The 72,089-nt window shown below is 43.3% G+C and overlaps 1 protein-coding gene across 1 annotated transcript; it reads left to right on the forward strand.

Annotated features, from left to right (window-relative positions):
- Positions 1-1,949: 1,949 nt before the first annotated feature.
- On the forward strand, positions 1,950-35,839 carry chek1 (checkpoint kinase 1). The gene is made up of 13 exons (XM_072238865.1): positions 1,950-2,048; positions 3,563-3,651; positions 12,649-12,872; positions 13,723-13,787; positions 15,493-15,562; positions 18,468-18,656; positions 21,780-21,884; positions 26,769-26,864; positions 28,966-29,077; positions 30,518-30,695; positions 32,703-32,834; positions 33,120-33,221; positions 35,302-35,839. The coding sequence occupies exons 2-13, from the start codon at positions 3,584-3,586 to the stop codon at positions 35,395-35,397; spliced, it is 1,437 nt and encodes a 478-aa protein (XP_072094966.1). The 5' UTR covers positions 1,950-2,048; positions 3,563-3,583; the 3' UTR covers positions 35,398-35,839.
- Positions 35,840-72,089: the final 36,250 nt, after the last annotated feature.

The raw sequence follows: 72,089 nt of genomic DNA on the forward strand, positions 1-72,089 counted from the left end.
CTTCCGGTCCTCCCGTAAGCGACAGGTGGCTCTCAGAAGGCAGTGGTCAGAGAAGAACACCGGCGTGACGTCGGTGGACCTGACCGCGAGGGACTCAGACAGGAAGAGGAAGTCGATCTGGGAGCGGGCTGAGCTGTCCGATCGTGTCCAGGTGGCTTGTGGCTGTGCTCCACCTGTGGGGGTGCCAAAGGCATCGCGCAGCTTGGCTGTCTTCACCGTTTCCCTCAGGAGTCTAGAGGTACTGTCCAGCCTGTCGTCGGCGCTGCCGGGTCCTCCAGCCGCATCAATGGTGCAGTTGAAGTCTCCGGCCAGAACGACCGGCTGGGATGTCACCAGCAGCTGTGGGAGCTGCTCGAAGATGGCCAGCCGCTCGCTCCGCACGGGGGAGGCGTACACGTTGATCAGCCGGAGCGGAGTGCCCCGGTATTTGACGTCTGCTACCAGGAGGTGCCCCGCAACCACCTCTTTAACTTGGGTGATTGAGAAGTTGCCTCCCCATAGCAGAGTCCCCAGGCCGGAAGCGCGACAATCGTTGCCCCCCGACCACACAGACAAACTCTGGGTCCACCAGTGTGACCACCTCCAGTAGTTGTGGAGGTGTGGTAGTCCGCACTCCTGGAGGAAGGTCACGTCGGCCTTTACAGTGTCCAAGTACTGGAGCGTGCTGACGCCCTCACCCAGTACTCTTCAAACTGCGCACGTTCAAGCACGTCAGTTCAAGGTTCGCCATCATTTAAAGTTCTTTATTTCAACTGCTCGCTGTCCTTACCTTCGCGGTCCTGAGCCTTCATGCCCACCGCCTTAGTGAAGTCTTCCACCTGCTGTGGGCTCAGGTACTGGGGGTAATCCTCCCCCGGGTGTGGCAGTTCTGGTTCTGGGCCCGGGGGGTTGTTGACTTCCGGGGCTGCTTTCCCTTCAGGCTGCTGGGTGCCGGCCGTGGCTCTGCTCCCGGATTCCTGGAGCTGGGGGTCACTGCTGCTCTCTGCCTCCTGTACTTGGGGGGTGGCCAGCAGACTTTCCCTGCTCTCTCTCCTCCTCTCCGCCTGTTTTGCCAGCTGTCTCCTCCGCCAGGGCTGCTGGCCTCCCCCAACCCCTTCCTCCTCCGAAGAAGACAGGTTACCAGAGGCTGTGTGCTCCCCTGCCCCTTTTCTTTGGTTTCTCCTGTTGCTTCACCCTCTGTCGTTTGGGTGGAGCCTTTTGGGGCTTTTGCGCTTGCCCACAATGCTCCAGCCTTCTTCCCCCTCGGCTCTCCCCTCCTCCATGTCTTGTGGTGGGTGGCCTCGGGGTGGTTGCACCTTCCTCCCTGGTGGTCTTTACCATTGCGCCAGGTGCCACCTCTGCAGAGGTGGCAGGTACCTCCAAACCTGCCAGGGCCCTTTCAGTGCCAACACGTCCCAGACAGGCCCTGTACAGGTGGTCAACCTGTCCATAAAGGTTGCACACAGTCCTTGGAAAGGTAGCCCTCCAATTCACAGTTCTCACACATCACAGCCTTGCACTGAGCTACTATGTGCCTTACCTTGCTGCAGTTGTGACACACACTGGATTGCCTGCATACATCATGAGACCCCCAATAGCAAAGATTGTGGAGGGTTTTTTTTTACTTTTTTATAAACTTAGCCGAGAAGTGATACCTACGCCAGCCGGACCCTTTCGGATCCTGCTAGTCTTCCCTCTGTTAAGTTAGTCCGACTATCTACAGGACACCTACTTATCCTACTTCTCTTCAACTTTTGAAGTAGGTTTGGTGTAATTTCTCTCAATCATATGTTGTCTTTTTCCCCCTTGTGGCGAAACTTCTTTTAGGATATGTAAAATAGATGATATTCCAGCAACCAAACTTGTTTGCATGAATACTCCTCCTCTCAGCTGAGAATTCCTGTCGCGCTGTTCCGCCCGCCGTTCTTAGCGTCTGATGTCATTGCAAGCGTGATGACGTTTACGGTAGGCGTCGCAGGGGGGAACGTAAGGCGCCAAACTCGGTCGGGAGTGTTGCGGCAAGAGAAACGAAGTTTGTGCCGGGTCACTCGGCGGGCCTGGCGGAGCAGGTGATTGGGGAGGGGGACCTCCGGAAACGGGAGGAGTGTGGATAGGAAAATCGGATTGAAGCGATGGCGCGGGAGTGAGACGAAGGGGAGGGTTGTAAATGGAGTGAGGGAGGATGGGTGGTTGTTGGTGGGAGGGAGAGGGACGGGGTAGAGTCGGACGAAAGGGAGGGGGTAGGGTTGCAACTCGGACAATATTTAAGTGTGAGTTGGCATGTGGCAAATAACTGCATTACAGTCAATGGATTAATTCCACAGAAAATAATCTAACCATCTGGCTGGACTTCATTGGTACGAAAGCTTGTTGACCAGAACTGATTCCATTAAGAAATCGGCGATAATCAGGGGAGAATATGGGTACACTGCAGAGACTACTAACTTCTTTCCTGACACGCCAAGGCCTTTCTGCCATATGCCACAAGCCAAATACTGGAAATAATTATGAATATAAATTTGTCCAGCTCCATCCAGCATTTAACAACATTCTCCAACCTATGGCTTGTATCACTTACTACATCTCCAAGGAGAAAAAAAGGTGGAAATCTGGGGAAAAGAAGCATAAAATACTGAAAAGGATTCGGTGGTAATGCAGCATTCTGTAGAGAAAGAAGCAGTTAATGATTCAGATGTGATGTGACTCTTAATCGTGGCAGTGATCTTTCATAAGTTCTAAGAAAGAGCCATTAACCTGACACATTTGCTCTGTTTCTCTGCAGAATGCTGACTGAAGTGCCAAGTATTCCCAGCGCTTTATTTTAATTGAAAAGATATGGCCATTCCGTCATTGTGGTGGCTAGGTCTGAGTCCTGAAACGCCATCCCCATCAGGAGTGCAGAGATCCTTAACCAGAAGAAGTGCAGTTGTTCAGGATGCATTCACTGTTACTTTCTTTGGGGCAATTGTGGACGTGCAGTAAAATCTGGCATTGGTAATGAAGCACCACACATCAAAGTTGCTGGTGAACGAAGGGTTGTCCTGACGAAGGGTCTTGTCCCGAAAGGTTGACTGTACCTCTTCCTAGAGATGCTGCCTGGCCTGCTGTGTTCACCAGCAACTTTGATGTGTGTTGCTTGAATTTTCAGCATCTGCAGAATTCCTCGTGTTTACATTGGTAATGAAGTGTGGATTCTGGAAAGTCAATAACCAAAGACAGTCTTATAGAACACTACAGCACAGTACAGGTCCTTTGGCCCACAATGTTGGGTCTAACCACTCCCTCCTAGATTGCCCTCTACTTTTCTAAAATCCATGTGCCTATCTAAAAATTCCTTTAATGTCCCCAATGTATCTGCCTCAACTACCACCCTGGCAGTGTGTTCCATGCACCACTCTGTGCTTTTAAAAAAAAAATCGTATACCTGATGTCCCCCTGTACTTTCTCCAGTCATCTTAAAACTATGCCCTCTTGTATAAGCCATTTCTGCACTGGGAGAAAAGGTCTCTGGCTGTCCTTCTTGCACGCCTTCGAGTATACTTGAAGATGACTTCAGCTTGTGATGATGTGTTCCCTTTTTCAGCATCATTCGTGATTGTGCAGGATGATGGCAGTTCCATTTGTGGAAGATTGGGATCTGGTGCAGACTTTGGGTGAAGGAGCATATGGCGAGTAAGTCATGCACTTCGCTGAAGTGAATTAAAAAATAATTCTTAAAAACTAATTTGGTAGATCAGCAATAGCATTTAAGGAGGTATTTCTTAACTTGCAGCAAAAGTCTGGAGAAAGAAACACTCCACGAGAAGGGTGCACCATCTGTGGAGAATTCCCAAGGAAGTTAGGATGATATAATTTTGAAATAACATGCGTTATAATGAGGATTAATTAATTGATGGTAGGCAAGAGGACTGAGAGAGTTTAAAACTACAAGGTATGTCACAAAAATTCTAAAGAATGTGGGACACATGAGAAAATTATTAAAAATATTGACAGGGTTTTTATAGAAATACAAGCAAAAAGCCAAAAGTAATGTTGATTTTTGAGGCTCAATGTAAAATTGGTAATGAGAAGGTACAGATTCTAAATAATGAAAATAATAATAGATAGCAAAGGTCTGTAGAGAGAGGGAAACTTTTATTTTTATCAGTGAAAAAGTACCGGACTAATTTGTTGTACCTTTACAAATAAGTGGCATCAGAGATAGTGGATGCTTTGGTTGTAATCTGAGGAGACCGGATGTATGTTCTCAAGTTTGTTGAAAATATAAAGATAAATGGCTTATCAGGTGATGCAGAGTACACAAGAGCCTGCAAAGTGATAAGCACAGGTTAAGTGAATGAGCAGGAAGGTGGCCTTTGAAATATGTTGAACAAAAAAATGAAGTTTCCTGCCTGCTCTGGAAGGAAGAATGAAAAACTTGATTGTTAAATAGACAGGTGATTATAGAATGTTGCAGTGCAAACTGAATCTCTCTTGCACACAAGACTGGTATGTAGGTTAAACAAATACAAACCCCATTTCCAGAAAAGTTGGGATATTTTCCAAAATGCAATAAAAACAAAAATCTGTGATATGTTAATTCACGTGAACCTTTATTTAACTGACAAAAGTACAAAGAAAAGATTTTCGATAGTTTTACTGACCAACTTAATTGTATTTTGTAAACATACACAAGTTTAGAATTTGATGGCTGCAACACACTCAACAAAAAGTTGGGACAGAGTTAAAATAAGATTGAAAAGTGCACAGAATATTCAAGTAACTCCGGTTTGGAAGACTCCACATTAAGCAGGCTAATTGGTAGCAGGTGAGGTATCATGACTGGGTATAAAAGTAGCGTCCATCAAAGGCTTAGTCTTTGCAAGCAAGGATGGGTCGTGGCTCACCCCTTTGTGCCAAAATTCGTGAGAGAATTGTTAGTCAGTTCAAAAGGAACACTTCTCAATGCAAGATTGCAGAGAATTTAGGTCTTTCAACATCTACAGTACATAATATTGTGAAAAGATTCAGAGAATTCAGAGACATCTCAGTGCATAAAGGGCAAGGTCGGAAACCACTGTTGAATGCGCGTGATCTTCGAGCCCTCATGTGGCACTACCCAAGAAACTGTCATGCTACTGTGGCAATTATAGCCACCTAGGCGCGGGAGTACTTTGGAAAACCATTGTCACTCAACACATTCCATCGCTGCATTCAGAAATGCAACTTGAAACTGTATTACGCAAGGAGGAAGCCATACATCAACTCTGTGCAGAAACGCCGAGCTCATCTCAGATGGACCGAAAGACTGTGGAACCGTGTGCTGTCGTCAGATGAGTCCACATTTCAGCTAGCTTTCGGAAAAAACGGGCGTCGAGTTCTCCGTGCCAAAGATGAAAACGACCATCCAGATTGTTATCAGCAAAAGGTGCAAAAGCCAGCATCTGTGATGGTATGGGGGTGCATCAGTGCCCACAGCATGGGTGAGTTGCATGTATGTGAAGGTACCATTGACTCTGAGGCGTATATTAGGATTTTAGAGAGACATATGTTGCCATCAAGGCGACGTCTCTTCCCAGGACGTCCATGCTTATTTCAGCAGGACAATGCCAGACCACATTCTGCACGGGCTACAACGGCGTGGCTTTGTAGACACAGAGTGCGTGTGCTTGACTGGCCTACTGCCAGTCCAGATCTATCTCCTATTGAAAATGTATGGCGCATCATGAAGAGGAGAATCAGACAACGGAGACCACGGACTGTTGAGCAGCTGAAGTCTTATATCAAGCAAGAATGGACAAAATTTCCAATTGCAAATCTACTACAATTAGTATCCTCAGTTCCAAAACAATTAAAAAGTGTTATTAAAAGGAAAGGTGATGTAACACAATGGTAAACATGCCTTTGTCCCAACTTTTGTTGAGTGTGTTGCAACCATCAAATTCTAAATTTGTGTATGTTTACAAAATATTAAGTTGGTTAGTAAAACTTGAAAATATTTTCTTCGTACCTTTGTCAGTTAAATAAAGGTTCACGTGAATTAACGTATCACAGATTTTTGTTTTTATTGCATTTTGGAAAATATCCCAACTTTTCTGGAAATGGGGTTTGTAAGTAGAAAGGCTAATGGAATGTTGGCCTTTATTGTAAGGGTTATGGAGTACGAAGGTAAGGATGTTTTGTAGCAACTTTATTGGGAGCTCATGAGACAACACCTGGTGTTCTGTGTACAGTCTCAATCTCGTCTTTAAAGAAGGGCATACTTGGATCAAGGGATTCACATATGAGGGGAGGGGTGAGCAAGTAGGGAAGAATGAGAGGTGATCTTACCGAAGCAAGATTCTGAGGGTGTTGTCAGACGAGATGCTGAGAGGATGTTTCTCCAAGTGAGGATATCAAGAAAATGGGATATAGTTTGAGTAATTGGTTTCCTATTGATCAGGAGATGAAGAGGAATTTCTTCTGTAGATTGTGATCCTTTAGAATTCTCCACTTAAGAGTTGTGGTAGAACCATAGAATATGGCTTCAGATTTATAGATAATTGGGCAGTTTTCCAGGGAAGGTGGGACCTGTTCCGGTGGGACGGTTTACATCTGAACTGGAGGGGGACAAATATTCTTGCAAGTAGGTTTGCTAGAGAGGCTCCAGTGGATTTAAACTAGATACAAGGGGGGAGGGTACCAGAGTGTAGGAACAGATGTAGGGGAGAAGGAAGGAAAAGAAAATAGTAAAGTTGTTTTCACCGTTAGTGATGAACAGAGAATAAGAGGTGGAAAGTTTCTTAAATGCATTTATTTTAATGCTAGGAGCATTATAAGAAAGGTGGATGAGTTTAAAGCATGGATTGATACCCGGAAGTATGATGTGGTAGTTATTAGTGAAACATAGTTACAGGAGGGGTGTGATTGGCAACTAAATATTCTTGGATTTCATTGCTTCAGGTGTGATAGAATCGGAGGGACAAGGGGGGAGGTGTTGCATTGCTTGTCAGAGAAAATATTACAGCGGTGCTCTGGCAGGATAGATTAGAGGGCTCGTCTAGGGAGGCTATTTGGGTGGAATTGAGGAATGGGAAAGGTATAGTAACACATACAGGGGTGTATTATAGACCACCAAATGGGGAGTGAGAATTGAAGGAGCAAATTTGTAAGGAGATAGCAGATATTTGTAGTAAGCACAAGGTTGTGATTGTGGGAGATTTTAATTTTCCACACATAGACTGGGAAGCCCATACTGTAAAAGGGCTGGATGGTTTGGAGTTTGTAAAATGTGTGCAGGATAGTTTTTTGCAGCAATACATAGAGGTACCAACTAGAGAAGGGGCAGTGTTGGATCTCCTGTTAGGGCATGAGATAGGTCAAGTGACAGAGGTATATGATGGGGAGCACTTCGGGTCCAGTGATCACAATGCCATTAGTTTCAATATAATTATGGAGAAGGATAGGTCTGGACCCAGGGTTGAGATTTTTGATTGGAGAAAGGCTAACTCTGAGGAGATGCAAAAGAATTTAGGAGGAGTGGATTGGGACAATTTGTTTTATGGGAAGGATGTAATAGAGAAATGGAGGTAATTTAAAGGTGAAATTTTGAGGGTACAGAATCTTTATGTTCCTGTTAGGTTGAAAGGAAAGGTTAAAAGTTTGAGAGAGCCATGGTTTTCAAGGGATATTGGGAAAAGAGAGAGATCTACAATAAATAAATGAGGTGCTCAAGGAATATAAAGAATGTAAAAATAATCTTAAGAAAGAAATTAGAAAAGCTAAAAGAAGATTTTTAAAAGAAGATTGCTTTGGCAAGTAAGGTGAAAATAAATCCAAAGGGTTTCTACAGTTATATTAATAGCAAAAGGATAGTGAGAGATGAAATTGGTCCCTTGGAGAATCAGAGTGGACAGCTATGTGTGGAGCCAAGAGAGATGGGGGAGATTTTGAACAATTTCTTTTCTTCGGTATTCACTAAGGAGAACGATATTGAATTGTGTAAGGTAAGGGAAACAGGGAAGTTATGGAAACTATGATGATTAAAGAAGAGGAAGTACTGGAGCTTTTAAGGAATATAAAAGTGGATAAGTCTCTGGGTCCTGACAGGATATTCCATAGGACTTTGAGGGAAGTTAGTGTGGAAGTAGCAAGGGCTCTGACAGAAATATTTCAAATGTCATTAGAAACGGGGATGGTGCCGGACGATTGGTGTGTTGCTCATGTTGTTCCATTGTTTAAAAAGGGTTCTAAGAGTAAACCTAGCAATTATCGGCCTGTGAGTTTGACGTCAGTGGTGGGTAAATTGATGGAAAGTATTCTTAGAGATGGTATATATAATTATTTGGATAGACAGGATCTGATTAGGAACAGTCAACATGGATTTGTGCGTGGAAAGTCATGTCTGACAAATCTTAATTGAATTTTTTGAAGAGGTTGCTAGGAAAGTTGACGAGGGTAAAGTGGTAGATGTTGTCTATATGGACTTCAGTAAGGCCTTTGACAAGGTTCCACAGGGAAGGTTAGTTAGGAAGGTTCAATTGTTAGATATTAATGTTGAAGTAGTAAAATGGATTCAGCAGTGGCTGGATGGGAGACGCCAGAGAGTAGTGTGGATAACCGTTTGTCAAATTGGAGGCCGGTGACTAGTGGTGTGCCTCAGGGATCTGTACTGGGTCCAGTGTTGTTTGTCATATACATTAATGATCTGGATGACGGGGTGGTAAGTTGGATTAGTAAGTATGCAGATGATACTAAGATAGGTGGAGTTGTGGATAATGAAGTAGGTTTTCAAAGCTTGCAGAGAGATTTAGGCCAGTCAGAAGAGCGGGCTGAAAGATGGCAGATGGAGTTTAATGCTGATAAATGTGAGGTGCTACATTTTGGTAGGACTCATCAAAATAGGACATACATGGGTAAATGGTAGGGCATTGAAGAATGCAGTAGAACAGAGGGATCTAGGAATAATGGTGCATAGTTCCCTGAAGGTGGAATCTCATGTGGATAGGGTGGTGAAGAAAGCTTTTGGTATGCTGGCCTTTATAAATCAGAGCATTGAGTATTTGAGTTGGGATGTAATGTTGAAATTGTACAAGGCATTGGTAAGGCCAAATTTGGAGTATTGTGTGCAGTTCTGGTTACCGAATTATAGGAAAGATGTCAACAAAATAGAGAGAGTACAGAGAAGATTTACTAGAATGTTACCTGAGTTTCATCTCCTAAGTTACAGGGAAAGGTTGAACAAGTTGGGTCGTTATTCTTTGGAGCATAGAAGGTTGAGGGGGGACTTGATAGCGGTATATATTTCAATGCTAGGAGTATTGCGGGGAAGGCGGACGAGTTGAGGGCGTGGATTGACACGTGGAATTATGACGTTATAGCAATTAGTGAAACTTGGCTACAGGAGGGGCAGGACTGGCAGCTTAATATTCCAGGGTTCCGATGTTTCAGATGTGATAGAGGCAGAGGAATGAAAGGTGCGGGGGAGGCACTGCTTGTCAGAGAAAATGTTACAGCAGTGCTCAGGCAGGACAGATTAGAGGGCTTGTCTACTAGTCCTTATGGGTGGAGCTGAGACACAGGAAAGGTATGGCCACATTAGTGGGGTTGTATTATAGACCACCCAATAGTCAGCGAGAATTGGAGGAGCAAATCTGCAGAGAGCTAGCAGGCAACTGCAAGAAACATAAAGTTGTGGTGGTAGGGGATTTTAATTTTCCACATATTGATTGGGACTCCCATACTGTTAGGGGTCTAGATGGTTTAGAGTTTGTAAAATGTGTTCAAGAAAGTTTTCTAAATCAATATATAGAGGTACCAACTAGAGGGGATGCAATATTGGACCTCCTGTTAGGAAACGAGTTAGGACAAGTGACGGAAGTGTGTGTAGGGGAGCACTTTGGTTCCAGTGATCATAACACCATTAGTTTCAACTTGATCATGGACAAGGATAGATCTGGTCCTAGGGTTGAGGTTCTGAACTGGAAGAAGGCCAAATTTGAAGAAATGAGAAAGGATCTAAAAAGCATGGATTGGGACAGGTTGTTCTCTGGCAAGGATGTGATTGGTAAGTGGGAAGCCTTCAAAGGAGAAATTTTGAGAGTGCAGAGCTTGTATGTTCCTGTCAGGATTAAAGGCAAAGCGAGTAGGAATAAGGAACCTTAGTTCTCAAGGGATATTGCAACTCTGATAAAGAAGAAGAGAGAGTTGTATGACATGTATAGGAAACGGAGTAAATAAGGTGCTTGAGGAGTATAAAAAGTGCAAGAAAAGAAGGAAATCAGGAGGGCTAAAAGAAGACATGAGGTTGTCTTGGCAGTCAAAGTGAAGGATAATCCAAAGAGCTTTTACAGGTATATTGAGAGTAAAAGGATTGTAAGGGATAAAATTGGTCCTCTTGAAGATCAGAGTGGTCAGCTATGTGCGGAACCAAAGGAAATGGGGAAATCTTAAATGGGTTTTTACTAAGGAAACTGGCATGAAGTCTATGGAGTTAAGGGAAACAAGTAGTGAGATCATGGAAACTGTACAGATTGAAAAGGAGGAGGTGCTTGCTATCTTGAGGCAAATTAAAGTGGATGAATCCCCAGTACCTGACAGGGTATTCCCTCGGACCTTGAAGGAGACTAGTGTTGAAATTGCAGGATCCCTGGCAGATATACTTAAAATGTCGGTGTCTACGGGTGAGGTGCCAGAGGATTGGAGAATGGCCCATGTTGTTCCGTTGTTTAAAAAAGGATCGAAAAGTAATCCGGGAGATTATAGGCCGGTAAGTTTGACGTCGGTAGTAGGTAAGTTATTGGAGGGAGTACTGAGAGACAGAATCTACAAGCATTTGGATAGACAGGGACTTATTAGGGAGAGTCAACATGGCTTTGTGCGTGGTGGGTCATGTTTGACCAATCTATTGGAGTTTTTTGAGGAGGTTACCAGGAAAGTGGATTTTGTCTACATGGACTTCAGTAAGGCCTTTGACAAGGTCCTGCATGGGAGGTTAGTTAGGAAAATTCAGTCGCTAGGTATACATGGAGAGGTGGTAAATTGGATTAGACATTGGCTCAATGGAAGAAGCCAGAGAGTGGTAGTAGAGAATTGCTTCTCAGAGTGGAGGCCTGTGACTAGTGGTGTGCCACAGGGATCAGTGCTGGGTCCATTGTTATTTGTCATCTATATCAATGATCTGGATGATAATGTGGTAAATTGGATCAGCAAATTTGTTGATGATACAAAGATTGGAGGTGTAGTGGACAGTGAGGAAGGTTTTCAAAGCTTGCAGAGGGACCTGGACCAGCTGGAAGAATGGGTTGAAAAATGGCAAATAGAGTTTAATACAGACAAATGTGAGGTATTGCACTTTGGAAGGACAAACCAAGGTAGAACATACAGGGTAAATGGTAAGGCACTGAGGAGTGCAGTAGAACAGAGGGATCTGGGAATACAGATACAAAATTCCCTAAAAGTGGTGTCACAGGTAGATAGGGTCGTAAAGAGAGCTTTTGGTACATTGGCCTGTATTAATCAAAGTATTGAGTATAAGGGTTGGAATGTTGTGATGAGGTTGTATAAGGCATTGGTGAGGCTGAAGCTCGAGTATTGTGTTCAGTTTTGGTCACCGAATTACAGGAAGGATATTAATAAGGTTGAAAGAGTGCAGAGAAGGTTTACAAGGATGTTGCTGGGACTTGAGAAACTCAGTTACAGAGAAAGGTTGAATAGGTTAGGACTTTATTCCCTGGAGCGTAGAAGAATGAGGGGAGATTTGATAGAGGTATATAAAATTATGATGGGTATAGATAGAGTGAATGCAAGCAGGCTTTTTCCACCGAGGCAAGGGGAGAAAAAAACCGGAGGACATGGGTTAAGGGTGAGGGGGAAAAATTTAAAGGGGACATTGGGGGGGGCTTCTTCACACAGAGAGTGGTGGGAGTGTGGAATGAACTGCCAGACGAGGTGGTAAATGCGGGTTCTTTTTTAACACTTAAGAATAAATTGGACAGATACATGGATGGGAGGTGTATGGAGGGATATGGTCCATGTGCAGGTCAGTGGGACTAGGCAGAAAATGGTTCGGCACAGCCAAGAAGGGCCAAAAGGCCTGATTCTTTGCTGTAGTTTTTCTATAGTTTTTTCTATTTAAAATTATGAGGGGGATAGATAGAGTTGATGTGGATAGGCTTTTTCCATTGAGAGTGGGGGAGATTCAAACAAGAGGACATGAGTTGAGAGTTAAAGGGCAAAAGTTTAGGGGTAACATGAGGGGGAACTTCTTTACTCAGAGAGTGGTAGCTGTGTGGAACGAGCTTCCAGCAGAAGTGGTTGAGGCAGGTTCGATATTGTCATTTAAAGTGAAATTGGATAGCTATATGGACAGGAAAGAAATGGAGGGTTATGGGCTGAGTGCAGGTCGGTGGGACTAGGTGAGAGTAAGAGTTCGGCACGGACTAGAAGGGCCGAGATGGCCTGTTTCCGTGCTGTAATTGTTATATAGTTAGTATACAATATATTGCAGGCATATGAACTACATGGAAATCTACAGGTGCAGAGAGAGTTGGAAAGTGGTGTAGAGGCCAAAACCAGATCAATAATGGTCTTATTGCATGGGAAAGCAGGGATGAAGAGCCAATTGGCTCATGCTCTGTTTCTGATGCATTTAACTCAATGGAGTATTTGGAAGTTTTGCAATGTACATAACTGCTTTGTATTTGATCATAGGGTACAATTGGCAATTAATCGACGAACAAAGGAAGCAGTGGCAGTGAAGAAAGTGGACACCACACATGCTCGTGACTGCCCTGATAACATCAAGAAAGAAATCTGCATCAATAAGATGTTGAACCATGAAAACATCGTCCGCTTTTATGGGCATCGTCGAGAGGCCCATATCCAATACTTGTTTTTGGAGTATTGCAGTGGAGGAGAGCTCTTTGATAGAATAGGTAGGATCTGTGCTTAAATTTAGGGTTTAAAATGGAGAAGTTTGGGGTGAGGGGGAAAAGGGTTAAAGATATTTTGTATACGGATTGGCTAATTTTAATAATTTTGGTTATACAGTTGCTGTCGCTTTTACGGATATACTTGTGTGGGTTCTTTAGTAATTGCACCATTGTGTCTTGAGCTAGAACAAACTGGCATCCACTCCCAGACATTCTCTCTATAGAACACCCAAAAAACTTAATGGGAGAAATGGAAAATCTGAAGTTGTACATAATACTTTTCCAGATGTTACGGGAACAAAATAGGACAGTCTTTAAAGTTCACTATAGAAGCTGCTTCAGTTGTCCTTCTAAAAACGCAAACACAAGGAAATCTGCAGGTGCTGGAAATTCAAGCAACACACACAAAATTGCTGGTGAACGCAGCAGGCCAGGCAGCATCTCTAGGAAGAGGTACAGTCGACGTTTCAGGCCGAGACCCTTCGTCAGGACTAACTGAAAAGAGATAGTCAGAGATTTCTGGCATTAGCGATTTCTCTATCTCTTCTTTCAGTTCGTCCTGACGAAGGGTCTCAGCCCAAAACGTCAACTGTACCTCTTCCTATAGATGCTGCCTGGCCTGCTGCGTTCACCAGCATTTTTTGTTTTCAGTTGTCCTTCTATGTTTTTTGGTCTATGGCCTAAATAGGGCATGTTGAAGAATCCATCTACTCGGGCACCTGACTGAAATGAGGCCTGGGAATTGGGATTAAATTTAAGAGTGATGTAAAATGACATAATTTCAGACAATATTAATGATTTGCGAGCTGATACCAAGTTCAGCCTTTGATTAATTTGATCTGCCTTCCCACAGAGCCTGATGTGGGGATGCCTGAAGCAGATGCTCATAGGTTTTTCCAGCAGCTGATAGCAGGAGTGGTAAGTGCCCCTAATCATTTATCCTTTTGTTTTAAGTGAGTGTTTATGATGTGCAGCAGCAGTTTTCTCTATTTAGATGTGCATTACAGAGCATGATCATAGATGGATTGTGTTATTTACCTGCCCGTGTTTGCTCTCGAAGAGCTTTGTCTGCCGGAATTGAATTGGCACTATAACCAGCAATAAGGATATTAACAGTGCTTTGTCCCAATTTTCAAATGAGATAAATTTTGGAGCTCACCATAATTCCCTTTTACAGAAAAACGCTGTTCATGGATGGGTGACCTCCCAAAGTACATCACAGCCTATGAACATCTTTAGAAGTTTCATCATTCTTCTAGGCAAGCCTTAATACTCAACTTTCAGATAGGCATTGGAAGTCTAATGTGCACCAAGATTAAGTCACAAAATATTCTCTGAACCAATTGTCCAGCTATTGTATCTGACTTATTAGTGTTACAGGTTTCCCCCGCCATCTGAAGGTAGAGCGTTCCTATGAAACGGTTCGTAAGCCGGAAGGTCGTAAAGCGAAGACGCAATTACCATTTATTTATATGGGAAAATTTTATGAGCGTTTGCAGACCCAAAAATAACCTACCAAATCATGCCAAATAACATATAAAACCTAAAATAACAGTAACATATAGTAAAAGCAGGAATTATATGATAAATACACAGCCTATATAAAGTAGAAATACTTTTCCACAATCACTGCCTGCACTGTTCTCCGTAGCAAAAATCTCACGCAAGTGCCGTCGGCAGAAAATCTCATGCATGCGCTCTTGGCAGAAAATCTCACGCAAGCGCCCTTGGCAGAAACACAGCGCAAGCACTGTCCAGTACCCTTTAAGCTATGAAGCTGCCAAATCATACCAAATAACACCTAAAAATACACAGCCTATATAAAGTAGAAATAATGTATGTACAGTGTAGTATCACTTACGGGAATCGTGAAGACATCGAGCACACTGATGATGGTGTGTTAGGCTGAGACGTCGGAGGTTGGGGTGGTGCAGTGGCCCCCCACCCTCCGGGCAGCGAACCGATACCGATCCGCGAAGAATGCAGCGGTACAGTGGTAGCTGGAACGCACCCAGCACATCTTTAAGAAAAAAGCCAAAATAAACAAGCTAATTAATTAGGTGCTGCCCGGCACGTAAGTGTTGGCCCAGATCAGAGGCAGCGCAATCGGCAATCTTCAACATCATCTTCGTCAACTTCCACAAGTCAAGCTCGCTTTGTCCTTGCTTCATTCACCATGATCGAAATGCTTAATTATGTCTAGTTTTACGCTAAGTGTAACACCCTTACGAGCTCTTTTAGGCTTTTCTGATTCCTTAGAACTCATCTTGCAAACAGCTGCTCACAGGCACGTGTTTAAGCAATGCCGGCGAGAATGCCGTTCCGGGGGCGGAGCGGCTGTTCAGGGCACGCACTGCTTTTTTTTTTGCGCGCTCCTTTTATCGTGCGCTGCCTTTTTTCGTAATAGTGAAAACACCTTCTGTTAGCAAAAACAGGTAACTAATGTAGGTCTTTCGTAACAGTGAGGTTTCGTAAAGCGAACGTTCGAAAAGCGAGGGGCACCTGCACTAATTCTGCCATAAATCTGTTCCATTTGTATAATTGATATTTTGTGGGCTTGGAGATTTCGAAAAAGATGTAAATTCAAAATACCTGATTTATCTTTGTCTTTGCCTACTTTCAGGAATACCTTCATAGCATTGGAATTACACACAGGGACATCAAGCCAGAGAATCTGTTACTTGATGACCGAGGTATAAGAATGTAAATCTTTTCACTTTTATTGTGCAATAAAACAAAAATTGGGTATTGTTATGCCTTATTCACAGCATTTCAGACATTTAGAACTATACTCAAACCCTAGGCAACAATATTCATACCAGTTGACAATAATGAAAAGCTGAATGGATCTTGAGTCAGTGGTCCTTTTTGTATCTTCGTTCTCTTTGCTCAGTGTGCAAAGGATTTCTAGCAATGTAACAGGCTGAGATATAAACATTCTTCAATAACTGCAGTCATCTCCGTGCTAGCTGATAGTGAGCATTTGTTCTATATGGTTAAACAGTTTTGAGATCCATTAGCCCACAGGATGTGGGAAGAGGCTACCCATCAAGCTTGAACATTTCCCTGCATGTCACCGAAACTTTGGAACTAGAGCTTTGGTATTCATAGCAACATCTGAATCAATGGGAGTATTGCAAACCATGGGTCTATTTGTTTGATGTGTATGCTAAGAGAAGGTGATAGAGGTTCCAGCTGAATTTTTTTTCTCCCGTTCCCCTGCAGCTTATCTCAAATTCATTTAATGGTGTCTTGACCTAGGCAAACCTGGTGATTGAACGGACTGTTTTGGTTCTGCAGTAAGAAGGCTTTGGGCAAGGTTCAACCCTGGTTATTATCGAATGATTTGTGAAAGAGGGAAGGAGAAGATGGTGGCGCGTGGCCACTCCGAAGTGATATCGTATTTGTTAAGTAGGGGCCGTGCACAATCCTGATTTGATGGAGACAGATGTGAGAAGCACAGAGGAAAATCTGGAGAAACTTCTGAAATGCCTGCTTCGCTGCCGCTGCTACTGTGCGATCGAGAATCTCCGGAGGGGAAGGCCCCGAATCCTCGGCTTTGCCTATTGCCTGTTGCCAGGGCTGGGGTCGAAACGCTCAGCAGAGATGGTGCTCGGTGTTGGAGGGCTGGTCGGAGGCTCGAAGTTTTCGGACGGACTCGAGTCGGCTGTGGTCGGGTGCTTCCAGGGTGCTGCATTGGCAAGTTTGCGGTGCTGGAAGCTCATGGCAGGGAGAGTTTCTCCCTTCTACCGTCTGCGTGAGATGATGGGACTTTCGAGAGACTTTGAGACTTTTTTTACCGTGCCCGTGGTCTGTTCTTTATCAAATTACGGTATTGCTTTGCACTGTTGTAACTATACGTTATAATTATGTGGTTTTTGTCAGTTTTGTTAGTCTTGGTTTGTCTTGTGTTTCTGTGATATCATTCTGGAGGAACATTGTATCATTTTTTAATGCATGCATTACTAAATGACAATAAAAGAGGACTGCGTGTCCTCATAATCTAAAAAAAAAATTTGGGAAATTCCCATGGCTGTGTTGGGTGAGCGATGGTTTAAAGTTTGGATATCTTTTCTACTTTTATGTACAGGTATCTCAAATGCAAAGAATGAAGGTGGTGAAGCCTGGGTTCAAAGCTTAAAAGAAAATGGTGCTTCATGATTTCATGTCATTTTTCCTGGTTGCATGGAAACGTTGCTTGGTGGGGCTGTTGCTAATATATGATTAGCTATGCAGGGTTTCCATGTTCGAAGCAAGCAAGGTATAAGGATTTCAGGTTTCTTGTTAGTCAACATGCCACACCTATGAAGGCCAGCAACATGGACGTGGGACCAAAGACATCTGTAGTCAGGTGTCGGGTCGGCAGACCAGTGAGGACAGGGCTGGTGGCTTGCTAGGGCAGCAAGAGCGTCTGTGACCGCCCCCCCCCGTAATAGACCACTTTTCAAATAAAAATGTGATTACTTTGTAGGTATGTAGCCCAGTGCCTGATTTAACAAAGATAACAAACAGGTGCTAATGATCAATGACACAATGAGCTGACTGAATGAAACTGATCAACTAAAACAAACAGGTGTAGAAGGAATCAATCTATGTGAGGGACAGTACTATGCAAAAGTCTAAAGTGTATATATTTATCTCAGATGCTTAAGACTTTCGCACAGTACTATATTTGCCAAGGTGGAGCAGTGAGCAAGTTTGTAAATCTGGCGGGTGCAAAGGATGTTAGGAATGGTGCGGGTGGAGTGCCGCGAGGGGTGTGGGACAGGTGGTAGAGGAGTGTTGGGGTGGTGACGGTGCAGACACACGTAGCTCTGAGACACAGGCAAGGTCACTTGATTACAAATAATTGGTTTATTGATCATTACTGAATGTCTCTGGTGTTTCCCACTCCCTCCCCTCGCCCTTCCCCTTCTCCCAACCATGATTCCCCCTCTCCCTGCTCCCTTCCCACTCTCAGTCCATAATAGAGACTCGTATCAGAATCAGGTTTATCATCACTCACAGGTGTCATGAAGTTTGTTTTTTTTTGTGGCAGCAGTTCAATGCAATACATAAAATTACAGTACTGTGCAAAAGTCTTGGGCACTGTAGATGTACATGTGTTCCTAAGCTTTTGCACAACACTATCTTCAGTGAAAAGAGCAAGGAGTTGTGCAACAGGTGGTATGGCCTCCGCAGAACCCTGATCTCAACATTATCGAGACCTGTCTGGGATTACCTGGAGAGACAGAAGCAAGTGAGACAACCAACATCTGCAGAAGGACTGTGTGTGGCAACTTCTCCAAGATGCATGGAACAACCTACCAGCCAATTTTCTTAGAAAACTGCACGACAGTGTACCTCAGAGAATTGATGCAATTTTAAAAGAAAAGGGTGGTCGCACCAAATATTGATTTGATTTAGCCTTTTACTGTTTACTGCCCTTTGTAGTAATTTTTTGATATTTAGAAACTTTTCATTATTTTTGAAAGCATTTTCACTTTACAGATTTTTTTTTTACGTGTGCCTAAGACTTTTGCACAGTACTGACTGTATTTGTCTTGATAACATCGGTCCTTTGCGCCATGTCCTTAGCCTAATGTTTTTGTTCTCCAGATAACCTGAAGCTCTCTGATTTTGGTTTGGCGACAGTTTATAGACACAATGGCCGGGAGAGGTTATTAAATAAAATGTGCGGCACTTTACCATATGTTGCCCCAGAACTACTGAAGAGGAAGGAGTTCCATGCAGAACCTGTGGATGTGTGGTCCTGTGGAATTGTCCTTGTTGCCATGCTGGCTGGAGGTTGGTTCAGTTTTAAGATGTGAGGAGTGATCCATCTGAATTATGAATTTTATCATGTCAAATTGTCTTTTTTCCTCCCTCTTCATTCATTTCTTTTGTAATCTGTTTCTGCTGTGTCTTTTGCCGTGTAATCAACTTGCACAAAATCTGCATGTTTTCCAGCAATATTATTCTATTGTCTGCATACAAGCTATAAGCTAAAGCATAGTGCGTCAATGATAAATTAAATGTTTAAACTGATGTTTAATTAATTAAAATGCTATCTTTGGAATTCAGATTGCTTTAGTCTTGTAAGGATTTTCAGAGTTAAATTTTCAGAACAGTTATAATTTGACTCGAATTGCTGTACTTTAGAACAAGTAGTGTAACAACAGCTGTTTGCCACTTGAGGTCGCTGGAGTTACAAGTGTAGTTTAGCATCAAACAAATTACAGTAAAACTAATAATCTGTCATACTTGGTGCTGGACTAACAAATTTCCCAGACTATTGGATGGTATTTCTGTTATTAACCCAAACCGCTTTTAGTTTTCTACTTTTATTAGATGTTGCACAGTAATTTTTCAAGTCCCTTGATTATCTATTGTTATTTGAATGTTTTAATATCTACTGCCCTGAAGAGTGACCCAAAGTAGTTATATGGAATCTAAGATTTCCAATTATTAATTCTCCAGTCTTGTTCACAATGAAGCCAACTCTACTTCCTTTTTTATACTTGTAGAAATTCTTAACTGTTCTTATTATTTTCTGGTTTATTTTCTGGTTTATTTGTGCTTAATGTTCAACTTCTTTATAACTTTTCTAGTCACCCTTTGTTGTTTTCTAATCTGTTCCCAATCTTGAAAGACTTCCTTATTGTTTAATTTCACACTCTTCTTTCTTGGTCGGCGGCTGATTCTTTCTCTCTCGAATGTATCTTCTCAGATTTGAAATGGCTCTTTTATTCTTTAATCAATTATTTCAGGCCACTTTAGCCAACTCTGTCCTTGTGCCACTGTAATGGCTCCTCCTTAAACTTAGTGTGCTATTAATTTTGGCCTGAGTTTCTCACTGTCAAATCCTAGCATGCAATGATCACTTTTTCCTAGAGCAATTTTTTAACTACAGGTTTTCCCCGCCATCCGAAGGTAGAGCGTTCCTATGAAACGGTTCATAAGCCGGAATGTCGTAAAGCAAAGAAGCAATTACCATTTATTTATATGGGAAAAATTTGTGCGCATTCGCAGACCCAAAAATAACCTACCAAATCATGCCAAATAACACATAAAACCTAAAATAACAGTAACATATAGCAAAAGCAGGAATGATATGATAAATACACAGCCTACATAAAGTAAAAATACTTCTCTACAATCATTGCCTGCACTGTTCTCTGTAGCGAAAATCTCATGCAAATGCTCTTGGCAGAAAATCTCACGCAAGCGCTGTTGGCAAAAACACTCTCTCCAGTAACCTTTAAGCTATGAAGCTGCCAAATCATACCAAATAATGCAAAAAAATACACAGCCTATATAAAGTAGAAATAATGTATGTACAGTGTAGTATCACTTACCGGAATTGGGAAGACAGCGCAGAGCACACTGATGATGGTGTGTTAGGCTGAGTTGTTGGAGGTTGGGGTGGTGCAGTGATCCCCACCCTCCAGGCCGCTGACCGATACCGATCTGCGTAGCATGCAGAGGTACAGCGGTGGCCGGGATGCACCCAGCACAATCGCTTCTGATCTGGGCCGACATTTACGTGCCGGACGGCACCTAATTAATTAGCTTGTTTATTTCGGCTTTTTTTCTTAAAGATGTGCTGGGTGCCTCCCGGCTACTGCTGCATTCTCCATGAATCGGTATCTGTCCACGACCCGGGGGTTGGGGTGGTGGGACACTGAGGTGTCATCTCATCGTCATCTGTTTCCATGAGGGCAGGCATCTTCTTCTATGTCTGCCTGCCTCGATGTCGAAGGTCAAGGTTCGTCGTCTGATGTGGAAGGCTTGAAAAACGACATTGTGCTTGACTGCTAGCCTCGCGCATTTTTCTATCATAGTAAGCACTCTTAGAGTTCTTTGTAAGCACTCAAACCACCTTGCAAATATGCCCTAAACCGACGTACCCTTTCAAAATTAAAGTCGTACTTTATCATTGCAGTGAAAATCTCACGCAGTTGCTTCACGTTCAGTTCCTGGACGACTTCATTTTCGGTCCGTTCGCTACTGCATTCGGTTTCGATTGTTATCCTTTCCTCTTCCAATTGCATCAGCTCTTCATCTATCAGTTCTTGGTCATGGGATGCCAAAACCTTTTCAACATCATCTTCGTCAACTTCCACAAGCTAAACTCACTTTGTCCTTGCTTCGTTTACCACGATCGAAATGCTTAATTATGTCTAGTTTTACGCTAAGTGTAACACCCTTACGAGCTCCTTTAGGCTCTTCCGATACCTTAGAACTCATCTTGCAAACGGATGCTCACAGGCACGTGTTTAAGCAATGCCAGCTAGAATGCAGTTCCGAATCCGGGGGAGGAGCAGCTGCTCGGGGCGCGCACTGCCTTTTTTCGCGTGCTGCCTTTTTTTTTGTAACAGTGAAAACACCTTCTGTTAGCGAAAACAGGTAATTAATATAGGTCTTTCGTAACAGCGAGGTGTCGTAAAGTGAACGTTTGAAAAGCGGGGGGACACCTGTATAAGATTAATTTAATCCTGTTTAATTATGCAATGCCATATCTAAATTAATATGTTCTAACATAATAGTTTCTTTCGTCCATCCTTGGGGAGCAATGTTTTTTTTTTTGCAGGACCAGCGCAGCTTAGTGTTTCAATAACCCTATGCATTGAACCCTATTCATTCAACACTATTGGTGTGATAGCAGAATACTAAGTTGTAGATTACAGAATGTTAAATACCTTGCACTGGAACAAACTGGCTTCTTTGCCTTTTTCCCCCTGTGGTTTGGAAACTTTAAAGTTTGGCTGTTTTCAAGGCAAAAGTTTTTCAAATTTAACTTAATTCTTTTCTTTTAAATGGTGGTGTAGCTGTGATTGAATGGGGAGACTGCTCTTAAGTGCCAGGGCACGTCTCCTGGGCAGAATGTACTAGCCACAGGTCTTTACGATGTATGATTTTGTGTTACAGAGTTACCCTGGGACCAGCCTGCTGTGAGTTGCCAAGAGTACTGCGATTGGAATGAAAAGAAACTATATCTGACACCATGGAAGAAGATTGAACCTTTTCCATTGAGTAAGCAAATGATTTGGGATCTGCCCTTTGGCTAGTGCAGCATTGAGTATAGTCAAGTAATTTGGTGTTGTTTTATAATTTTGGGCTGTTGCACAATTTACCAGTAACTCAATTGTTTTTATCTTATTTAATTCTTCACAGATTGAGAGTGTAGCAATCTTGTTTATGGGATGTCCATAATTGAACTGTGTGGTGTGTTTTGGATTAACAGACATATAAAGCAGCTAGAGCTGAGTAAAGCTAACTGATCAGTGTAAAGTACATGGAGCTGTATCAAAGTTGCTGTCTGACCTGTTGAGTTTTTCCAGCATTTTCAGTTTTTATTTCTGTTTACTAGCCTTTGTGGTTTTGTCTTAATTTTTTAATTTCCCCCTCCAAGTTAGACACCAAATGTTGGGTCTGAGTCTTTGTGTGCAGATGCCTTCTGTTGCCCAAAATTCGTGTTCAGGTGACTTGTGAGCAAAGAGTGAGCTAGGAGGCTCAGAGGCAATGGACACCACAGCTTTCTGAACCCTGTCTTCATCTGGTGCCCATGTGTTTCCTGAAGAATATGTTCCTTGACAGTACAGTGTACCAATGTTTATTTTTCTTGCTCTCATTCATCCCATTAACAAGCCTAGTAACACTGAACCAGTTTGTGGCCATCTGAATGAGATTAGTCTGCTCAACTGGAATCAGAATGAAGATTTGATCTATGTAATTTTTCCATTTGTATCTTTGTACAGTATCTCATAGCCCTTTTCAATAAAAAAGTAGTGCTATTCATGGATGGGATGACTTTCCAAAGTACATCATGGTCTATACCTAGCTTTTGAAGTTTTATCATTGTCTTTCTAGGCAATTCTAAATCACAAATTGCAAGTTACAGGAAATTAAAAAAAAAAAAAAAAGTTGATCTGTTAGTTTGAGGATACTGGGGAAGTTTGCCCGTTCTTCACAGGGTACTAAAGGATATGTTGAGCTGCATGAAATAGGAAATAGGCAGTTTATTTATCATTTCATCAGCAGGAGAGCGTTTCTGATAACGTGGAACTCCCTCGCTATGGTGCACTGGAATGTCAGCCCACATTTTTGTGCTCCAGTCACCAGAGTAAGAATGGAATACATGACCTCCTGATTTGACAGCAAGAATGCTACACTGACTCATGACTGACCTGAAGTTGAAACTTTGGTTTTTGGTTTATGTTTAGTATATGTTTTTCAATAATTGACTGCAAATTATCCTTGAAGTAAAGCAGTGGTTATTTATTATAATCCTCAGCCAAAACATCTGTGAAATTCAAAGCAAAACTTTCAATTTCACTAAGCCTTTGCGGTAGACTTAAGAATTTCTGTTGATAGAAGATAGCATTCATCTTTTTGAACTTGGTTCTGGATAGTTGCCATTCTTGTCTGTCTGTCCAGATTCTAAATATTGTGGTTCATGTACATTGTTTGTGATATAGTGTATGAAAGCTCCTCTCCCAATAGAGGGAGATATTTGAGGAATTTTTCCTCGCTCTTCAGTTCTTTGTGCTCTTTTGCTCTGTAAGCAGCAAGGATAAGGAGATGGCTGTACAGGATTAGCAGTGATCTTCCAAAATTCCTGCAGCTTCTGAAACAGTTAAAAAGCAAAAAATATGTTAGTATTATAGAAATGATGTAGTGACAAACTAGGAAATACTGTAGCTGTATTTTGCAACATGCCAAAGTATGTAAAGAAAGCCGTGGTGTCTGGGCTTCGCGTCATACCATGGCAAATCAGCATGGTTTAATGGAGGTCTTAGTTGGTATGTGGCCAGATCCAGGGTTTTCAGGGTTTTGAGCTAGGCTCGAGTGTGCAGCGGGAGCTGGAATCTAGTATACGGGGGGGGGCAGGGGAGGGTAAGGAATGTGGGTAGATTTACATAAAAGATGAATCTGGGACCTGGACTATAGAGGGATTGATTGCTATATGTAATTATAACCTTAGTGGCCTGAGTGATAGCCACAGGTATTGTCATGCAAAGGAAGTCCATGCCCCTGTCCTATGTGATCGTGGACAAGTGTCCCCCCACAAAATCATTTAGTCTCCCAAACCAGAATCCCTGGATGAATCATGAGATCGACAATCTGCTGTGGGCCAGATCAGTGATGTTCGGGTCTGACGAACAAGTAAAGCGCAAGAGCTCCTGGTACTATCTCCAGAGAGCCATCTCACAGGCGAAGTGGCAGTTTCAGACTAGAATCAATGAAGGATGTTCAACAGCTGTGACAGGGCTTGAATGCTATTACTACTTAAAGTAAAATCAAGTGACATAGGTGACAATATCGATCTCACAAGCTCAATGCCTTCAGTGTTCACTTTGTCAAAACATGGATGAACCTTCACAAACTCCCACAGCCCCAATGACCCTGTGATTTCAGTCTCTTGAGGCCGATGTGACAGCATCCTTCAGGAGTGTGAACCCATGGAAAGCATCCAGCCCAGATGGGTTTCCTGGCCGAGAACTAAAGGCCTATGCTGATCGATTGGCTGGAGTGTTCACTGAGATCTTTAACCTCTCATTTCAGCAGTCTGAAGCACACACCTGTCTCAAGCAGGCTTCAGTTATACTGGTGCCTAAGAAAAACGTGGTAACTTTCCTCAATACTATCGTCCAGTAGCACTTAGATCCATTGTGATGAAGTGTTTTGAGTGACCAGTGATGAAACATCAACTCCTCCCTGAGAAGTTACTTGGAACCGCTCCAGTTTGCCTAGTGACACAACAGGTCCTGCAAATGCCATTTCATTGGCTCTTCACTCAACCCTGGAACATCTGGACAATGCCCATGTACAGAAAATCCTACAAAAATTATTGGGTACAGCCCAGTCCATCACGGACAAAGCCTTCCCACCATTGAGCACATCTATTTGGAGTGTTGCAGCATCCATCATCAGGGCCCCCCCAGCATCTAGGTTATGCTCTCTTCTCACTGCTGCCATCAGGAAGAAGGTACAGAAGCCTTAGCACTCGCACCACCAGGTTCTGGAGCCGTTACTATCCCTCAACCATCAGGCTCTTGAACCAAGGGGAATAACTTCACTCGTCTCGTTCACATAGAATAGTGAACTGTTCCCATAACGTATGGATTCATTTTCAAGAACTCTTCATCTCACATTATCTCTTTATTGCTTATTTATTTATTATCACTTTTTTTTTCTTTTGTATTTGCACAGTTTGCTGTCTTTTGCAGATTGGTTGTTTCTCCACCCTGTATTTCATTGATTCTATTATGATTATTGGATTTACTGAGTATGCCCACAAGAAAATGAATCTCAGGGTTGTATATGGTAACACATGCACTTTGATAATAAACTTACTTTGACTAATGAGGGCTTGTGAGATATTACGAATGATACAGCCAAGGTGTTGATGTTTGATTTAAATAAATGGCAGGGAAGTCAGAGTAACTGGCCCTTGAGCATGATCTGCTCCTACCCAGTGCTGACCATGAGCCACCCATTTAAACTAACTCTACATAAATTTTTTATTTCTCCGAATTTTGAACTGTTTCACTTCCCTTTCTCATTCCTCTGAACCCCAATACTCCCTCCCCTCTGACCCCACTGTGTTCCCTGCCATATCTTTACCATTACCTCTGACTTTCCCCTCTCTGAGGCAGAACGTTCTGTCCTCAGCAAGGGACTTGCATTTGTCCCCAATGCCTGCAGCTCAGTAAGTTCCATGCTGAATTTTCTTCCATTGCCTCAGTCCCCAAGCCTGTTTCTTTGGCAAGGATTCCCCACCCCCACTGAAGACCCCTTCTCCCATTTCCAACCCTCCTCTTTTTGGATACCCTGCTCTGGTCTTCTGCCCACTCTGGTTCTTTTCATTTCTAACTGGTAACGAGTCATTAACTGTTTCTACTTCAGCACTCCTCTCTTGTATTCAAACTTCATTGCAGTGCCCTCCACTCTACACCAATCCAAACCTCACCGTTAGACCAGCAGACAAGGGGGTGGTGCTGTTGTAGTTTGCCGACTGCCTTCTATATTGCTGAGGCCAAGCAGTGACTCTCAGAGACATCTCCTCTTACCCCTTCAAAAGGACCATCAGGCCATTGTCCTCCCACACTACCACCAACCTCATAGTTCCCTTACCTTTCATTGCTTGATTGTTCCTCTCACTTTATCCAAACCCAAGGTGTAGCCATGGGAACCTGCATAGACCCCAGCTATGTCTGTTTTTTCTTTGGTTATATGGAACAGTCCATGTACCAAGTGTACATGTAACACTCCCCAACTCTTTCTACGCTACATTGTTGATTGCATTGGTGCTGCTTCCTGCACCCATGCAGAGCTCATCAGTGGTACGAGGGGAGAGAAATGGGGGGGGGGGGGGGGGAGAGAATTTACCTGAAAGTTAGAGAATCGATGTTCTTGTCATCAGGTTGGAAGCTACGCAGATGGAACATGAGGTGATGCTCCTCCAACCTGAGTGTACCACAAAAGGCAGGATTTCCCAGTGGCCGCTCATTTTAATTTAACTTCCCATTCCCATTCTGACATGCTAGCTATGGTCTCCACAACTGCCACGATGAGACCACACTCAGGTTGGAGGAGCAACACCTCATTGCATCTAGGTAGTCTCCAACTTGATAACATTAACATCGATTTCTCTAACTTCCAGTAATTTTTCCCTTCTCCACCTTCTTTTTTCCATACCTCATTCTGGTTTCCCCTTTGACTCCTCTTCTGACCTGCTGCCTGACTTGCATTTCATGTGTGTCCATCATCTGCAGAGTTGCTTGTTTATGAATTTCTAATATTCAATGTACAGTGCCTTACTGTGGGTGGAGAGGAGCAGATTGGAAACTTTTACACTTGTTTGTTTAATTTTGTTAAGATTCTCTACTGTATGATTGTTTCTGGTCTGCACAGGTCTGCTGAACAACATTCTAATTGAAGGTCCAAAGAGTAGAGCCACTATTTCAGATATTAAAAAGGACAAGTGGTTCAGTAACCAGTTTAAAAAAGGTGAGTTATTTTGATACAGCAATCATGACCAGTAACTCTGGACTGCAAGACAAGTAGATTCATTGTGGGTTGTAAAAGTGAATCCTTTCCTTTATTAGGACAATAACTGATGAACCTGTTTGGGAAATGGATGCAGCACTTGAGATAATAGGCAGCAATTTGGACCATGCTTCCCTCTTCCTACCAGCTTTTTCAGTAGAAAAGAAAAATCGTAGAATTGTTTCGGCGCTGAAAGAGGGCATTCAGCCCATCAAACAAAGTAGAGCAATCTCCTACTCTTCTCCCTGTAGCCCTGCAAGTTCTTTGCTTAAGTCCAATTGAATTAATTGTTTTGAAGCCACTACCTACAGATTTGTTTCCTTCATTCCCACAGGATTTGGGGAAAATATCTTCATGTTTCCTTCTGTAATATGTGGATTACCTTTTGCTTAAAATATTATGCTGCCTGGATGTTGAACCATTTTCTAATGGGGGCAGCTTCCTTCTATCTGACTTCATCCAGACACCTGTATGAAATCCTGTTCAATTTTCTTTCTTCCAAAGAGAACAATCCTAACATCTCCAATGTATCCTCCATGCTGAGCACACTCGGCAAGAAACCACGTCTAAATATTGATTGCACCTTTTAGAATGTCATATTGTTCCTGAAGTTATGTAACCAGGATTAGATTTGTTCTTCTGTTTGTGGCCAACCAGAGGCTCATACAGTTGCAGGTCCATTATAATTCTATAGTTTGTATGTTGATCAGTTTGGTGGAGAGCTTGTAATTTATTTGGAAAATGGGAGAGGTGTTGCAAAATGGTGTTTCTATAATCTAGGAGATTGTGAATAACCATATCATTTTGGAATAGAATTGTGTTATTAAGTTGTTTGTTCTGCAAGTGAGATTGGGTTTTGCTCTTAATATACTCTTGAGGGAGAGGTTGGGGAATTAGTGAAGCATCTTTTGGGATGTTTTTTGATGCTCAAATGTCCAATGCTTATTCCATTAGAGCACTTAGCCTATCAAATCCATTCCTCAACTGTTCTCATAGGATAGCAGAACATTAATTTTCTGTATGAAAACTAATTCTTGAGAGGTGGGCATTGATGGCAAAGCCACTGTTGCTGATCTCAGTTATTCTTGAATAAGTTGCAAGGCCATTTGAGGCCATTTATGAGCTATTCACATCGTTGTGGGTCTAGAGACTCATGTAGGGCAGACTGAATAAGCAAAGTTGGATTTCCTGAACAAACTCTGAGAACCAGATGAGTTTCTGATTATCATTAGTGATGCTATCTTACTTCAGATTTATTTAATTAACTAAAGATGAACTCCCAGCTGCTGTGATAATATTTGAACTTGTACATCTAGATTAGCAGTCCATTTACTGTTATGATCCTTACCCCCATCTTTACCATCTTAATCCAACTGCTCCAACATTTGGTTCTTGTTCATTCTTCTTTTCAAAGAATCTCCCATCATCAGTTCCTGACAGTTTCTCTCTAATTTATGTCTTTATTTCCTTATTTGTCATAGTGATCTTGTTATATCTCTAATTTACCAGTTACATCTCTGATAAGGAGCTCTTAACCATTTTCTTTCTAGACTAAAATGAAGCTTGCTTGTTATAGCTTTTCCTGCTCTTGGACAGTAATGAACAATAATCTCAATGCTTATTTTTGCTTGCAGACTAAGTAAGAATACAAATTGGCAACAAGTTTTTGTAATAATTGCATTAAGATGGGTAAGGAGCATAGTGGTTATTTAAATTGGCTAGTAATTAATTTCCCCCTGGGATCAATAAAGTATGACTATGAATTCAGAAACATGAGTCTGTATCCTATCATTGCCACTGAGGAATTTAAGTTCAATTAGTTATTCAAAACTATAATAAAACAGACCAGTGTTTTCATGGCAGAATATGGATCAAAATTAATCTGGTATTTTGAATGAAGTTTCACTATTTGACTGTTCTTGAGACTTGTCAGCACATTTGGGAGCCTGGCATTCTTGAGAATTGACTATGATCAGGAATCCTGAGAGCAAAGAAATTTTCTGTGCAGTATGCTGCAAACTGTTTTGCCCGGTTCTCAGTTTCATTTCATTTTTTTATTCAGGTGTGAAGAGAACTCGGTTGACCTCTGGTTGCTCTAATGATTCTCAGGGACCTTTCTCTAAACACATTCATTCCAATGTGGACCTGGCCCCTGTTAGTGATCTGCCCTGGAGGTGAGTGAATATGAGAAAGCAGTTTGCACTGATATCACATTTAGATAATATTTCTTGGAGGGAATTTTTTTTATTGGGTTGAATGGATATATTTGGATCATTGTTCTGTGACTGACAGGATAGCATTGCACAACAAATCTTCTTGATTACACTACCCAAATGTAAGATGAAAGTTTGGTTGTGAGAAACTCATTTTAAAATGAATCATTATGCAGTATACCCCAGTTGATTAAAGGTGGATATACACAAATCATCATCTTATGTAGAGAAGTTGTGCAAATGATCCATTCCAGCAATATTATCAATATCCCACAATCTCAATTCACATTCCAAATGAAAGTTTTTTTTGTGGAATCCCAAGGATTATAGTTCCCTATGTTCCCCAAAGGCATCATCTGCACTTTGGGTGTGGTGGTGCTTATGCCTCCGTGTACCTTCAGCTCTTGTCCTTCTGGACCTGCTGAGGGTCTCCAGCACATAATTTCCCTATGTATTGATGCTCATCCTGAATTTGTTTGTGGTGTCCATTAATCGTGTTTACTTGTTATATACTCTAATGCTTCTACATCTTGATGCTGTCCCAAAATCTCCCTGTTTACTGTTAAGCAGGGGAAAAAAAGGCTGCTCACAAACGCTGTTAATAAAGACAAGTTGGAGTAAGATTCATGCTGCTTTTTAAAATGTATGTGCAGTTGAATCGGATGTGACAGGATAAGTTAACCTGTCAAAGTTTAAGCCTCTTGTGATTGACACTTGTTTTGATATTTTTGTTGTCACTGGCATTAAGGAGATCAAAACACTGATCAAAAGTTTTGACATCTATTTAAAAGTTATTTCCATTACCAATTATTGGTCCTAATTTCATAGTTTTGAAGTAGTATCAGACCTTATTTATAATGTTTTCCCCATTCCTCCAATTTTTTTTGCACCCTCGGGTACATCAGAATATCTTACAACCAATGAAATACTTCAGAAATATTGCAATGTTATCAATGTGGCAGCCTGTTTGGAAACAGAAATATCCTACAAAAAAAGCAATATGATCATGACCAAATAATTCGGTTTTAAATAGGTGATCAAGGTGGTAGATGAGTTTGGTTTTGCAGCTTCTGCCAAAGAGGTCACTTCCACTGGCAAAACACAATCAGATTTCTAAATCCAATGAGCGCTATGACTGATGCCCATAATCCCATTCTTCTTTACGCCCTGTTCCATATATAACCATGTTCAACACTGTATGGTGATCAAAACTGAGCTATTTTCTCCAGCTACATGTACAACACAGAGTCTGAGTTTACAGTCTTTTTCTTTGCTGCACCGTGTTTCCTCCTCACAACTTCCAGCAACTTGTATTTGCTGGCCAAAATATTTTAATAGAAAATCATACTATGGTATTTTAAGTTCTATACTGTATTTTCCCACATGGTGTTTTTAATGTAGGGAGGATCAAGCAGGAATCTCTATCTCCCAGCCCGAGCCTCGGATTGCCTTGTCGTTATGTGAATCCAGTCATTCCAGTATTGATAATCTAGTACAAGGTATCAGTTTCTCCCAGCCTATTTATACAGATCACATGCTTGTTGGCAGCCAATTACAGAGCACTCCTGGATCATCACAGGTAAATTAATACTTTACTGTTTTCAACTTTTAATACTTTTTAAAAGGAATTCAAATTACGAAAACTACCAAAGTGTGTTTAAGAACGAGGTTACTAGACCAATACGACAGCTGCTATATTGCCCCTTAGATTGGGAGAGACAACCTATCATTGGGATTTGAGGCAAGACCAGAACAAATGGGAAGAAACCAAGAAATAGAAAAGGGAAATCATGGATGTGTACTAGTGAGTGGGTGAATTAGCAGAGGACAGCAGTATGTAAGGAAATATAGGGAAATTTTCTCAGTTATTTGTATTTTGCAAGAGGTGGTGCTAATGGCTCTATATAACTTCAGCTCTTGTCTTTCTAAACCTGATCACCCTCATCCTGAACTTGCTTATGCCATTGATTAATCAAGTCTGCTTATAATTCTGCATCTTGGTGGTGCTGTCCCAAAATGTCTCATTTAATGGTGTCTGATCTTAATGCCTGTTAACTATTGCCCTGTGCTATATGCTTGTTTCTTTTACTTACTCTCCAGACCCATCATCATGCAGCTTGTCACATGTTAAACACTTTAATCTCTTTGACCTGCTGTTTAGAAAGTTTCCAAACTTAAACAATTCAGAAACTCTTGTAAGGTGAATATCTTTTGGAACCCTATGTCAATGACTTGCAAACATTACTATGTAGCAGCCTGTGTCTTTAGCTCATGAGCTTTATCACACATTTAGTGCATGATTTTCAACCCCTTCAACTCCCTTTTCTCCTGCACAATCCCTTTTGAGCTGTTTTTCGTGTTATTTTTCTTTTACATGATCTGCACCTGGCTTCTCACGAATATTTTATCCATGCGCCCATTCTTCATGAAACCTGATTAACCTTCAAGTATGTTGGTCCCAGTTCAATGTGGTGTGCCCCAAATGTCTTAATCATATCCATCCCACCAAGAATAAGAATAGCCCCATGCTCCAGGAGTCGAAGGTTGTCTCTGCTGCATTATTTCTCTAGCTTCTTGTTAATCTATTTTGTTCTACTATTTTGAGACTCGTCTCAATTAGAGCATTGGCTATGTCAACAATTGTCATCAAGCTCATTGTCCCAGGCAATACTCCTTATTGAAGAATATTTGTTGGTTCGCTTGGTATGAACCAGATAGAGCTCAAACCATTGCAGAATAGCCACAATAAAGTTTTGGCATGTGTCAGGGAGCTGTTGCTGTCCTTGAGCAGTACCTTACTAAGGTCCAAAAAGGAGTAGAGAAGCACTCAATCAACTAAAAAAGATGGGGATCTCAAGAACATTGGCAGACTAAAGAAGCTGGGATTATGGTCACTGAAATTTTGAAGAGGAAGGAAATGCATATGTTCAAAATTATGAACAGCTTGGTTAGAGCAGAGAGGAGAATGAGTTCCCACTGGCCAGGAAGATCACTGACAAGATAGGACAGATTTAAGATAACTGAGAAGAGAGGTATTGTAGGCGGCTGTGGTTCTCTTACTGTCAATGATCCTAGCTGCATTGCAGAAAGTGCAGTTCATTCGACTGATCATAAATAGATTTCACCTGTGAAGAAAAGCCCAGTTATGTTGGAGGGTGCGGTAAAAGTCAAAAATTAGATTGCATGTGTACTGATAATTTGTTGCAGGCTTTCTGATAACTTGGTGCATAAATGTTACCATTTAAAATCTTTAGAATCTTAACACACTGCACATCCAAATCTCTTACAATATACTTGGAATTATCTTGAGCATCTGAGATAGATTTTTGTCCATTTAAAAAAAAAAAAAAAAAACACTGTCCTGGCTGTTATCACCAATTTTCTCTACTTTGCTTTGCTGAGAGGATCTTTTATTATATAAAGCCAAGTTCAGAGGCCTACATGTGTTTTGGGAAGGGATTGTATTTCATTGAGCTTAGTTTTTCTCTCCCTGGCCCTAAACTGTAGGTGTGCTTTGAACAAACTTTAATAGACGGTAAGATCTTGAGCTGTGTTTCATGCTAATGAAATAAAACGAAACTTTCAGAATCCTTGGCAGCGGTTAGTGAAACGCATGACTCGCTTCTTCACAAAGTTGAACGCTGAACGATCCTACCTCAGCCTGCATGATGTCTGTGAGAAATTAGGCTATACCTGGAAGAAAAATTGCAACAACCAGGTAGGCTGATTAATGTATCAGTGGTTAACAAGTTAAGTAGGTGTTCAAAATTGTTTGCACTTCACTTTTCTTTATTTTTTTTTAACTGGATCAGTGCTTCTGTAGAAATGGGGGAGTTTGTGAGCTCGGGTCACTAATGTTAGACTGCTTTTCAAATTGTCTCCAAATTGAGAATAAAAGGAAAACAAACATCTTGGTAATGTGAGACAAAGATAAGATGAGATACAATTTTAATTTATCCTGAAGGAAATTAGTGATTTTTAAAGATCAATGTTGATTTCCTAGGTGACCATATCGACAGTGGACAGACGGAACAACAAGTTGATATTCAAAGTGAATCTGATTGAAATGAACGAGAGGATTCTAGTGGACTTTAGATTGTCTAAGGTAAAAAAAAAGATTTCCTCACCAGCGGTGTACAGATGTGGGTGATTTATCAAATGTTATTAAGTATTTCCTTTCTCCTTTGTCCTTAAGCTGTTTGAGTGACTGCTAGTTGAAAGGATTGTCAACATTTATTTCTAATATTCCTTTGTTTAAAAACAGTTTTTGATCTTTTATTCTGAATGTTTGCACAAATCAAATCCATGATACTTTTATCTTTTTATACAATTCAAAAGCAAGTGAAAACATTAATCACCAGAGTCTTAGTAATAATTTGGTAATATTTGGGCTCACTTTTGCCGTTGATTTTTTTTTCTCAATTTGTAACAAAATATTAGCTTGAGCAAGAATTTAGCAATCTTAAAATTTAAGCCCTTTCTAAAATTGACACTGGGGAGAAGTAGTAAATGAGGATCTCAGAAAATATTGTAATTCTAAATTAATATTTTAATATGAATGTTTTTTCCTCCTTTAAACAATATTATTTCTATTACCAAGATCACTGTAATAATACTTAAGACAGTCAAGTCGTCCTAGAGTTCGAACATTTCTAGCAAAATGTTAAACTATATGAACACAAAAATAATACTTGGTTCCTGCTTGTAAAGGCCTTTGTGATGTTATCTTTGTGTGTAAACACTCCTCGCTGCTATCTGTTATCTGAAGGGAGACTGGTGCACCCAACATCCTTGGCCATTAAGATCATCTCAATTTTGGAGCGGATATACATATGTGAACCCTGAACATGTACAGTTTTCTCATTGTTGGGTTCATTCTGAGTGTAAAGTGCTGCAATGTAAATAATATTTGGGATCATTCAGTACCAATATAATTACTGAAACTGACGGGCAAGGAGCTTTGGTGGCCCTAGTGACTTTGGATATTTGTTTGACAGAATTCGATGTCTGCTTTGTAAACTAGACAATGTAAACTTTTGAACTCTGAATTGGCATTGCTCCACATATAGATTTATGTCTGAGATTTAGAGGTAGTTAAGAGCCTCAGACTCGATGGCCAATTGGCTTTGTATCTAAAAACCACTGTACTTCTAAACCATCGTGCTCCCCCTCCTCCTCCTCCTCCCTGCAATATTGAGAATCTTGGCTAAAAATATCTGTTCCTTTTTATGCCCACCCTTCCCCTGTAGAAATGTTCTAATCACATTTAACTAAATGGTTGTCTTTAAGAGTGCAATCAGTACCTTAACATTGTGTATTTTCTAAATTTATTTTCCTTGTATATATTTGTGTATGAGGCAACATTGATAACACAACAAAAACATGTCTTATACCAAGATCGACAACTAGAATTGCCGTCTCCACCAATAAGAACTCTCTCCTTTTGCAGTAATCCCTTTCGCAGATTGTCATTCTAACCAGCTCCAGCCCACTACTGTCATGTTAAATTCTGTTGTTTTGCTCAATACGATCTTGCTGATATCTTTAAATCACTTTTGCATCTGTCTTTAAGTGTGAACTACCTGTGTTAATCTGGCATGAGGAGCCTTGAGAGAAGCTAAAGTTGCCTTTTAAGTAACAGTCCTGAGAAGTGTACAGGATTTACAAAAAAAGATATGTTGAACCTTCCACAACCTATGTACTTTGTAGCCAGTGAGACAAGCTGCAGCTGTTTCTTCAGCTAAGCTTCTGACTTGAGCAAAACTTGCATTTTTAGCTTTTAACATCTTGGCTAATAAAATGGATGAATAGTTAGTCACAACCAACACTTAATGAATATGGCTTGGTTTTCTTTGTAACAAAAGGGTGACTTTATTTTTAAAGATTTCTCATCTTTAGATGTAGCAATGTACTTGTACAGTATTGTGTATTTTGTGAAACATGGCAGCTAACTTGTGTCCCTTGATTTCATATGAAAGGCATTTAAAAGACCACAGTCAGCAGAGCTGTGCTGCAATCTTAGGAAAACCAGGTGACCTAGATTAGAATCCTGAAGGGGGTATATTTCCTGTATGAAATTAAACTCCTCTGCACTGATAAAGTTGCTAGACTTGTACTTGAAGACTTAATATTCAGACACTTTGAAGTTTATTCAGAAGTCTAACTCTTGTTCTTATTTCTTGCAGGGTGATGGTCTTGAATTCAAAAGACACTTTGTGACTATAAAGCACAAGCTAAGTGACATCATCTATACTCAGAAGATCCTGACGCCTGTTGCCTGATTTTATTTCTTGAGCACTGTATCTCTGCTCAGTATCTGTGGCTGGACTACATTCTTTGGCTTGTCTTGAAGACACTAAGGTTCTGAGATTGTTTATGAGTTGAACCCCAACCATAATTAACCTGTGGAAATTTACCCAGGTCAAAAATAATGCTTCTCTCTAATCCGATTCTGAGTGTCCAGGTCACAGTCTGATCTTCATTTTAGGAAAGTTGGGAGGTTCTATTTCTCGAGGTATGTGTAACCACTGGATGAGAACTATGTGTTCAGCAGACTCGAATTTCACAATCAAAGTTAAATCAATGGGGAAATAGGATCATCATTCACCACAGGGTGAGAATAATGGGCCAATAAAGTATTTATTGCAGCAGCTGCTCCAACCTGTGGGTCAGCTTCTGAAATATTCTGGAACTATTAGGGTTTTTTTTTTTTTACAAATATTAAATAAAAATGCCTGTCCTATCTGAAGTTTGTCCTGTACACGAGTGTTGGGGAGATATTGAGCCCAAACAAAGAGCTGATGATTGAAAAGTTGGGGCTACAATTTAAGCACCAGTATTATACTTGAGCGCGCATGCACACACATTCTGCAATTGAGATTACACACTGTTGTAATTACTAATTTATATTGCTATAACAATGTTATAGTAGTACTGTATTACTATAACGATATTTAAATTTGATTTTTTTTAAAAACAGGTTGGCAATAGTTAGCACGTTTTCTCAAATTCTGTAAAATTCTCATTTGCCGACTTCCCACTTTCTATTACTGGAGTGCTTGTTTATACCAATCAGCATTCTGCAGGTAAAAGTGCTCATGCCTGCTCAGCTGTAAGAATTTGTGCATTCCACTATCCATGCCCTGTGTTCCAAATTCATATCATAGGTTTGCAGAACTTGCCAACTAAGATTTCCCAATTAAACATAATTTTATTTTTGAGGGAAGATCATTCATACACACTGGATAATTTGTGGACTGTCAGCTGTGAGTGTACTGCTGTGAAGTTCCTCATGGTAGATATTTGTTCATTAACAAATCTTGTGTTTTCATGAATAAGTCAAAGTCATTGAGACAGAAAGAATGGACTAGTCATCCCTAGCAATATTTTGCCTAAATTTTATCTCCCCCTCTCCCAGCTATATTTTTATGACTGAATGGTTCAGCCTTAAATGATGAGGGAGAGTCTGCAGTATATCTCCCCTGGAGTCGCTCATGGCACTTGTGACAAGCAGGCAATCAAGTTCAAAGAGTACAACATTATCTTGGATCTGCATTGAAAAAAATAGAATCTGCTAGTGGCTAGAATAAGTTAGTTATGTACTACTGGCAGCCACAAAACTTTAAGCAGCAGAGCAATGAGGTTTGATTGGAGCCAAGCGACTTGGTAAACAGCCTGAACTAGTTTCAGTTTGTGAAGTTGGTCACTTAATACTCCAAAACCATAAAGGATCAATTATTTCTGGAAAACAGTATTAAATAAAATACTGGATCCAGTCAGTTAGGCTGTAGGGATAGACTCCAATTTTATTTATTTTGGCTATTTGGAAAAGGGTGAAAGTAATGCAGTTGAGGCTTTTGAGGATAAATTTTTGATTTAAAGAAACACTTGCAGAGTTAACTTTTGCACTTCGTTAATGTGATTTTCCCTAATACAACACTGGCTTAATATTGACAAAAAATACTATACAAAATAATTAAGCAAATATTTAAACTGCTGTTTTTTTTCTGGGTTGTTTTTGTAGACCTCTGTAAAATTCGAACTTGGTTGGGTTTTGTAAAGGTTGCAATACTTTGGTTATTAGGTCCTGTGAAATGCATTTTATAGAAGAGAGGAAGGTTCAGGATTGGGGTTTAGTGATGTCTGCTACTTCCACCAAACTTCTGTTCACCATTTCAGTCACCTCACCCCTACACTGTCCAGACTGATAATTGTCAAGCTTCAGAAATACTTTAGCCTACGAGAATAGGAGAATAGTTGGGTTCAAACCCCACCCACCCAACTTCTTTATAATTCATCCAACCACTTTGTATTTTAATTTAGGATCCCTAGTTAATTTCCTGTGTCTTATCTGTATCCTTTAGTTCTCATTACACTGACTCTCTTTAAATGTCAATATTCTCTCTTTCTGATACTTTATATAAAAAAATTGTCCATTGACGTTCACTTTGGATGCTTTATTTTGCTGCTGTTTACTGAGGTTTGGTGATTGCGCAAACATAGGAGAAGATTCTTGTAGAGCTTTATAAAGTGTAGAATATTTTGAAATATAAGTGTTTTTTGTTATGTGTATGATGTTGAATTTCTGTTATCACAGGGTAGAGTAGTATGGTTCACGTTCCAAGATGCCCATTAAAATATGGTGGTGGCATCCATTAGTCTCGCGAGACCATGGATCTGCGCCTGGAAAGTCTTGCTTCAGTCTGTGTTAGAGCAACGTCTGTGGTGGCTGTAGAGGCCCACACGGGAGTGACAGTCTCGGCTGCAGCGACTGCACTTGAAGGCACTGTCCTCCAGTGTTGTCTTGGTGCTGTTTTTCCAACGAGTGCGCTTTTCTTCAGCAGCAAGCCTCAGCTTCTCTTCTCTTTTTAGACCTCTGCGTAGTTCCAGCCTCCAGTGAGAGCGATCGCTTGCAACGTCCTCCCACCTCTTGACGTTCATTTTCAGTGACTTCATGTCTCTCTTGCAGACATCTTTGAAACGAAGATGGGGCCGCCCTTGTGCTCTCTTGCCGGAGGCCAGTTCCCCGTACAGCAGGTCTTTCGGGATCCTCCCGTCTGACATGCGGTGTACGTGGCCCAGCTAGCGGAGATGGCGTTGTTGGAGCAGGGTGAAGAGGCTGGGCATCTGGGCGCAGGCCAGGACCTCGTTGGTGATTTGGTCAGTCCACATGATGTCCAGGATGCATCTCAGGCTGCGAAGGTAGAAGGCGTTGAGACGCTGCTCTTGTCTGGAGTAGAGGTCTCGCTGCCGTAAAGCAGTGTGCTGAGGATGCAGACCCTGTAGACTGCAACTTTGGTGTGCGTCGTCAGCTTTCTGTTCTCCCAGACTCTCTTTGTCAGCCTGGCGAATGTTGAGGCTGCTCGTCCGATCCGTCTGTTGATCTCGGGGTCTAGGGAGAGGCTGTCCATGATGGTGGAGCCAAGGTATGTAAACTCGTGAACTACCTCCGGCTCGTAGTTGTTGATGGTAATGGCAGGGGAGTGCTCAACGCCTTGGCCCAATACGTTGGTTTTCTTCAGGCTGATGGTCAAGCTGAAGTCCTGGCAGGCTCTTGAGAAGCTGTCCATGAGGCGTTGCAGTAGCTCTTCAGAGTGTGTTGCCAGTGCCGCATCGTCTGCAAACAACATGTCCCTGATGAGTACTTCACGAACCTTGGTTTTTGCCCTCAGCCGGGACAGACTGAACAGCCTCCCGTCCGATCTGGTGTGGAGGTAGACACCATCAGTTGATGTTCCAAAGGCGTGCTTCAGCATGACTGCGAAGAAGATGCCGAACAGGTTGGGGGCAAGCACACAGCCCTGCTTCACACCGCTGCGGATGTTGAAGGCCTCCGAAGAAGAGCCATCGAACTGAGTGACGCCCTTCATGTCTGTGTGGAATGACTGAACTATCCTGAGGAGCCTCGGGGGACAACCAATCCTGGCGAGGATTTTGAACAGTCCATCTCTCCTCACAAGGTCGAAGGCCTTCGTGAGGTCAATAAAAGCGACGCAGAGTGGTTGTCCTTGCTCTCTGCATTTCTCTTGTAGCTGTCGAGGGGAGAAGATCATGTTGATTGTGGAGCGTCCTGACCTGAAACTGCACTGAGACTCGGGATATACCCTTTCGGCTATTTTCTGCAGTCTGTTCAGGACCACGCGGGTGAAGGTTTTCTCAACGATGCTCAGCAAGGAGACTCCCTTGTAGCTGTTACAGTCGCTCTGACCCCTTTGTTCTTATATATGGTGACAATGCTGCAATCTCTCATGTCTTGTGGCACTGCTCCCTCTATCCAGCACTGGCACAGTAGTTCGTGCAGGTGGTTTAGCAGGACGCCCTTTGCGCATTTGATGGCCTCTGGTGGAATGCCATCCAATCCTGGTGCCTTCCCAGTGGGCAGGCTGTCGATGGCTTTACTCAGTTCTTCGGCAGTCGGCAATGCATCAAGTTCCTCCATGACAGGCAGGCATTCCACGGCGTCTAGTGCGCTGTCCAAGATGCTGTTTTCTCTGGAGGAGAGTTCAGAGTAATGCTCCACCCATCGCTCCATCTGCTTGCCTTTGTCAATGATGGTCTCGCCTGTTATGGTTTTCAATGGTGCTGTCTTGCTCTGGGTTGGCCCGATGGTTTTCTTGATCCCCTCGTACACGGATGTTGCCTGTGCCAATTGATGACTGAATGCTTTCGCATAGTTGTAGCCAGTAGTCATTTGCACAGCGTCTGGCTGTTTCCTGGGCCTTGCTTCTTGCTGTCCCTTAGCACTTGCAGTGTTGCCTGGGTGGGATGGCGTTTGTGCTCTAGTAGTGCAACACACTTCACCTTGATGACAGGGGTGAGCTTACTTGAGCTCGCTTCAGACCAGTCCTGTGTCTTGTCCCATTTCTTCCCAAAGGCCTTGAGTGCAGTGCTGTGGATAGTGTCCCTGAGAGAGTCCCATCTCTGCTGAGCATCTCCTGGTGGGTCTGCAAGGAGAGCATCCTCCAGTGACTTGATGAACTCTGCATCTCTGTCTGGGTGTTGTGTCTTACTGGCATTGATGCTCTGCTTGCCTGGAGGCTTGGCGCAATGCATCTTCTTCAGCCGAAGTCTGATCTTGCAGCAAACCAGAGAGTGATCCGTGTCGCAGTCGGCACTCTGAAAGGAGCGAGTCATGAGCACGTTTCACAGGTGACGGCGTCTTGTGATTATCAGGTCTAGCTGGTGCCAGTGTCTGGAGCGGGGATGCCGCCAAGACACTTTGTGCTGAGCTTTGGTCTGGAAGTATGTGTTAGTGACACACAATTCGTGGAGCATGCAAAGCTCGAGCAGTCATTGCCCCTTGTCATTCATGCTGCCAATCCCATACCGCCCCAGGCAGCTTGGCCAGGAGTCGTGGTCGGTGCCCACTCTGGCATTGAAGTCGCCAAGTAGCAGCAACTGTTCCTGACTTGGGATCTTCTGTATCATCATTGAGAGCTGGTCGTAGAACTTGTCCTTTGTGTCTTGTGTAGAGTAGAGGGTTGGGGCATAGACGCTGACAAGGTTGACAGGCCTGTCGGATGTGTGGAGTTGAAGTGAGAAAATTCATTCCTCCCCTTTCTCGCTAGGCTCTACCATCTTCAGCACCGAGTTCTTCACGGCAAAGCTGACACCATGCTCTCTGGTCTCGTCTGAGCCCTTCCCCTGCCAGAAGAAGGTATAGTCTCTTTCACGTAGGGTTCCCGATTCTGCGAGACGTGTCTCTTGGAGTGCTGCGTTGTCCACTTGGAGTCTCAACAGTTCATTGTTAATCACTGCTGTCTTGCGTGTGTTGCTGATCTCCCGAAGGTCATCTGATATATCAGTGGTCATGGTCCGTATATTCCAGCATCCGTCTGAGTGCTGGCTTCTTTCTTTGTCTTCTTGTTGTGCCTGGGGTAGTGCTTACAGTCCGCAGTTCAGGCTACTTGTATCCCTAAGCTCCAGGCACCCAGTGGAGCAGGTGGACTGTGGCGGGACAGCACCTAATTGGCTGGGGGCTGCCCAGCTTGAGGTGGGCGGTAGCTGTCCCGTGAGATGCGATGGTCTCTCCCTCCATCGAAAGCAACCCCTGGCGCCTTGCTCTACGCCAATCGAGCGCAGGCTTGTAACCAGTAGACTGCTGCTTTTGGTGAGGTGACACTGGAGTGTCCTCTCCGGGATGCAGGCCTGGGCAAGGTTGTATGGAAGACCAGCAGTTGCCCATGCAGCATGTCTCCCCTCTCCATGACACTAATGTTGTCCAAGGGAAGGGCAAGGGCCGATACAGCTTGGCACCAGTGTCGTTGCAGGAGTTGCCAGAACGAGGTTGAAGGCAACGTCGGACTGCCTTAGGGACTCGAGCTCCGGATTTGTCCTCAGGGTTTACTCCTGAAGCCTTTCCCATGAGTGGGTATGGCCGCAAGGCAGCAGAGGTTTGAAATCAGAGTTTTCCCTCTCTTAGATAGACTGCCTTCCCAGGCTGATGGGGTTGTCAAACTGAGGAGTGGTAGTGGGACAAGCTTCCACTACCTAAAAGTGCTCCTCACGGCATGCGCCTCAAATAGCCTCTGACAACCAAGTCCAACTCCTGGCCTCCTCGTGTGGCTTAGCCTCTAAGCCCGGCGGGACAGTTTCTACTGACAGGAGAAGGGGCGAAGGCGGGTCCTGGCGCCTTAATACCAGTGCTTTGGGTAGATGGAGCTCATCAGCCAGGGAAGGCAGTCCATCTAAGAGAGGGAAAATTCTGATTTCAAACCTCCACTGTCTTGCGGCCATAAAATATATTCAATAATTAAGGAATGTCTTATTGAACTTTTTCCAGCTGCCTTCCCCTTCACTCCTTTTTATGTTCATAGTTTGCTGGAATCACATAAAATTAGAGTATATCAATATTTTCCGCTTGCCACAATTCACAACTGTAGTAGCCCATGCATGAGATAGAATGTAACTACCAAGTTGTTGTAATTTCTGAGTAATGCAAAGTTGATGCCTGGAAAACCTGTTGAATTTGGCTAGTAGAAAGTAGTAAGCTAAAATCTTTGTTCATCTAAGGCAGGGGTTCCCAACCCTGTGTCCACAGTCCGCAGGATTTAAAAAAAACCAAAAGACATAAGGTGGGATGCAATGGGCCAAGTAGCATGCGTGTGCATGCGCATTCAATGTTTTGGGTTTAGACCCTTCATCTACACTAGAAGGTAAAGAGGAGGGAAGGGGTTTTGCAAGAACTGCGAAATGATAGGAGGTTCTAGGCAAAGTTGGGTGATTGGTAAATTAGTCAGGTGGGGGAGAGAAGGGTGGAGATATTGATAGAGGCTTGGAGCTAATAGGCGGACACAACACAAGACTGCTGATAATGAAACCTGATCAGAAAGGAAGGTGGAGCATGGGCCCAGATAATTGAAGGAGGGTAGGAAGATGACAACAGTCAAGAGAGGGGATAGAGAACCCAATGGGAGGAGTGTATAGATGATGGGATGTTGGAGTGGCTGGGTGAAGAGAAAAAAACTGGTTGGAAAGAAGAGTGTGTGTGGACCTGGGTTGATTGGGAGAGAAAGGTACAGGAGGGGTGCAGGTTACATGAAAATTGGGCATTTCTTGGGTTGTAAACTAGCCAAGTGAAATATGCAGTGTTTTTCCAGTTTGCACTTGAATTCAGCCTGGCAATAGAAGCAGCTAAGGCCAGGTCAATGTGGGGATGGCGAGGGGAAATTAAGAGCCTAAGCTAGAGACCTGCTTTATCCCAGACCATTTTATGTAGGTAATACTTTTCTTAATTTTGCTTGTGAGGATAGGCATTTTAAAGATCATAACCACTGGTATCCATCATACATTGTTGCCTTGGAGCGAGAAGCAAGTAATTGGAAAAAGCTGCAGGAATAGTGATATGTTTTCCATAAACTCTTCTTCCTGGACCAAATTTAAAGTCTCTCCAAGTATTATTTTTCATTAGAGCAAAGATTTTTGGAAAAAAAAATTCCCAAGGAAACTAATAGCTCCTTTAGCATTCATCATTTGTTCTATTCCAACATGGTTGAATCACCTCAACTCAATTATTTTGGTCCAAATTCCTTGGTATCCTTGTAGTGCTTTCACAAACTAATTGCCCTCCCTCAAGCATCTGCAAGCCTGAAATTTTTATGGATTTATAGATTCAAAATTCAAGTTTATTTATCTCATGTATATCGAAGCGTGCATTGAAATGCATTGAGGAAGTGCCAGGGTCAACATTGACATTGTCATAGAGAACCGTTGGTTCTGAGGCATCACTTGCCACTGTGCATCACGTGTCTGTTTTTCCTTATGCTATGTAATGCCAATTGCCAACTCAGTAATGAGTGTTGCACTTTAGATCCTTTTTAAACGGAGCTGACCCATCTTCTTTCCCTCTCTGCCTATCCTTCCAAAATGTCAAAATCCCCCTCAACATTGCCTTGATCGCCTTGCAAGTGCATGTCTCTAATCAGATTCAAGCCATTAAGTTCTCTTTGTGCCGGCAACTTGCTCATTTATTTATTTATTTATTGGTTGGTTGGTTGGTTGAGATAGAGCGGCCCTTCTGACCTTTCAAGCCGAGTCACGCCACCCAGCAATATTCCAATTTAATCCGAGCCTTATCACGGGACAATTTACAATGAGCAATTAACTTACCAGCTAGTATGTCTTTGGAGGAAACTGGAGCACTTGGAGGAAACCCACACAGTCACTGGGAGAATGTAAAACTCCTTACAGGCTGCATGCATTCAGGTAAAGAACCTTTTAAATTTTCCTCTTTGTTGATACACTCATACACTTACATATTTTGCCTCTTTCCAGCTCACCCTGGTCACTATTACCCTGTCATTACTCTGTAGTACTGCCTTTTACATTCTTTTTGCCTTCCAAACTACAGTACTCCCTAAGCTGAGCTCTCATTTTCCATTTCCAGCTTAGTTTTTCTTCATGCTGGTTCCAGCATTAGCTTTCCATCCTCCTGCTAAACTAATTTAAAGTCTCCCCTTCTTCCTTACTTTCACTCACTGTCCTGACTGCTCCTAGTCATCACTAATCTAAGCATTAAAACATAAAAGGTATGTGGGAGGAGCTCCATTAAAACAACTGTACTGGTTGAAGAAAGGCTCATCCTTTCCTGCAATGCCCATATTCCAAGTAACTTAAGTAAAATAAACCTGGTGAACACGTCTTTCCCTAACGAGAAACTTTGCTTTATTTCCCCATTCCTAATCTTCAGCAAAGAGATGATAATGTAAATTGAAAATTAATTCACAATGCCATTCAACAGTATCTTTGATTCACTTAGTCCACATTTGCATTTAATCCTTGTACCCCTTGATCATCAAAATGGCCAAAAGTATGTTTTGATGTCTGTCAGGACTCTGAGCTACAGGGTTCAAAAAGTTTAAAATAATATAAATAGTTTTTTTTTAATGTCAGTTGTAAACATCTAGCCCCTTTGCCGAAGAGTGTGCCCTGGTGATAGACTGAATGGCTTGCTGCAGCTCCCATGTTCCTGGATTTATTAGGCTGGAAGCAAAACAAATTTTCCTTCATCAAGGCAATGGATGGATCTCTCATTCTATTTGTGAACAGCTTTTGATCACCACCTTGTACTCTCCCAAATACGTACCCATACTTTCCAGTCTGAATCCATTCAGTTAGGTATCTAACCGTCTCATAGCACCAGAACTAACAATGTTCTATTTGACTAATGATATTCAATGTGACTTAGATGCTCCCGGCAAAATTGTCTTAAGAGGCAAGGGAGAGAGGTTGTGATTCAGGAATTGGAGAGTGATAGATGGACCTACCCACTCAGCACTTGCCAACTCCTACCTCAACCCTCCCCTTCACTTTTCTTTTATGCCAAATACCCCCCCCCTTACACCCTTAGTCCTGTTGCAAGGTCTCAACCCAAAATGTTGACCATCCCTTTGCCTCCACAGATGCTGCTTGACCTGCTGAGATTCTCAGTTTGTTTTTTTTTGTTTCAGATCCCAACATCTACTGTCTTCATCTAAAGATGTGTTTTTCAATAGACCAGCAATACCAGTGTTATTCTTAACCCTTCCACTCTCTTTAAGTTGGCAGATTGCTTGTCTAAGTGACTTTGACCATGTTGGTGCCAGACAGGATGGTTTGAGTATCTCAGAAACTGCTAGTCTCCTGGGATTTTCACACACAAGTCTCTAGAGTTTACTGAGAATGGTGCTGAAAAAAAAAATCCAGTGAGTGGCAGTTCTGTGGACGAAAACACCTTGTTAGTGAGAGAAGTCAGAGAATGACCAGGCTGGGTCAAGCTGACAGGAAGGTGACAGTAACTCAAATAACTACATATTACAACAGTGGTGTGCAGAAGAGCATCTCTGAATGCACAACACATCAAACCTTGTAGTAGCTGGGCCACAGCAGCAGACCACAAATACGTCCTGTACTTAATAAAGTGGCCACTTTACTGTATTTTCAAATTTGTGGGCAATGCAAAACATAGGTCATGAGTAGAGGGAAGGATGTAAAGAGGCTTCAGGGAGATATGGACGAGATGAGCGGCACAGATCGTGTCAAATGGAATACAAGAAGACCATTGGGCCATAAGACCTAAGGACAGAATTGGGCTACTTGGCTCATTGAGTTTGCTCTGCCATTCCATCATGCCTGATATATTCCTGTTCAAAAAGTCTTATGGTCTTATGAAGCACAGCATGTTTAATCTTTAGCACAATATGAGGAATATCCATCAGGAGAGTGCTGCTGCTGAATGAATGGGCAGTGCGGTGAATAGTGTTGTAGGAGAAGGCTGGCAGATGATCAGAGACTTGGGCTCATTGCTGAAGAACAGTGCACAGAGAAGGGTGCTTCTGTAGGGTGAAGTAAGCACGTTTTCAGCAAGGCCTCAGTTGAGATATGAGTGCAGTCGCTGAAAGGCTGCAGTCAGGGAAGCCCATAATAGAAATACCCCTGTCCATTGTACCTGCCCCTGTGGTTGAAGGGGGCATAATGTAGATGAGCTCTTGGAGACACAAGAGACTTCAGGTGCTGGAACCTGGGGTGACAAACTGTTGGAGGTACTCGGTGGGTCAAGCAGCTTCTGTGGGAGAGGAATACATAAAAATGATAAGAATAAATGCATTTTCCTTCTTTACATTCATAATCATTGACAATGAATGTGACTAGTACACTTGTGCTTTGAAAAGGCAGCAGCCTGTTTCTGAAGCTGATTGTGGGTGGCTTCGAGAGAGGAGAGACTCTCTTATACCCCCACATTACATCTTTGGCGTCAAGAATTACACTACATTACATCTCTGTTGCCAAGAATTATGCATCTTGAGGAAACTTGGAATCCATTTATTATTGTCACATGTACTGAGATAAGGTGGAAAAAAAATGACTTGTATACTGTTCATACAGATCAAATCATTACACAGTGCATTGAGGTAGAATGCAGAATAAAGTGTGACAGCTACAGAGACAGTGCAGTACAGGTAAACATAAGGTGCAAGATCATAACGAGGTAGATTTTGAGGTCGAGTCCATCTTATCGTACTAGAGAACCTTTCAATATTCTTATAACAGTGGGATAGAAGCTGTCCTTGAGTCTGGTGGTATATGCTTCCAAGATTTTGTAGCTTCTGCCTGATGGGAGTGGAGAGATGAGAGAATGTGCTGGTGGATGGGGATCTTTGTTTATGCTGGCTACTTTACTGATAACAAGGGAGGTGACAGCCAGGTAAAAGTATTTAACTGTTTGCAGTGAGCAGCTGAAAGCTTCCATGGCATCAGTAGTTTCCACGATGCATTTGTTCACACAGCTCCTTAGGATCAGGTTAATGTGTGAATGTTGGCCTTTCAAGTGATGCAGTTTCTGGGGAAATAGGGTTTGTAAAAGCTGATTGTTCTCTGAAGAAATGAGAACCGTCTTTTTTTTTTACACACCAGTGTTGCACTGTAGTTTCATGGGTTGGGAAGAAGTGTGAGAGAGAAAGAAAGAAAATCCTGGTGAAAATGGGGAGATAATTTTTCACCGTGCATTCATGAATGTGTACAAAAATGCTGCATGTTCTGTTGATTTACAACAGCACAGCATTGCTTCTTTTAAGGAGCTGTATGAGTGAATTAATTGCCCAAAATCAGCCACACAGATAATAGCCATGTGGGTGAGTGAAGAGTCAGTGAGGCAGGTAGTGTTGAACCTCAGTATTTGGAGAGTGGATGGGAAGTCAGGAAAAGCTTTGTTTGTGTAGTGTTTAGAATGTCTAATGCTGAACTTGGGGTGTGATTGAATAAACTCCACTTCAGTTTTCTGACTGAACAGCTTCTGGTTTAAGCTTCACTGGTTCAGCTCCTTACTGCCCTGTGTAATGACCTTGTGATTTATGTCCACTCCCACTGAACCTCCCTTTATGGGTTCAACGGTCCAGTGGTTTACACTCTTATTTTGTTTTATTGCAGTAAATCCAGCTTGAGGCTGCCTCGTTTGAACAGAGTATGGCACAGTACTAGCCTGTCCCTGCTGCAAAATCGGAGCCGACCAACAGCTTCTTCCTGACCTTACACCAAGACTGTAACTGCTCTCTGCTTCCCTCTCTTCAAGTGGGTTGTTTTGTATGTTACAGTGTTTCCTACAAGTTTTAAATAGCTTCTATCTGTTGCTCCTCACAACTCTCTACAAAGTGGAGGATCCCAATGCTCTTTTAATATGGCCAGGGTGAAACCAGGCAGAGTTACAGGTCTGACTGGAGGGGGAATGGTGTGCAGACAGATTAGTTGCTCCCCAGTAACCACTGATGAGGAAAGTCTGCACTCTCCTGTTAACAAGAATGGGTTTACCGTGTTTTGATATTTCTTGTCCAGTCCAATAAGCTTCCAACTTTTTGGTGCTGCACAATCCTGACGGAAATGTGGCTTTGCATCAGTAAACCAAATTACATTGACTCAAGCTGTCTCAGCCACTGATGTAATCAAAGTCTAGATACAGTTGCTAAGTGGGAAGTGCACACAGCAAAGATATTGCACAGACAGCTATGCAACAGTAACTGGCTGAGCAAGGGTGATATGGAAACAAGCTGAATGGTATCTCAAGAGCAGAAGGGAACAAATAACATGGCCTTTGTGTTGGTGTTAGATGGAGTGTGCTGCTTGGATTGGAACTTCATCTAGCTTCCATGCTACTCTTGCTTTGTCCGGTATGGCAGAGGAGTCCAGTTGTGTGGGTAGTCACTACCCTGCAGAGACCTGAGCATCTGGGGAACAGAAAACAGCCCAGTCCATCACAGGCAAAGCCCTCCCCACTATTGAATATGTAGTAGTAGTAGTCATACTTTATTGATCCTGAGGGAAATTGGTTGAATATATTTATATGGAGCACTGCCACAAGAAAAGCAGCATCCATCATCAAAGACCCCATCATCCAGGACATGGCCTTTTCTCACTACTACCCCCAGACAGGTGGTACAGAATCCTTCGGTCCCACACCACCAGGTTTAGGAACAGTTATTACCATATAACTATCAGGCTTCAGAACTGATGTGGATAACTTCGTTCACCACTTCTCTGACTTGATTCTATGACTTACAGACTCACCTTTTGCAACTCATTTTCAGTATTATGTTTATTTGCAAAATTTGCCTTTTGAGCATTGGTTGTCTTTCTGTCTTTGTTTATGTATAGTTTTTTTTTGCAAAATTTTGTGTTGGGGCCTCCTCTACAACAATGAGATCCGATGTAGATTGGGGGACTGCATCGTTGAGCACCTTTGGCCCATCCACTGGAAAAGGCAGGATTTCTCAGTGGCCACCCATTTCAATTTGACTTCCCATTCCCATTCCAACATGTTAGTCCGTGGCTGCCTCTATTGTCATGATGAGGTCAAGTGGGAGGAGCAACGCCTCCTATTCTTTCTAGATGGCATGAACATCAATTTCTTTCACTTCCAAATTTTTCACTCCCCTCCCCTTCTCTCTTTCTGGCTCTCCCCACCCCTCCTCTTTTCCTCATCTGCCATCAGCTCCCTCTGGTGTCCCTCCCCCTTCCCTTTCTCTCCTCCTATGAGATTCGTTCTTCAGCCCTTTACACTTTCCACCTCACCTGGCGGCTTGTACTCCTTCAACTCCCCCCATATTCTTATTCTGGCTTCTGTATCCTTCCATTCTAGTCCTGATGAAGGGTCTTGGTCTGAAGCATTGACTGTTCATTCCCCTCCATAGATGCTGCCTGACCTGCTGAGCTCCTTCAGCATTCTGTGTGTGTTATTCAAGATTTCCAGTGTCTGCAGAAACTCTTGTGTTTAAGATATACCATAGTCTGCTCAACAAACTCTGTCCCCTGAGCCAGCTCCCTGTTGGCCTTAATTTGAAGATGAACAGGGCAAGTTGTCCTGATGTTCCAGTCTTGTGTCACCCCTCAATCTCCTTCACGCAAACAGATCTGGTCACTAGGATGTTACTGTTCATGGAAACCTGCTCTGTACAAATTGGCTGGCATCTTTCTACGTACACTCTGACAGGCTTCAACAATTCAGACTTGTCTCATTGCCTGTGGTCTTTCTGTGTGTCACCGATGTTTCCTTGTTATGCTTCTGGTGCAGTTTACTGACCAGAGGCAGTGGTTTTTCATGCTGGTGGGAATGACAGGGTGCCACCTGGCTGCTCCAGGTGAGGTGCATGATGAACTCTGAGCATCGGAGACACAGACTGACAGTCTTCCAACAGGAGCAGCCTGCAAACAGGCCTCCACCGCAGTGACACAACTGTGCTCCCAGTTGTGAAGTACTCATTTCACACCACATTCTCGGTCTACTCTTCTCTAGTCTTTAAAGTACTGTCTAGGTCATATGGAGAGAAGCAGGAAAATGCCAACCTGCTCTGGTAATAAGTACCCAGCTATGCACAAAGCAGAGTTCCAGTGACCTGGCCACATGACCAACATCACAGAAGCACAGTGACTGGTTATGATCTCAATGCTTTACATTAATGAGAGAGATCAGAGGAGAATGGCCAGACTCGTGCAAGCTGACAGGAAGGCGACAGTAACTCAAAATAACCGCGTGTTGTGCATCTCTGAATGCACAACACGTTGAACTTTGAAATGGAAGGGCTACAACAGCAGAAGATTACAAACATACACTGTTACTGAGTGCATAATATAATATAACATCTTCATAACAGATTCTTAACTCGTTCACTCACCTTTCCCTTTGCCATATTACCTGCCCATCAACACTCCTTGTACCTTCCTCTCGATCATAGGGCTGACTACGGCCTTGGGATGGTTCTGGGTTACCCGGTGTCTGCATACCAGATCTGAAGAGACACTGTATCACAACTGTGCCTGGACCTGACCCATTTACTTAGTTGTCTGCAGTCAAGGGTGGGAACCTGGACTGAATCCCCGGCATTTCACCCTCTCCTTTCTGCTCTTGACTCCCACCACTACCCAGCCATGCTAAACCAATATTCAGCCCTGGACAAGATGGTCATGAACACAGTGCTGTTGGTGGGAGATTGCTGTGTTTTCTGTTTCTCAGTGTGCGGTTTGTCTGTGCATGTGTCAGGATATGTGAACAAACCCTGCCAGCAGCTTGTTTCCAAGCTCCCAAAAGAAGAATGGCCTTGTGCTGAAGAGCCCAAGGACATGAGAACAATTCTTACCTTGAATAAGGGAAACAAATGGGGAAATAATGATGTTAGAGGTTGTGATTCACATGAACAGCAGAGGGCAGCATTAGCCAATTAAACAAGTCAGACATCCACCAGTTTCAAGTTACTCATAGCTGTTTGGAACTTCAAATAACAACAGAAAAGCCTTTGCCTGCAGTGGAAGGACTATAGTAATTGTTCATTTCAACTAATTAGAGGTAACAACTCCTTGCAGATTCAGCAGATTTTGAATTGTCAACAAAGTAAATGGGTTAAAATAGAATTGCTAAGATTATTAAAAATTTTGGTTTAGGTAGAGGCATTTGTCCTATTGAGACCATAATGGCTAAGATAATACTATACAGTTTTCTTCTGCTTTCTATTTTCTATTCTGCAACTTTGTATTCGTTCAATTATTTGTTAAGTATACTGTGATACTACTTGGGATATGAGTTCAGATTGTCAGCCCCTGCCAGTCTTTCCCAACATCTTAAAGCAATGGCCCTCTCACCTCCAAGTTATTAATCTTAATAATGGAAATTGATCCTTCCTCTCTCACACTCTTGTCACCTACACAGCTCATTACATCTCCCCTCAGCTGCCTCTGTTGCAAATCCAACCTTGACTGAAGTTTTACAACCCTGGCAACACCTTCACAAATCACACATCTTTCCTGTGTGAATTCTGCGCACATCTGGTATGACCTCCCTGCACTTATATTTTGTAGCAGAAAGTCGATGGCTGGAGGAACTCAGTGGGTCAGGCAGCATCTGCGAAAGCAAATGGATCTTTCCATCTCTAATTGCCAATGAGAGATCAAGCAGCTCAACTTCAGCTCTCCTCTCTCCTCCTCGTACCTTAGCCCCTCTGAACACACTGCCCTCCACTTTCTCCTCACTAATCCTAACTTCATCAAACCTGCAGACAAGTGTAGGGTGCTGTTATATCTGACAGACTGACCTCTATCTTGGTGAGGTCAGGTGGCAAATCTTAGACACCTCCTCTTACTTGCCCCTTGATAAGGACCTCACTCAGGACCATCAGGCCATCGTCTCTCACACCATCACCAACTTCATCAGCTCTGGAGATCTCCCAACCACTGCCACCAACCCCATAGTTCCCTTACCTCGCAGTGCTCGCTTCTACCTCCTACTCAAGATCCATGAACCTAACTGTCCGGGTATGTCACAACCATGGACTCTGTAGTGGGGTCTGTGCACCCTCGCTTGCGGGCTGTGGAACGGGTTCGGCTATCACATACAACTAGTGCTTCATTGTGGTGGTATTTAACTCCCTCCCTCTCGTTTCCGTCTTGTAAAGGCTTGACCAAAAGCAGAGCAACATCAATGGTCCCTACTTACCGTTGTCCTAGTTCTGGGAAATAAGACTAACATTTAGCCTGACACTATTAAGGAGCGTTCCCATTAAAGTCAGTGAACCATTGATCTGCTTCAGTGTCTGTCCCTCCACACTTGGGTCATAATCACACATCCTATCAGCAAGTCTTGACAACAAAGAAGTTAGACCTAGCAGAGAGAGGACAGCTGACTGTGGCCCTGACATTCACTGGCCAGAGAGGAGAGAAGTTACAGTCAGTAGAAGCTGCATTGGGAGAAGTAACTAGCAATGCAACAGATACTCTTAGAATGATAAGCTCAGTGAAACCGAAGTTTGTGGAGGAGAAACTAAAATCAGTAGAAGCTGGGTTGGCTGACAGCTCTCACGCACTGTGACAGCTACTTTCAGAGTGGCGAGCCCAGTCCCAGCTGGAAGTACAAGTGTCTTCCTTGCAGTGACAATTCAGCAACCCAATGCAGACAAACTGAATCAAGTGGCAGCAACTGCTGCTCTCACGGCCATGGTTCAGCAGCTTTCTCCCAACAGCCAGAATCAAGCGACAGCCACTACCACTTTCACAAATGAAATTCAGCAATCTTTAGCCATGTCAGTCCCACTCACAGTATCTCCCAGATCCTCCTCTTCAACAGCCTCAACAACCCTGGATTTTGGTGGTCAGCTCTGTTCCAGGAAGTCCATGATATCATCTCTGCCTGGTCCTAATTGTGCCCAGAACAAGATGTCACAGCAGCACCCTGTGGGTCTGCCATGTCTGCTGCCTGTGCCTCAGTGCCCCTGGTCCCACCTCTTGGTGGATTTCATCACTGGTCGCCTGTCTACTGGAAACACTACCACTCTGGTCATTGTGGACTGATTCTCCAAGGCTGCCCGCATCATTGCTCTCTATAAGCTTCTATTGGTTTGTGAGATTGTCACCATCATGGTTCAATATGTGTTCAGGCTGCATGGCTTCCCTCAGGACGTTGTGTCTGACCGTAGACCACAGTTCATGTCCTATTTTTGGAAAGCCTTTCATTCTCTTGTGGGAGCCACAGACCACCCCTGGTCTGGTTTCCACACCAATCTAAAATAGCCAGACTGAGAGAGTGAATCAGGAGTTGAAGACAGCCCTGTGCTGCCTTGCCTCTTCTACCCCACATCTGGAGCTCCCAATTAGTTTGGGCAGAGATCGCCCACAATAACCTCCAGTTGTCCTCCACTGGTATGTCCCCCTTTGAATGCCAGAAGGGATTCTGGCCCCTGGTCTTCCCTGACTAGGAGATTGATGTGGGAGTTCGAGCTGCTGAACAGTTGGTCTGACACTGTTGAGCACTCAGAAACAACATGCCCGGCAGGCTGGTCAGCTCTGCCGACAGGTGAGGCCTCTCATGACAGGAGAAAGTCTGGCTGGCATCTTGGGATCTTCCCTTGAAAGTTGAGAGCCGCAAGTTGGCCCCACACTATGTAGGACCATTCATAGAGGAGAACGCTATCAACAAGGTCTCATACAGATTGCGCCAACCATAATCAATGAAGATCCACACAGTGTTCCATGTTTCCCAGCTCAAATCAGTGACCACCACCTCCTGATTCCAGTCAGCCCCATTTCCCCTCCTCCCTAGCTTGGTGGATAGGTCCCTAGTCTGTTCTGTGCAGTGCCTCCTGGCATCTCGTGAGGTATGGGGCAGGGTCCAATATCCTGTGGATAGGGAAAGGTGTGACCCTGAGGAACATCCTTGGGATTCCGGCCCATAACATTATGGACAAGTCTCTCATTTGGGAATTCCAGTGAGCATAGGCCTCTGGTGCCTCGGGAGCTGCACCTAGGGACTGGGGCCCTGTCAGAACCACGGACTGTACCGTGGGGTCTGCTTGTCCTTGCAGGCGGGCTGCGGAATGTATTTGGCGATCATGCTTGTGAGTGTACACGTTCCAGCCAATTAGTGTTTCATTGTGGTGGAGTATTTAACACCCTTCCTCTCATTTCAGTCTGGTCGATACTTGATCAAAAGCAGAGCAACATCAACACTCAGCCTATGATTATCTAAAGAGGTCTCCCATTCAGTGGCCGAGTGGGCTCATTGTGTTGGAGAGGATGAATTGTCTGTGATGGTGTTCAGTCGCTCCTCTGAAGCTCTGTTGGTATCTCAGTGTTTAACCTCTTGTTTCCATGTTTTCCTGGGGATCCTGCTATTTCGCAGCTCCTGAGGTGAGTAGGTTTGTCTCAGAGAGGATGAGTTACCTCGTGGTGTCGCTCAGTCGTTCCCTCCGAGGCTCTGATTCTGACATTTAACCTCTTGTTTCCATCTCTTCCTGGGATCCTGCCATTCCTCTGCACCTGGGTCCAGTAGGGAGCTGTGGATTATGCCCCATGGCCCTGTTTCCTGACATCTATCGACACCTTTGTTGTGTATCCCACACCTGATTTTCCTTTCCCAAAGGCATCACCTCATCTCCCTTGGTTCAGATCCAGATGACCAAACCACTGAAATCTCCCAATAGCCCCTGGTTCCTCTCTATGAATGGCCCAGCCAGTCTTTGTATTATTCTCAGTCTCATTGTGTCATAACAGGAGGAGCAAAGGGCTGAGTCCTGCTATGCTCCACTGCAATCGTTACCCCTTATAGTTGAGTAAGTTTGGATCCTGTAAGTTTTTTTGCTTTATTTTGATCAGCCTTCCATTTGGATCCTGCCATATTTTGGCCCAGGTTAAGCCCGTTTCGACTGCCTCACATGGGGTGTTGTCACCGAGCCTCATTGTCCCTGCCGAAAAATTCAGTCAGATATTACCTTTCCCTTAAATCCATCTCAAACCAACCTTGTTCAATCTCTACCCCTCTAAATATATGCAGTACCAACCAGAATACTTCCCCACCCTTTATGTTACACTGACTGACCATAGGACATAGGAACAGAATTAGGCCATTTAGCCCATCATGTCTGCTCCATCATTTGATCATGGCTGATATATTTTCTGTCTCAACCCCATTTTCCTGTCTTCTCCCCATAACCTTTGAAACCCTTACTAATTAAGAACCTATCAATCTCCTTTTTAAATATACTCAATGACCTGGCCTCCACAGCTGTTTGTGACAATGAATTCAACAGATGCACAGCCCTTTGGCTAAAGAAACTCCTTTTCATTCTCTTTTAGAGGGGTTTATATTCTGAGGTTGTGCCTTCTAGTTCTAGACTATCCCACTATTGGAAACACCTCCTCCACGTCCACTCTATCTCAGTCTTTCAATGTTCGATAGGATTCAATAAGATCCCCCCACCCCCTCATTCTTCTAAACTCCAGTGAGTATAGGCCCAAGGCCATCAGACTCTCCTCATATGTTAACCCTTTCATTCCTGGGGTCATTCTTGTGAACCTCCGGACTCTCTCCAGTGCCAGCACATCCTTTCTTAGACATCACCTTTGCATCTCTGATTTCTGAATTTGCTTCCTGTTAAGAAAACTGTCTATACCTTTATTCATTTTACCATTGTGTATAGAATGATGAGAGGCATTGATCGTGTGGATAGTCAGAGGCTTTTTCCCAGGGCTGAAATGGCTGCCACAAGAAGACACAGGTTTAAGCTGCTGGGGAGGAGGTACAGATATGTCGGAGTAAGTTTTTTACTCAGAGTGGTGAGTGCGTGGAATGGGCTGCCAGCAACGGTGGTGGAGGCGGATACAATAAGGTCTTTTAAGAGACTTTTGGATAGGTACATGGAGCTTAGAAAAATAGAGGGCTATAGGTAAGCCTAGTAATTTCTAAGGTAGGGACATGTTCAGCACAACTCTGTGGGCCGAAGGGCCTGTATTGTGCTGTAGGTTTTCTTTGTTTCTATGTTTAAAATGCATCACTATACACTTCACTACACTGAATTCCATCTGCTACTACTTTGTCCAGTCCTTCTGCGGGCTTCCTGCCTTCTCAACACTACGTGCTCCCTCCACCTATCTGTATCATTCACAAACTTGGCCAAAAAAACCACCAACTCCATAATCCAAATCATTGACATATAATGTGAAAAGTAGCAGATATGTAGCGACTGGTTTATGACTACTTGGTCTAACCCTTTCTCCCTTCTTAAACAATGGAAGCATATAAAATAATGTTTACAACCTCTGCTTTATCCTCTTTTCCTTTCTCAGCACCAGGGTACAGGTCACTTTATTCATTTTTTCAGGATCTGAACGTCAGTGGCAATGCCAATGTTTGATCTTCACCCTCACTGGTCCAGAACAGTGAGCATTTCAATTGTCCTGTGCATCTGGAATTACAGGTAGACTCAACCAGGTAGGAATAGTTTCCTCTCCTGCAGGTTATACTGATCTAGGTGGGTCTGTATGACAGTCCAATTGTTTTGCATTAAATCAGATTATTAACTGAATTTTAAGTTCCCCAACCGCCATGGTGGGACTTGAACCTACTTTCTTGGAGTTGTTGGTCTAGGCGTCTTGTTACCAGTTCAACAATTTAACCACTGCTCCATCACCATACTCAGGGCTTGGTAATTTCAAAGATGCAAAACCTCTTTAATATTTTTTTTCTTTGTAAGGTTATCACATCCAAAGAGTTATACTCAACAGGAAAACATGATCCAGGTTTCTCTGCAATAACCTTAGTTGAGGAATGTTGCCTGAACACACAAAACACATCTGCATTGCTAGGATGTCTGATCAGGATGGCCCTGAAATGATCAAAATTGTGTTTTGCTTTGGCAAAAATATTGATTTTCTATCACACAATGCAGGAAAACACTCATGTCATGGAATTCTGTTTCTTTTTCTTGATTTTTTTTTTCATGGTTTCCTTTTCCTATATCAACTCTTAGTGGTTTCACCCTGCACCTTCTGTATTCCTCTGGGATTTCTGTGAAGTCCAGCTCTGATAGAAGCTTTCCTTTATTGTCGTGATTCTCCTTACCCAAAAGAGTTTTGATGAGGAGGCACACTTTTTTTTTTTGCTCAGTGAGTTCATTTGCTCTGAACTCTTGCTACCTCCTGCTTTGCTCCACTGCTTTAAACACGTTTTAAGTTTGAGTAGCTTTATCTTACCACCTTTCTGAAACAAGTCTCGCCCTGATAAAATTGCCCTTTCCCTAATTTTTACTCCTGGTCTCCCCTTTTCTCTTTCCATAAATCTAGCTGAGTTATGGTCACAATTACTGAAGTGCTCTCCCATGAATACCTGTCACTTCTCTTCCCAATCCACCTCTGTCCCAGACTGCCCTGACTCTTGTTGGGTTTAACTGAGTGAATCCCACAGATTTGAGTTAATTTTTTCCCTTACAGTTTTACATCATTAGCACTCGGTCTAATTCCTGAAATTTCCAACTCAACAGCAGTGTGATGACAACTATGTTACAAATACCATGGCTTAGGGCTGGTAAACCTCTGGCACACACAAAAATTTTGTTGGGCCTGTGGCATGCCCCTCGATTCTTTAAACCCCACCCATAATAAAAAGATACTTAATGATTATCTTTCCTGTCAATTGAAGCAACAAGTTTTTTTTAACTAAGAGATTGCTACTAATTCATTAATCAATGATGATCTCTGCTCAAAATTACTATGGCACGGCAGAGAAAGATTATTGACAATTTGTCCACACACTCCCAAAAAGGTTGGCACCCCTGCCACAGCGGTTCACCACTACCTTCCCAAAGGAAGTTAGAGAGAGACAATGAAAGTTGTTATTGTGAAGTCCGGAGTGGTAAGACAGAAAGGTTTCTCTGACAGGTTCCCCCTAAAGAAGTTGTGCTGGCAGCCAGGAGTGAGTGAATCCTTTATTCCTTTGAATGCAATAGTTCTGTTGGCAGAAATCTATCTAGACAGTCAAGTCCCAGTTGTGGACAGTCAGATATCTGGTGGTGGTCCTCTCCTCCCCCATTCTCTCTTTTTCTCCAGATGTTTGCGCTGGTTTTGCACTTGAGCTGGGACACCGTGGGTTTGTAGTGGCTGGTACAGCCTCAGAATATGCACTGGAACAAAGGAGCAGTCATGGTGTCCATGGGGACAAAGACAGGTATGGTTATTAGGACAAGGATGTCCTGTTTTCAACAGACTGTGCCCTTACTGCACCCCACACCACCACTATCCCTTTCCCCTCTAATAACCAGTCCCAGTTGTCCTCCCTCCCACCAGCAATGTGTTGTTCACTTACTGGGATCTGAAGCATTTTTTGTAAAGGGTTTCATCCATCTGCTGAAGGTCTCAGGAATAGAGCACACCAAGAGCCACTGTCATCACACACTGTGTCATGTAATTCATCTGTTTCCATTGACTCCCAAGTGATAAAGGGAGATAGAAGAATAATATATTGACTTTGAGCTTTCTGTACACTCAGTGGCCACTTTATTAGGGACACCTGTACACCTCTTTAATGCAAATAGCTAATCAGCCAATCACGTGGCAGCAACTCAATGCGTAAAGACATACAGACCCGGTCAAGAGGTTCAGATCAAACAACAGAATGGGGAAGAAATGTGACGTAAGTGACTTTGACTGTGGGATGATTGTTGGTGCCAGGCGGGGTGGTTTGAGTATCTCAGAAACTGCTAATCTCCTAGGATTTTTATGCACAACAGTCTCAAGAGTTTACAGAAAATAGTGAGAAAAACAAACAAAAAAAGCAAGCAGTGAGCAGCAATTCTATGGGTGACAACGGCTTGTTAATGAGCGAGGTTTGAGGAGAATGGCCACACTCTTTCAAGCTGACAGGAAGGTGACAGTAACTCAAATAACAATGAGTTTCAACAGTGGTGTGTAGGAGGTACCTAATAAAATGGTCACTGAGTGCAGATGAGATATTGAACAAGTGCATATCAATGATAAACGTATAGGTAATGAGGCTGAAATAAGTAGAAAGATTGTTACTTTTTTAACAGAACTTGCATTGTTGTGAGAGTTTTGCTCTGATTTTATGTTCATATTTTAGGTTGTGAGTATTACTTTATACTTTATTGTCGCCAAACAATTGATGCTAGAACGTACAATCATCAAAGCGGTATTTGATTCTGCACTTCCCACTCCCCAGATTACAAATCGATAGTAAAGATTAAAAATTTAAATTATAAATCATAAATAGAAAATAGAAAAATGGGAAGTAAGGTAGTGCAAAAAAACCAAGATGCAGGTCCGGATATTTGGAGGGTACAGCCTAGTATGGTTAGGAGAGTATATACGATCTGACCATAGCTGCCCTGTTGAGAAAGTTGTAGTGGGTTACCGCTGCAGTCCTTTTGGGGAAGGTGTCCCTACAGTGCTGATGGATAATAAGTTCCAGGGTTTTGACCCAGCAGCAATGAAGGGCAGACGATGCATTTCCAGGTTAGGAAACTTGCAGCTGGTGGTATTCCTGTGTACCTTTGGTGGTCGGGGGTGTTTAAATACCCTAGACTTGTACCCACAGGGAGCTTTGTAAACAGCACACTCTGAGCCTGCAGAGAAGATAACACTTTAGGGTAATGTTTGAGGCGCCAACCAAATGAGGTACTTTGTCCCAGATCTTCTTGAGTGTTGGAGTCGCTGGTGGAGCCTTCTCCTTCACACCCCTGATTTGTGCATTGGAATGGTGGAGAGGGTTGTTGTGTCAGCAGATGAGCCACTTGCTGTGCAGTTCCCGCCCTCTGACCTGCTCAGAAGCCACAGTGTTTATCTGGCTGCTGGCATGGCACTTCCCAGCTCCAAGTCCTTCATCACCTGGAAGAATAATAACAATGGGCTCATGGGGACACCAGCGCTCATAGGTTCTGCTTCACGCTACACCATTGTGACAGCGCTGGTAATCTAACAACTCTGTTCTCAACGTCAGCAAGACCAAGGAATTGATTGTGGACTTCAGGAAGGGGAAGTTGGGAAAACACACACCAGTCCTCATTTGAGGGGTCAGCGATGGAAATGATAAGTAGTGTCAAGTCCTTGGCTCTCAATATCTCAGTGGATTTATCCTGGAGCCAATACCTTGATGCAGTTACAAAGAAGGTGCACCAGCAGCCATACTTTATTAATAGTTTGAGGAGATTTGTTAAGTTACCAAGGACTCTTAGCAAATTTCTACAGATGCATAATGGAGAGCATTCTGACTGGTTGCATCATTGCCTGGTGTGCAGGCTCCAATGCACAGGATCAGACAAGGCTGCAGAGGGGTTGTAGACTCAGCAAGTCACAACCTTCACCACCACTGAGATCACGTTCAAAAGGCGGCATCCATCTTTAGGACCATCACCATCGGGGACATGCCCTCTTCTCAGTACTACCAGTGAGGAGGAGGTAAAGAAGCCTGAGGATACCCATTCAGTGTTTTAGGAACAGCTTATTCTCCTCTGTCATCAGATTTGTGAACAGTCTATGAACCCATGAGTGCTACCTCGCTATTCCTCTTTTGCACTATTTATCTATCTATCTGTTTATTTTACATTGTAGTTCAGAATAATTTGTTATGCCTGACACTATACTGCTGCCACAAAATGACAATTTGCAAGGCATATGTCAGTGTCAGCAAACCTGATTCTGACACAGGACAATATCCTGTGCTTCCAGTGCAAAAACACTGTGCTGTATCTTCAATGACTGGAAGTTAATATAAGAAACATCTCTTTTCTCTGGCTATGGGGCATTAAAGCTGGTTAGTTTCTCTCTCTTCAACCCGGACTGGATGAAGCTCTAAAAGCATCTTAATAGAAATGCTCTGATATTGTACAAAGCTCTGAGACTGGTTGGGTTTATATGACACTGAGTTATCACCTAACTCATGTATGGGGTGTATGGGGTGTCGGGGAGGGGTACTACCTCTGGTGGGGGAACATGTCGCGTCCTTGTTAGGGCGGTTAGTCCACCTTTGGTCCCAACCTGGCACTCAGCTCTCACCTGTGGCTCCCCGTAGCTGTTTGCATGCGACAGCAGCCACACCCCGGGCAACGGCTTTGACAAGCCGGCTAAACCAGGTGAGGGTAGCCGACGGGTCTCAAACCCTCGGTGAGATAAGGAGTTGTCTATCCCAGCATGTGAAGACGGACTCTGGCGGATTGAGCGGACGAGACCAATGGAAGGTCCAACGGTCGAGAAGGTGGCCTCTGCAAGCATCGTGGAACGTATAGAGCAGGACAAGACACAGAAGACGTCCTGGTCATCCACTGCGCCTAGTCCCATCTCCAGCCGTTTAGACTCTGTCTTGCCACTGGATCCAGATGGGAATTCGGAAGAGAGAGTGAGGCTGACTCCCTCACTTAAATCCAAATCAAGCGCTAGTCTCGTCACCATCAAACAGCCGGCTGGTGGCGTAGTGGCATCAGCGCTGGACTTTGGGACAAGAGGTCCCGAGTTCGAATCTGGCCGGCTCCCGTGCACGCTCTCCATGCGTGCTGGGTTGGGTGTCGAGCTAGCAACTTGACCTCGTTTTTTAAAAAAAGTAGTAATGGTGTTGGGGTCTTCATCGATGACGATGGATGAACCTAATTCACCATGGACAGGGGTGCTTGAGATCTTAAGTGTGGACAAATAACTTCTGACTTGGCCAGCCACAGCCAATGTCACAGTCTTGACCGTGTGGGGACTCAAGCCTCAATGACTTGAATGTCTGCTGATAGCCTTGTGGCTCCTAATATTGACTAAGGAGCATTTTACATGAGACTTCCACTACTTGGTGGCTACTGACTCAAATATTAGGATTCTTCTTTCTATTTCGGCCTTAGATAAAACCCTCAATCATGAGGCCTAATGAAGGATCTCGGCCTGAAATATTGACTGTTTAACTTCCCATTCCCATTCCATCATGTCGGTCCATGGCCTTCTCTACTGCTAGGATGAGGCTATTCTTGGGTTGGAGGAGCAACACCTGATATTCTGTCTGAGTAGCCTCCAATCTGATGGCATGAACATTGATTTCTCTAACTTCTGGTAATTTCTCCCATCCCCTTTCTCTCTTTTTCATTCCCTATTCTAGCTCCCCTCTTAACCCTTTTCTTCACATCACCTCCCTCCAGTGCCCCTCCTCCTTCCCTTTCTCTCATGGTCTACTGTCTTCCCCTATCAGATTCCTCCTCCTCCATCTCCTTGACAAATACAACCTATAGATTCCGGGTTTCTCACTTCAGCCCACCTCCCCTATCTTCTCCCTCATCTGGTCTCACCTATTACCTGCCAGTGTGTATTTCTTCCCCCACCTTCTTATTCTGGCTTCTTCCCCCTTCCTTTCTAGTTCTGATGAAGGGTCTCGGCCTAAAACATTGACTGTTTATTCGCCTCCATGGGTGCTGTCTGACCTGCTGAGTTCCTCTAGCATTTTGTGTGTGTTGCTCAAGGTTTCCAGAACCTGCAGAATCTCTGGTGTCCAGGAACTATGTTGTGTGAAGCACGTTGGGAAGAGTAGGAATGGGATGCCATGCATCAACTGGGTGAAGAAGGTGGTGACCTGTGTGGAATATTCAGACTTTGCTTGTCAAGTCAAAAGGCTACTAAACTTCTCTGTAAATCAGAGGTGTATTAAATGAAAGGAAAAGTGTGTGGGAATCAGCAGGTACTAGCCAGCTAGGAGGGTGTACAAATTTTCTTCCTGGAGGGAAGGGTGAAGGTGTTAGGCAGGTGGAGGTTACCACAAGAAGCAATGACAGGGAAGCAAAGCTCCCTCTTCTGACAACACACATCAAAGTTGCTGGTGGACGCAGCAGGCCAGGCAACGTCTCTAGGAAGAGGTACAGTCGATGTTTCAGGCCTGAAACGTCGACTGTACCTCTTCCTAGAGATGCTGCCTGGCCTGCTACGTTCACCAGCAACTTTGATGTGTGTTGCTTGAATTTCCAGCATCTGCAGAATTCCTCGTGTTTCCCTCTTCTGACATTTCTTTGTCACCACCCTCTGTGCAAGGTTGAAAATGGCCATCAGAGTAAAACTGGACTGGATGGAGGCCCAGAGGGTGAGGAAGCTGTCTGTGTTCCCTATGCTGGGCATTTTGTGATTAGCTCAGAAACACTCAGGAAGTGGACGCCAAGGTCCATCTCAAGGAGAGTGCCAGGACTGAGATTTGTGTCAGGTCTCTACTCTGCAGCCTTAAGAGAAGGGTTGAGGAACAGATGAGGAAACTCCAGTAAGCAGGCCACATTAAACTGAATGAGTTTTCTGACCAGCCGCACTGGCCGTTCCAGAAGACAGGTGTATGTGGGATTAGTGGCGATTACAACGGTTGTACACTCAGCCAGCTCCAACGTGGGCACTAGCTTCCCCACCATCGAGGACATCTTCAAATGGCCGTGCCTCAAGAAGGCGGCATCCATCATGAAGAACCCTCACCATCAAGGACATGCCCTCTTCTCATTACTACCATCATGGAGGAGGTACAGAAGCCCGAGGACGCACACTCAACATTTTAGTAACGTCTTAAACTTCTTCCCCTCCATTATCAGATTTCTGAATGGTTCATGAGCCCGTGAACATTATCGCACTATTTTACTCTTTTTTTGCACTATTTATTTATTAATTGTAATTTATAATAATTTTAACATGTCACAAAACAACAAATTTTACAACATATGATAAATCTAATTCTGAATTTGAAGACAGGTAATGGAGGCTGGATCCCCAACCATCTGACAGATGACTTGTTTGATCAGCTACAGGGAGGATGGTTCCTCACCACACGTTACCTGCTTACCAGCTGATCGAGTTGGACAAAGGTTCGAAGGAGTACACAATAGTTTATACTAATGTTCCAATACAAGGGACTGTTTGGGATAGCTCCAGACAATTTCCAGAGGAAAATGATTAGACTGCCAAATATCATAGATTACCTCAAGCCGGTTGGGAAGACAGGCACAAGGGAATCCTGAGGATGCGTTTTGATGGTTGTGTGATGGATATTCACTTCTTGGCCAGTAGGCCGCCTCCTCTTTCTTGGTTGTTTGCTAAGCTTGCTTTCTAAATAGACCATAAGGCATAGGAACAGAATTAGGCCATTCAGCCCATCAAGTCTGCTCAGCCATTCCATCATGGCTGATTTATTATCCCTCCTGCCTTCTCACTGTAACCTTTGATGCTCTGATTAATCAAGAACCTATCAGCCTCCACCTTAAATATACCCAATGAACTGACCTGCACAGCCGTCCGTAGCAATGAAGCCCACAGATTCACCGCCCTCTGGCTAATCCTCATCTCTTTTCTGAATGGGTGCTCCTTAATTCTGAGGCTGTGCCCTCTGATCCTAGACTTTCACTATAGGAAACGTCTCCACGTCCTATTTAGGTCTTTAAATATTTGATAGGTTTCAATGAGATCCCTCCTCATTCTTCTGAACCCCAGTGAGTACAGGCCCAGAACCATTAAACACTCTTTGTATGTTAACCCTTTCATTCCTGGTATCATTCTCGTGAACCTCCTCTGGACCCTCTCCAATGCCAGCGCATCATTTCTTAGATAAGAGGCCCAAAACTGCTCACAATACTCCAAGTGTGGTCTGACCAATGCCTTTATAAAGCCTCAGCATCACGTCCTTGCTTTTGTAGTCTAATCCTCTTGAGATGAATGCTAACATTGCAGTTACCTTCCTTATAGTCATAGTCATACTTTATTGATCCCGAGGGAAATTGGTTTTACCATTGACTTAAACTGCAAGTTGACCTTTAAGGAAACCTTCACAAGGACTCCAATGTCCCTTTGCACCTCTGAATTTTGGATATTCTCCCCACTTACAAAGTAGTCCACACCTTTATTCCTTCTACCAAAGTGCATGACTATGCACTTCCCTATGGTGTATTCCAACTGCTGCTTTTTTGCCCATTCCCCCAATCTGTCTAAATATTTCTGCAGACACTCTGCTTCCTCAACACTACCTGCCCCTCCACCTATCTTTGTATCAAACAAAGCCATCAATTCCTTCATCTGAATCATTGACATATAATATGTAAAGAAGTGGTCCCGACACTTACCCTGTGGCACACCACTAGTCACTGGCTCCCTTTATTCCCACTATTTACTTCCTGCCAGTCAGCCAATCTTCAATCTATGCTAGTACCTTTCGTGTAATACCAGGGGCTCTTAATTTGTTAAGCAGCCTCATGTGCGGCACCTTGTCAAAAGCCTTCTGAAAATCCAAGTACACAAAATCAATGGATTCTACTTTGTCTATCCTGCTTGTTATTTCCTCAAGGAATTCCAACAGATTTATCAGGCCCTTGAAAAAATTGTTGACTTTGGCATATTTTATCATGTGCTTTCAAGTACCCTGAAACATCATCCTTAATAACAGACTCCAACATTTTTCTGACCATTGAGGTCAGACTAACTGCCCTATAATTTCCTTTCTTTTGCCTCCCCGAGTGGAGTGATGTTTGCAATTTTCCAGACATTTGGAACCATTCCAAAATTTAGTGATTCTTGAAAGATCATTACCAATGCCTCCACAATCTCTTCAGCCGCTTCTTTCAGAACTCTGCAGTGTAGTCCATCTGGTCCAGGTGACTTATCTACCTTCAGACTTTTCAACTTCCTAATTCTTGAATTTCTGGCATTCTGCTAGTGTCTTCCTTAGTGAAGACTGATGCAAAATACTTATTAAATTCCTCTGCAATTTCTTTGTCCCCCGTTACTAACTCTCTAGCATCATTTTCCAGTAGTCCGATATCCACTCTCGTCTCCCTTTTACCCTTTATATAGCTGAAAAAACTTTTTGTATCCTCTTTTATAGTATTGGCTAGCTTACCTTCATATTTTATCTTTCCTCTCTTTATGGCCTTTTCCCTTGTCAGACACAGTTGCCTCATCCTCTTTTTAGAATACTACTTCATCTTTGGGATGTATCTATCCTGCATCTTCTAAACTGCCCCCAGAAACTCTGGACACTGCTGTTCTACCACCATCACTGTTAGTGTCCCCTTCAATCAACTTTGGCCAGGTCCTCTTTCATGCCTTTGTAATACCCTTCACTGCACTATAATATTGATACATCTGATTCTAGCTTCTCCTTCTCAAACTGCAGGGTGAATTCTATTGTACTGTATCATGATCAATGACTCCTATGGATTCCTTTACCTTTAGCTCTTTTCTCAAATCTGGGTCATTATATAACACCCAATCCAGAATTGCCATTCCCCTCGTGGGCTCAACCACAAGCTGCTCTAGAAAGCTATCTCGTAGGCATTCTACAAATTCCCCCTCTTACAGCACTAACCGGATTTTTCCAATCTGCTATACCTGCATATTGAAATCCTCCATGATTACCACAACATTGCCCTTTGTAAATTGTACACCACACCCTTTGGAGGTTTGGAGGTCTGTATATAACTCCCATCAGGGTCTTTTTACCCTTGCAGTTTCTTAACTCTACCGACAAAGATTTTACATCTTCTGATCATATGTCATCTCTTTCTAAGGATTTGATTTGATTTTCTACCAACAGAGCCATCCTATCCGCTCTGCCTACTTGCCTGTCCTTTTGATACAATGTGTATCCTTTGACGTTAAGCTCTCAACTATGATCTTCCTTCAGCCATCATACCTGCCAACATCTCACTGTGCTACAAGATCATCTACATTATTCTGAATACTGTGTGCATTCAAATATTACACCTTCTGTCCTGTATTCATCACCTTTTCGACTTTTCCCCCATGTTACACTTCAGCTCATCTAACAAACCGCAATGTTTGCCCTATCATCTGCCTGTCCTTCCTCACAATCTCACTACACACTGCATCGACTTGTATACCACTGCCCCATCCTCAGCCCTGTCACTCCAGTTCTCACCCCCCAGTCAAATTAATTTAAACCCTCCCTCACAGCTTTAACAAACCTGCCCACAAGGATATTGGTCACTATTGGGTTCAGATGTAACCCGTCCTTTTTGTACAGGTCATACCAGAAGAGATCCCAATGATCTAGAGATCTGAAACCCTGCTCAATTCTTCAACCATACATTCATCTACCAAATCATTCTATTCTTACCCTCAATTGTGTGTGGCACAGGCAGCAATCCAGAGATTACTACCCTGGAAATCCTGCTTTTCAGCTTTCTATCCAAGATTCCTTCTTCAGGACCTCCTCCCTTTTCCTACCTATGTTGTTGGTACCAATACGAGAATTAAGAGTTTTGGGGTAAAGGCAGGTAGGGGGGTGGAGATGAGTCCATGGCCAGATCAGCCATGATCTTAATGAATGGTAGAGCAGGCTCGACGAGCCAGGTGGCCGACCCCTGCTCCTATTTTTTATGTTCTTAATATGTACCAGCTTTTAAACCTTCCCATTTAGAATGCCATGGACCTGATCCAAGACATAGAGAGTCATAGAGAGGTACAGCACAGAAATGGGCCCTTCAGCCCATCTAGTCCATACTAAAACTGTTTAAACTGCCTACTCCCATCGCTCTGCACCAGGAACATAGCCATCCATACCCCTACTATCCATGTACCTGTCCAAACTTCTCTTAAACATTGAAATTGAGCTTGCATGCGCTACTTGTGCTGGAAGCTCATTCCACACTCTCATGGACCTCTGAATGAAGAAGTTTCCCCTCATATTCCCTGTGAAGTTGTCATCTTTCACCCTTAACCCATGATCTCTGGTTGTAGTCCCACCCAACCTCAGTGGAAAAAGCCTGCTCACATTTACCCTATCTATACCCCTCATAATTTTGTATACCTCTATCAAATCACCTCTCAGTCTTCTATGTTGTAAAGAATACAGTCCTAACCTATTCAATCCTTCTTTATAACTCAAGTCCTCCAGACCTGGCGACATCCTTGTAAATTTTCTCTGCTTTTTCAACCTTGTTTACATCTTTCCTGTAGGTAGGTGACCAAAACTGCACTCAATACTCCAAATTGGGCCTCACCAATTTCTTGCACAGCTTCAACATAACATCCCATCTCCTGTACTCAGTACATTCATCTCTGAAGTCCAATGTGCCAAAAGCTTTCTTTATGACCTTATCTACCTGTGATGCCACTTTCAATGAATTATAGACCTGTAGTCCCATATCTCTTTGTTCTACCACACTCTTCAGTGCACTGTGAAAGATCTACCCTAGTTGGTGCTACCGAAGTGTAAAACCTCGTAATTGTCTGCATTAAGTTCCATCTGCCATTTTTCAGCCTATTTTTCCAGCTGATGCAGATCCCTCTGCAAGCCATGACAGCCTTTCTCACTGTCCACTATACCCCCAATCTTGGTGTCATCCACAAATTTGCTGATCCAGTTAACCATATTAACATCCAGATCATTGATATAGATGACAAACAACGAAAGACCCAGCCCCAATCCCTGCGGCACACCACTAATCACAGGCCTCCAGTCAGAGAGGCAACCCTCTACAACCACTCTCTGGCTTCTCCCACAAACCCAATGTCTAATCCAATTAACTTACCTCATTCTGAATGACAAGCGACTGAACCTTCCTGACCAACCTCCCATGCAGGACCTTGTCAAATGCCTTGCTAAAGTCCACGTAGACAAAATCCACTGCCTTGCCTTCATCCACTTTCCTGTAACTTCCTTGAAAGACTTTATAAGACTGATTAGACATGACCTACCACACATGAACCAAATCCCTGACCCTGGCACCTGGGAGGCAACATGAAATTGGAATGTCTATATCACGTCCCCAGAATCTCCTGCCTGCTCCTCTAACTATGGAATTCCCTATCACTACTGTACTCCTCTTCTCCCCCACCACCCCTCTCCCTTCTGAGCCACAGAGCCAGGCTCAGTGCCAGAGACCTGGTCACTACAGCTTCTCTTTAGTAGGTCGACACCCCCCCAACAATGTCCAAAGCGGTATACTTATGTAGAACCTCAAGTTCTGTGGGCTGCGCAAGTCTAGGGAAGACTATCTTTGGCCCTGCCAGACGTGTGAGATTGAGATGGGAGTCCACCCCGAAATCCACCTGTTTGTGTGGATGCTGCATGATGTGTTAACCCTGTTACAAATCAGTACCACAAAATAGCAGACAGTACACCACATACAACTAAATGATTTAGCTTTATAATTCTTAATTTGACTAAAGGGTTAGTAAAGGAAAAGCAAAAAGAAAAAGACTCATTTTGATGAAATAATTTAATGTGCACAAGTTGGAGCTCAGGGTTTCCCCTTTGCCAATCCTCCTTTGATCTCCCAGCCTTCGTCGGGTCATGGCTCCGCTCCGACGTCTTCTCTCTTCATCTCCCGCCGAACAAAAGACACAGATCACCCTGGTATCAGGCACACGGCACAAAAATACCCTCCCGACATTGGGCGGCTCACATTCCAAAGCACCTGTTATCTCTAACCATCACCCAAACGCTGTTTCTACAGAAAGATCATTACATGAGCAGAGAAACCTTTCCCAGGATTTTACACTTATTATTGAGCGGAACGGCCACAGGGATACTCTGCACTGGCTGCCTATTCCCTTCCCCTCTCGACAGTCGCCATGTACCTGCCTCTTGCGCCTTAGGGATGACTACCTCCTCATTCTCCCATATTAGTGAAAGGTCATCAAGATGCGGCTCCAGTTCCTTAACATGGTCTCTGAGGAGCTGCAGCTGAATGCACTTCATGCAGATGCAGTTATCAGGGAGACTGGAGGTCTCCCAGAGTTCTTGCATCTCACATAAACAACATACGACTACCTCCGAACCCATTCTAAATGCACTAGCTATGTATCAAACAGGGAAAAAAAAACCTTACTAGAACTTACTTACTTAGAACCTCTGCCTGTTCTTGCCCAAGCCTGTTGAGCCAAAGACTGATACTCTACCAATGGCCACTCTGCTCACACTTCCCTTCTTTTTATTATCCCCACGCTGATTGCAACCCACCAGAAAGAGCCAGAAGCACAGGAGCTCTTTTTAAACCTTGTGCTGTGTCACCAACGAATAATCTCGTGCTCATTGCAGCCCACTGAAAGCACCGGAGTTCTTTTTAAACCTCATGCTACATCACCAACAAACGATCTCTTGCGCTGACTGCAGCCCGCTGAAAGAGCTGAAAGCACACAAGCTCTTTTTAAACTTTGTGCTGGGTCACCAACAAACGACCTCTCGTGCTAATTGCAGCCTGCCAGCAGCTGCCGTTTGAAAGGTCACAAGCAGTTGTAAGTAAACTTTCAAATATATTTAACTATAACTGCATTCTTCATCTGTTAGTGTATAGCTAGAGTAGTGAGGACGGCTCCAGGGGCTGTGGTGTGCTCTTTGTGTGTGATGTGGATATTCTGGGAGACCTTCAGCCTCCTAGATAACCACATCTGCACCAGGTACACCGAGCTGCAGCTCCTCAGGGAGCATGTCAAGGAACTGGAGTTGCAGCTCAATGACCTTTGGCTCATACAGGAAAATGAAGAGATGATGATATGAGCAACAGGGAGGTAGTCACCCCTAAGTTGCAGAAGGCAGGTAAATGGGTGACTGTCAAAAGAGGGATGGGAAATGGGCAGCCAGTACAGAGTACCCTTGTTGCTATTTGACTCATTAATAAGTATATTGCTTTGGATACTGCTGGGGGGGGGGGGGGGGGGAGGGGAGAAAGATGAACTACTGGGGGGAGCCGAGGTGACTAGTTCTCTGGCACTGTGGTTCAGATGGGATGGGGAAAGAAGAGTAGTGCTGTAGTGATAGGGGATTCCATAGTTAGAGGGGTAAACAGGAGATTCTGTGGATGCAATATAGACATTTGGATGGTAAACTGCCTCCCAGCTGCCAGGGTCAGGGATGTCTAGGATTGGGTCCACGGCTTTTTAAAGGGGAAGGGTGAGCAGCCAGAACTCCTTGTACATATTGGTACCAATGACTATAGGTAAGAAAGGCGAGGAGGTCCTGAAGAGAGAATTTAGGGAGCAAGGTAGAAAGTTGAAAAGGATGACCTCCAGGGTAGTAATCTCTGGATTGCTGCCTGTGCCTTGCGCCAATGAGGGTAAGAATAGGGTGATTTGGCAGATGAATGTGTGGCCGAGGAACTGGTGCAGGGGGCAGGGGTTCAGATTTTGGCATCATTGGGATCTCTTCTGGGGAAGGTAAGATCTGTACAAAAGGGACAAGTTACACCTGAATCTGAGAGGGACCAATATCCTTGTGGGTAGGTTTGCTAGAACTGTTGAGGGTTTAAACTAATCTGGTGGGGGAGGGATTGATAGGGCTGAGGATGGGGCAGTTGGTATACATGCAGAGGTGGTGTGTAGTGAGACTGTCAGGAAGGACGGGAAGATGTTCGGGCAAAATTGCAGTCAGTGGGAAGAGTGTAATGTAACAGGGGCAAAATCAAAAGGATGACAAATACAGGACAGAAAGTGTTCTATTTGAATGCATGCAGTTTACAAAATAAGGTAGGTGATCTTGTAGCATGGTGAGAGATTGGCAGGTATGACGTTGTGGGCATCACCGAGTCATGGCTGAAAGATTATCGTTGAGAACTTAACATCCAGGGGTACACATTGTATCGGAAGGACAAGCAGGTAAGCAGAGGGATTGGCATGGATCTGTTGGTAAAAAAGACCCAGATGGGAGTCGTGTACAGGCCTCTGAGCATTAGCTAGGATGAGGACTACAAATTACAATGGGAGATAGTAAATGCATGTCAAAAGGACAATGTTACAACAGTCATGGGGAATTTCAATAAGCAGGTAGATTGGAAAAATTAGGTTGATGCAGATTTCGGATCCCAAGAGCAAGGATTTGTAGAATGCCTACAAAATGGATTTTTAGAGCAGCTTGTGATAAGAGATAAACTATTCTGAATTGAGTGTTGTGTAATGAATCAGATTTCATTAGGGAGCTTAAGGTGAAAGAACCCTTAGAAGACAGTGATCATAAGGTCAGTGGTGGAGGCAGATACACTAGTGAAATTTAAGAGAATACTAGACAGGTATATGGGGGAATTTAAGGTGGAGGGTTATATGGGAGGCAGGGTTTAAGGGTCGGCACAACATTGTGGGCCGAAGGGCCTGTGCTGTACTCTTCTATGTTCTATGGTTTATAATATCATAGAATTCACCCTGCAGTTTGAGAGGGAGAAGCTGAAGTCAAATGTATCAGTATTATAATTGAGTTAGGGGAATTACAGAGACATGGGAGAGGAACTGGCCAAAGTTGATTGGA

Source organism: Mobula birostris, chromosome 20 (genome assembly GCF_030028105.1).
Source record: "Mobula birostris isolate sMobBir1 chromosome 20, sMobBir1.hap1, whole genome shotgun sequence".
Lineage (NCBI taxonomy): Eukaryota > Metazoa > Chordata > Chondrichthyes > Myliobatiformes > Myliobatidae > Mobula > Mobula birostris.

What these genes read in the sequence shown, in the direction of transcription:
- chek1 (XM_072238865.1), top strand. Translation starts at nt 3,584, where the DNA reads ATGATGGCAGTTCCATTTGTGGAAGATTGGGATCTGGTGCAGACTTTG. An exon ending in AGAGCTCTTTGATAGAATAG is followed by an intron (nt 12,873 to 13,722) that starts GTAGGATCTGTG and finishes GCCTTCCCACAG; the next exon opens with AGCCTGATGTGGGGATGCCT. An exon ending in AGAAAAATTGCAACAACCAG is followed by an intron (nt 32,835 to 33,119) that starts GTAGGCTGATTA and finishes TTGATTTCCTAG; the next exon opens with GTGACCATATCGACAGTGGA.